This window comes from Musca domestica, unplaced genomic scaffold (assembly GCF_030504385.1).
Source record: "Musca domestica strain aabys unplaced genomic scaffold, Musca_domestica.polishedcontigs.V.1.1 72, whole genome shotgun sequence".
Classification (NCBI taxonomy): domain Eukaryota; kingdom Metazoa; phylum Arthropoda; class Insecta; order Diptera; family Muscidae; genus Musca; species Musca domestica.
This window is the reverse complement of record NW_026712388.1, coordinates 3,777,170-3,849,258: the sequence shown is the minus strand read 5'-3', so window position 1 is coordinate 3,849,258 and position 72,089 is coordinate 3,777,170. Positions and strand designations below refer to the sequence as shown.

Genomic DNA, 72,089 nt, shown 5'->3' with positions numbered 1-72,089 from the left:
ATGTTCGCCAGCCACATGTGTGCGTGTGTGTTGGTGTCTGTCTGCCTGTATTTGTTAACTAAATAGGCAATAAAATATGTACAAACTAAAGCCACGCACAACACATTCACTCTAATGCTTTTATTTGTGTTGCGAACGTGGCGTATTTACAGACACCCACGTAAACAAGCACATGCATGCACGCCATACACACTCACACATGTACACTCACGCACCCATTCATACAACAAATCAAAAGTTTTGTTTGTCTTCGCATCGCTTATTTACCTACATATGAGGTCCCATGTAAATAATATTCATCACCTGTATACATGACGTATGAGCGATATTAATTATTCAATAAATTGTTTGTTACTCATACGTCCCGTGGAAACACGAAAATGTTAAGCGAGGGGTAGTACTTGTGACACAGAGAGTGTGTGTGTCATTGAAGTGAATATTTGTGTGTGAGTGTTGGTGAATTTTGCATAACACATTTGTAGCACAGTGTTGATAATTCGAATAGGAACAGGATTTTTAAAGAAAATAATTCAAAGATTAACAGACCATTAAACATAGATTTTTTAAGAATTTTTATGAAGGAAAAAGCGACCAAAAATCGTTGACTTTTTCGAGAATTTTATGCCTGGACAAATAGACCAACAATCGTTGATTTTTTAAAGAATTTTATTCGAAGACCAACAGACTAGTAATTGTGGATTTTTAAAGACATTTTTATTAGAACCAATAGTCGTGGATATTTTAAAGAATTTAATTAAAGGATTTTCTCAAGGGACCAATAGACCAAAAGTAGTAGATTTTTAAAGAATTTTCTCAAAGGACCAACAATCGTGAATTTTTTAAAGGATATTCTCAAAGGACCAATAGACCAATAATCGTGGATTTTTAAGGATTCTCTCAAAGGACCCACAAACCAATAATCATGGATTTTTCAAGGATTTTCTCAAAGGACAAAAAGACCAATAATTGTGGATTTTTAAAGGATTTTCTCAAAGGACCAATAGACCAATAATCGTGGATTTTTTAAAGAAATTTTCAAGAAGACCAACAGTGCAATAATCGTGGATTTTTTAAAGAAATTTTTAAAAGGACTAACAGAGCAATAACCTTGGTTTTTTTAAAGAAATTAATTCAAGGACCAACAGAGCAATAATCGCGAAGTTTTTAAAGAAATTTTTAAAAGGACGAACAGAGCATTAATCGTGAATTTTTTAAAGAAATTTTCAAGAGGACCAACAGAGCAATAATCGTGGATTTTTTAAAGAAATTTTTAAAAGGACCAACAGAGCAATAATCGTGGATTTTTTAAAGAAATTTTTAAAAGGAGCAACGGCCAATAATCGATGATTTTTTAAATAATTTTTTGTTTAGGACCATCAGAGAAATAATCGTGTATTTTCAAATAATTTTATTCAAGGACCCATAGACCAATTATTGTAGATTTTTTGCAAGGATCAACTAACCAATAATTGAAAAATTTTTAAGAATTTTATTCAAGGATCAACCGACCAATAATCGTGGATTTTTTAAAAAATTTTATTCAAGGACAAGCTGACCAATAATGGTGGATTTTCTGAAGAATTTTTGCAAGGTCCTTGGATTTTTCTAATATTTTTTGAAATAATGGATAAAATGTCCTTCCATATGCAAAACATCGCCACTATAACCTTCCTCAATGGGATTTTAAATTTGTTTTCATTTACTCCTTAATTTTTCCCCTTCTCTATTTTATCTACCATATTCTGCTAACGATTATTACTCCTCTCATTATTTTATTATTTAAATTGCTATGACTTTAAATAACGAAAATCTTTTGAACAATGCGACACGTGTTTGCCTTTAGTTTCTTATCAGTGACCCGGCTGTCATTTTAACAAATGACTCTGGAAATCTCGCCTCCTTTCCATACCATCGAACGATATTGATAAATTGACCTTTTGTGTTCTAAAACTTGTGCTCCATTATAATTACTTGGCATTCATTCTTCATAAAGTGGCGGACTTTCTTGAAATATCACCATAGTGAAGCTGTCACCTTAGTAGTGAGGAGGTATAACTCTTTTTAGTGCTTGCAAAAACCCCAACAACAATGGAAACTGTTGTCATTAGGACAACAACGAAACGGAAGGGAAAAAAAACTTACACGGAAAATCATAATTTTTCTTGAGCTTTACAAATTTCTATAAATTTTCCACACTCATTTCAGCTGAAGTCCTTTTGTCATTACTCTTTGGGATAAGTGAGTGAGAGAGAGCCTTGCCAAGGTGGCATCCAACAAACAAACAAAAAAACAAAAAACTAATGATGAGACTACAGGGACTACTTCTCTTTTCTCTTTCATTTTTTCTGTTCAACAGACACCCTACAATGGCATATCTGAAGGATTTTGTTAAGGAATTTTATTCAAGGACCGCTGGACCAATAATCGTGAATTTTTAAAGAATTTTTTCAAGGTCCCATAGATCAAAAATCGTCAATTTTTTTAAAGAATTTTTCAAGGACCCATAGACTAATAATCGTGGATTTTTTAAAGAATTTTATTCAAGGACACATAGACCAATAATCGTGGATTTTTTAAAGAATTTTATTCAAGAATCCATAGATCAATAATCGTAAATTTTTTAAAGAATTTTATTCAAGGACCCACAGACCAATAATCCTGGCTTTTTTAAAGAATTTTATTCAAGGACCCATAGACCAATAATCGTGGATTTTTTTAAAAATTTTATTCAAGGACCCATAGACCAATAGTCGTGGATTTTTTAAAGAATTTTATTCAAGGAGCCACAGACCAATATTCTTGTTTTTTTTTTAATTTTATTCAAGGACCCATAAACCAATAATCATGATTTTTTTAAAGAATTTTATTCAAGGACCCATAGACCAATAATCGTGGATTTTTTAAAGAATTTTATTCCAGGACCCATGGAGCAATAATCGTGAATTTTTTAAAGAATTTTATTCCAGGACCCATAGACCAATAATCGTGAATTTTTTTTAAAGAAATTTGTTCAAGGACCCGTAGACCAATAATCGTGAATTTTTTAAAGAATTTTATTCAAGGACCCATAGACCAATAATCGTGGATTTTTTAAAGAATTTTATTCAATGACCAAAAATCGTGGTTTTTTTAAAAAATTTTATTCAATTACCAAAAATCGTGGATTTTTTAACGAATTTTATTCAAGGACCAAAAATCGTGGATTTTTTAACGAATTTTATTCAAGGAGCCACAGACCAATATTCTTGTTTTTTTTTTAATTTTATTCAAGGACCCATAGACCAATAATCGTGGATTTTTTAAAGAATTTTATTCAAGGACCCATAGACCAATAATCGTAGATTTTTTAAAGAATTTTATTCAAGGAGCCACAGACCAATAATCGTGTATATTTTAAAGAATTTTATTCAAAGACCCATAGACAAAAAAACGTGGATTTTTTAAACAATTTTACCAAGTTAAGTGGATTTTTTAAAGAATTTTATTTATTAAAGTAGGGTACTGGCTCAAGCCAACCTTGCCTTCAGTTATTTTTTTTTTTTCACCTCTTTTTTCGTTCACGGCAACTGTATCATTACGGCTAAGTACTACATTATTTCATTCTCCGTAAGATTTGTGATGTTGCCGCGACATGAAATGATGTCTTATAACCGTCCGTTCGCTGGCTTGCATCGCGTCTTGACATTTCAAGGGAAGATGAGAATGAAAGAATATGTCCCAAGTACATCGTATATAATTTTTAAAGTAATTTTTCTTTTCTGCGCTTTGTAGTTAAAGGAAAACACACACACATACATACGTGTAGAGATATGTATGTGTTGGTCTTGTTGAACACGGTGTTCCATGACACACATATACCCATGTCCAATCGCGTATTCTTGTAAGCGTAACGTTGGAAGACACAATGTAAGCAACGAACCAACAAATACTCATCTGATTTGTCAAAAGTTGTGTTGTGTATGCGTGTGTGTGCTTGTGTGAATGTGTGTAGGTAGGAATATGTGTGAATGTAACTTGGTGGCGATAGTGCTGATGATGGCGATGATATTGTTTAATTTTTGTGTTACAATGTAACGAAAAAATCGAGCTTTGGACATGGAAAATAGGAACCTTCCAGAACTTCAAGAATGTAAAAGATTTTACTACCATAATCGATTTTCCCTTTATGACATCGAAAAAATTTGCTAGTAGTAGATTCTTGCAGGTACTGTAACAGAGAAAATTTTGAAAATACTTTTTCGAAGGACTTTAATTGAATGAAAATTTAAAAAAATAAAAAAATCCAATGCTTGAAAAACATTTGTTCGGCTTCGAAATACTGTGTCCGAAGATGAAGAAGATCTACAACAGCAAAAATTACAACAACTTTTCCTTCCAACAAATACACATCTTTGAACACCAAATACAAGAGCTGTAGAACTTTGACAAGGCAAAGGCGTTGACGACAATCAATGATGCCGACATTAGCGAGAATATCCGACCAAGGACTGACATTACAGCCAGGGGACCAACAACAATATCAACACCAAAAGACCGACAATCAAAGCTGTCATGAAGACAACAATGAAAAAAATTAAATGCCCGAAATATGCGATGAGAGGAACCATTAAATTACGACATTTTCCTTCCCTTCGACAATCTTAACCCGCAAACATGGAATGACCTATCTCCTGTGAAAGGTATAAAATCGGAATTCTTAATGTTTTCTCTCTTCAAAGGACCTAGAAAACGGAGTCTTACAATCTTTTTTTCGAAAGGAAGTTATTTTAAGAGTTTTTGTTCAAAAATGTCTTTCCTTGCCTTAAATGTCTTCCCCTAAAGTAGTTCATTTAAAGCTATACCATTGAAGAGAGATTTAAAAAAATATTCCATAGACTGAAGACCACAAAAAGCTCTTCTCTAGGTAAGAGACCTCTGAAAGGGCACCTATATACCGAAAACACCTCAATGGTATTACAAAGATGAAAAACCTCTTCAAGTTCTTCTAGAGACAAAAGACCTCTTCAGGTTTCCTACAGACAGAAGACTTCTAAAAGGTCTTCTATTGGGACTAGGTCTGTTAGATGTTTTCCATATAAAGAAGCTTTGTTAGGCTCATCAGTATGCCTTTTAACACTGCTATATTAAATATAGGCCGTTTATAGGTCAGAAAAATTGGATTTACAGAGTGAGATGAAAAAACTGAAATCAACTTCAGACTTCTGCCATCTCTAAGCCACTCATCCGACAGCTGTTAAAATTATTCCAGTGACAGCTCATTATATTGTTTACAAGCGTATAAAAGCATTTTAGTGAGAAATTTCCGGAAAAAAATTATTCGTGATGGAATTCAAGCGTGATTCGGCTGGAAAACCACAAGTGGCTATCGTTAAAGCAATCCAGCATTTAAATGTGAATAAATCTCTTTTGTGTCTCGTTACATCGCTCGTTACCGTGATACTGGTAGAGTAGCCCGACATCAAGGAAGAGGACGGAAGAAAACAGCAACATCAGCAGAAATGGTTCGAAAAGTAAAAAAGCGACTTGATCGAAACCCGAGTCGCAGTGGCCGAAAAATGGCTTGTGAGCTGAACATATTGCAATATTCCATTCGGCAAATATTGAAAGACGAGCTCGGGGTAAAGTCATTGAAATTGAAAAAAGTGCAAGAACTTACACCGCAACGGAAAGAAAATAGACTTGGCCGAAAATGGTGACCTGCCGAATTTGAATTTCTCCGATGAGAAAATATTCGTTGTTCAGCAATTTGTAAACAAACAAAATGATCGTTTTTACTTGCCGAAGAGGTCAGCTGTGCACCTTCGGTTGTCCACCAGAACTCAAGCGCCGGTCATGGGCCGCCATAACAGCCGATGGTCGCTCTCCGCTCGTGTTAATCGACCGTGGCATGCGGAATATTATCGCGAAGATATTCTGATGGGTGTATTAAAGCCTTGGGCACGCAAACATTTTGCCCGCAGACCTTGGACATTCCAACAGGACTCAGCACCATCGCACTCAGCACGCGCCACCCAAGAATGATTACAATAAGAGGTTCCTCAATTCATTTCCAATGCACAATGGCCACCAAAATATCTGGATACCAGTCCGTTGGACTATTGTGTCTGGAGTATTTCGGAAAGCAAGATTGGCACTAAAAAATACCAAAGTGTCGATCTCCTCAAGATAGCGCTTCGCCGGGAATGGGGCAAAAAAAACCGCAGAGCAACATTCGGGCAGCATGTGACGGTTTCATTGGCCGTTTGAAGGCCAAAATTCGTGCCAGAGGTGACCAATTCGAACAAATCTAAACTTATTCTAAAATTTGATGCTATTTCCGATATTATGGCGTCTGATATGATATATGGTAGATGGACTGATATATAGGTAGATGAACTCAGCTCGGCGAGATAGGAAAATCCATATATAGTTTCCTATGTCGGGGACCAATATATCGAAGTGTTACATAATTGTTGGCCCAATCAAACTTATAACACCCCCAACACATAGCGTTGTAGGGCTAAAAAAAAAGGACAACCACGAACTGTTGGAATTTTGCTATTTATTCAATATTTTTACATTTTGGCGGGAGGTGCGGATATTGGAATAAAGGAAGCACCGTATAATAAAGAAAATTTTCGAGTTACTGTTTGGTGCGGATTTTGGTCCACAGGCATAATTGTGTATTTTTTGTTGAAAAATGAGCAAAAAGTGACCTATCACGCTATCGGGCCATGTTGTACGAATTTTAGTTCACAAAAATTGAAGGGGGGGTATAGGCAAGATTTGGTTTCAACAGGACGGCGCTAAGTGCCACACAATCAAAGATACATTAGATTTTCAAAAAAAAAAAATATTGGGCTGACCTCAAAATTCATATTTCTAAGAGTTACAAACGTAGTAACAAGCTTAATAGACTTTCCATAGGGTGGTTAAAGGTATTACGATCTTGGTGACGTATAACTAATCATATTAGGTTATAAGTCGTATACGCCACCGCAGATCGTCTATATGTGATCAATGCGAAGAAGAACTGAGCAATAATATAATATTATTGAAGGTGGGAAAGTTGTATGAAAAGCTTAGACAGTCCAGAGTTCTTTAAAAAAACACACACTTATTTACTAATTCTTTAAGGGACCTCTGTGAGACTTCCCAAAAATGATTTCAAATGCTCACCCATTTTTTGAAAGTTTTATTTATTTAATTTCCTGTGCGAAATTTGAAGAACATTGGACTATTATTTATCGCATTTTATAAGAGTTATAATTACTCAAAATTGTAAACCATTGTGAGGAGGTACAAGAACGATCTACCTTTTTTGACCTCTTTAAGTCTCACTATAAATCTTTAATAAATTTGCATTTAATGGCCTTTTTGAGTCCTCCCTAAATTTAATAGAAACTTCCCGTTAAATTTCCAAAATGAGTCCTTCAAAAAGATTTAAAAAATCCAAAATCACACACAGTCATTAATTCCCACTTCCAATTCACTTCCACTTTTTCAGTCTCAACTGAGTCCTCCTTAAATTCTCCAAAAAGATCTACGTTTAATAACCTCTTTGGGTTGTTGAATATTTTTAATATTCCTATTTACTCCTCCGAAAACTCTTTAGAAAATCAGTTTTCAATATTTTTATTGCAGGACTCAATTAAAAAGAAACTCCATTCAAAATTGGTATTTAAAATTCGTAATAGATGCTACGGCTTAAGGCAGAAAATGGGCCATGAAGTTCCATCTCTTCGCATAGCCCCCATATAACGTTACCCCCGATATTCGGTATTTTGATGATTTTAGCGACATTATTTACCGGAATTGTTTCAGATTTTGTATTTGAAATGGCCTATGCCAGGAAATTGTCTGTGCAGGTCCACGTTTTATTGACCCCATGGTACCTCCCTGTATTAGGTATTTTGATGATATTAGCTACATTATGAACAGTTTTTTTCAAGTTTCGCATTTGAATATTGTAATACATTGTGAAAAAAAGTTGCCTATGCAGGCCCACATCGCCGTATAGACCCTAATATACGGCTACATTCGGTATTTATTTAAATTGCCAAATTTGTACCAAATAGTGGAGAGTATTCAAAATTCGTCCCGGCCGAACTTACAACTTTTTTACTTGTTTTACTTTCTAATTTTTTAATCCAGGTTTAAGGGCCTCTTTGAGCCCTCCTAAAATTTTGTAAAAAAAAACGCTGTCAATGTCCTTATTGTGTTCTCCTAAAATTCTTTGAAGCATCCACTTTTAATATCGTTATTGCGACCTCTTAAATCTCGTATAATGACCTATTTGAGCCTCTCTGAAATTACATTTAATGACAGCCAAAAATATTTAAAAAATTTAAAATTCGATATCTTTTTGAGTCGTACCAAAGTTCTTTAAAAATCCATATTTAATAAAATCTCCACCTAAAAATTCTTAAAAATCCTCTTTTAATGTCTTTTTTAGTTCTCCTTAAATTTCCTATTTAGTATCTCTATCGAGTCCATATTTAATAAAATCTCCACCTAAAAATTCTTAAAAATACTCTTTTAATGACTGTTTCAGTTCTCCTAAAATTGCCTTTTTAGTATCTCCATTGAGTTCTCAAAAAAATTTAGAAAAATCAACGTTTACCTTGACCTTTGAGTCCTTCTGAAAATTCTGCAAAAATCTGCACTTAACCATTTTTTTTGTCGACCTTAATTTTTTTTTTTTTTTTTGAAAAATCCGAGTAAGATAACCTAATTAAGCTCTTCAAAATTTCTTTAAAATTCAGATTTAATGGATTCTTTGAGTTGTCCTGAAACGTCTAAAAATGTTCTCAAAAAATGTACTATTAAATCTAAATCTACTTAAAATGTACTTCAAATAATTTATTTAAGTCCTCCCAAAATTAATTCGAAAATACTCATTAAATATCCTTACTTAGTCCTTCTTCAATATCCTGATTGAATCGTCCTATGGGTTTTTTTAATTGATGTTTTTCAATTCTCCAAAAATACAAAAATTATTTTTAAAATCCGTAGCTAATATGCATATTTTGAGCTTCTAAAATTTTTTCAAAATCTATGTTTAATGACCTCTTTGAGTCCTTATAACATATTGTAAATAAAAATTCTTTGAAATACACTTGTAATATCCTTATTGTGACCTCTTAATTTTCGTTTAATGACCCCCTTTCTGCTATTTTTATCCATTCTGAGTCCTGCATAAAATAAAGTTGAATCTTGATTTAATATTTTTTTGTGTTCCCAAAAAGTTCAAAGTAAACTTTTAAATCCATAAATAAATCCATTGCCATGACCGTACGTACAATTCAATACTTAATTTTCAATTTCATATATTTGCGATTTTTTTTTCGAAAAATAAATGAACACGCCAACCGTCCGACTGACTGACTGACTGACTGATGGCTGTGCATGATTGATGTTTAAAGCTATAATTAAAATATTCTGCGATAAGAATAGAATTAAAAATAAATCTATTTTCAGTTTTCATTACCGGTAGCTATGGCCAGCCGGTAAAGCCAGTCGGAGACAAAGCTAACCGTGTAACATGTTTCAGTTAATTACTAAAATTATTGGAGTTGGGTAGTTAAGCTGTTGCACGATTCGTTAACATGTTTGAAAAATTTTATTATCTAACGAAAAATATCACTGCCCAATTCGGTACCAATGAACACAGGCCAAAAAGGTCAAGGGTTAAATTAAATCGGCAAAATGTTAAATGGGTGGGAGATGGGAAAGGTCAAAACACTACCTTTTCTATCCCATTCTACGTCATTTTGGAATCTCAATTCAACCGTTGACTATGTTCATTGGTACCAATTTCTGCAGGCTATTTATAGCTACAGGGATTAAGGCTTCTGGGTCAGTGACTATCCCTTTCCGGAGTCTGAAATAAATATTGTTAAGCAATGGTACCATTTGGTGGAATAAATTGTCTATTAAACCGAACCCCCGACCAGGATTCAAATAAATCCACTAAATTTCAAAGAAACGTAATATAATTAATGACGTCTTTGAGTCCTTCAAAAATCCTTTAAAAAATCCACGTTTAATGACCTCCTAGAGTCCTTCAAAAATCCTTTAAAAAATCCACGTTTAATGACCTCTTTGAGTCCTTCAAAAATCCTTTAAAAAATCCACGTTTAATGACCTCTTTGAGTCCTTCAAAAATCCTTTAAAAAATCCACGTTTAATGACCTCTTTGAGTCCTTCAAAAATCCTTTAAAAAATCCACGTTTAATGACCTCTTTGAGTCCTTCAAAAATCCTTTAAAAAATCCACGTTTAATGACCTCTTTGAGTTCTTCAAAAATCCTTTAAAAAATCCACGTTTAATGACCTCTTTGAGTTCTTCAAAAATCCTTTAAAAAATCCACGTTTAATGACCTCTTTGAGTTCTTCAAAAATCCTTTAAAAAATCCACGTTTAATGACCTCTTTGAGTTCTTCAAAAATCCTTTAAAAAATCCACGTTTAATGACCTCTTTGAGTTCTTCAAAAATCCTTTAAAAAATCCACGTTTAATGACCTCTTTGAGTCCTTCAAAAATCCTTTAAAAAATCCACGTTTAATGACCTCTTTGAGTCCTTCAAAAATCCTTTAAAAAATCCACGTTTAATGACCTCTTTGAGTCCTTCAAAATCCTTTAAAAATCCACGTTTAATGACCTCTTTGAGTCCTTCAAAAATCGTTTAAAAAATCCACGTTTAATGACCTCTTTGAGTCCTTCAAAAATCCTTTAAAAAATCCACGTTTAATGACCACTTTGAGTCCTTCAAAAATCCTTTAAAAAATCCACGTTAAATGACCTCTTTGAGTCCTTCAAAAATCCTTTAAAAATCCACGTTTAATGACCTCTTTGAGTCCTTCAAAAATCCTTTAAAAAATCCACGATTAATGACCTCTTTGAGTCCTTCAAAAATCCTTTAAAAAATCCACGATTAATGACCTCTTTGAGTCCTTCAAAAATCCTTTAAAAAATCCACGATTAATGACCTCTTTGAGTCCTTCAAAAATCCTTTAAAAAATCCACGATTAATGACCTCTTTGAGTCCTTCAAAATCCTTTAAAAAATCCACGATTAATGACCTCTTTGAGTCCTTCAAAAATCCTTTAAAAAATCCACGATTAATGACCTCTTTGAGTCCTTCAAAAATCCTTTAAAAATCCACTTTTAATGAGTCCTTCAAAAATCCAGGTTTAATGACCTCTTTGAGTCCTATAAAAATCCTTAAAAAATCCAAGTTTAATGACCACTTTGAGTCCTCCAAAAATTCTTTAAAAAATCCATATTTAATGAGTTCTCCAAAAATCCTTCAATCTTAAAATTATTCGATTTTTACTAGAGATCATCTGAGCGATTATCGGCGTCCTTGACAGCTTTCATCATCACTCGAAACACTCAAAAATATATTCCCAACATCAAAAACAAATAAAATAGACAAAACAACATCGAACATAAATTTCACCTTGAAGCACTTCATAAAATCCATCTCCAGGCCAGTAAAACGCCATCATCACCAGCTGTCAAAATTCTAAAAAACATTCAAGTGTCATTACGAATATTGATAGGCAGCGGCATAATCGTAATCTTCATCAATAGCTACTTCAAAGTAAAAGCCCACAAAACGATAAAGTAAAGACCAATAAATTTAACACCGAACAGGCAATGGCAGATGGCCTTCAAACGTTGGGGAAAATAAAAAGAAAATTCTCCACCAATTCTATTGGCATTTGGGAAACACCTACTCTGTCAACATTAACTCCCACATTTCGAAGAGGAAATGTTGTTTGTTTGCAAGGACATGTTTATGCAAAGTTTGTGTGACCAAAGGCGAGAGGTGCAAAGGTCAACTCAATCAGCAGAAGGAGATGGAGAAAATTACCAATTTCAGTCCTTCTTAAAACCTTAAATCGGACAAGGGAAACAATAACCGTCAGTCCCTACCAAATCCTTAAATCGGAAAATTAAAACATGGCTTCTTTGAGGCATTCAAAATGATTTAAAAAATCCACGTTTAATGACCTGTTTAATCAGTCCTCCAAAAATTCTTTAAAAAATTCCCGTTTAATTACCTCTTTAAGTCCTTCAAAAATTCTTTAAAAAATCCCCGTTTAATGACCTATTTGAGTCCTTCAAAAATCCTTTAAAAATCCACGTTTAATGAGTCCTCCATTAAACCTTTAAAAATGCACGTCCAATGAGTCCCCCAAAAATCCTTAAAAAAAAATCCACGTTTAATAACCTCTTGGAATTTTCCAAAAATTATTTAAAAAATCCACGTTTAATAGCCTCTTGGAATCCTCCAAAAATCCATTAAAAAATCCACGTTTAATGAGCACTTTGACTTCTTCAAAAATCCTTTAAAAATTCATGTTTAAAGACCTCTTTGAGTTCTCCAAAAATCCTTTAAAAAATCCACGTTTAATCCTCCAAAAATCCTTTGAAATCCACGTTTAATAATCTCCTCGATCCTTCACCTCGTCTATTGAGACTCCCTGGCCCTACAACTCGTCTATGGATACCCCTGGGCCGTTAGCTCGTCTATGGAGACTCCTTGGGCCGTCAGCTCGTCTATGGAGACTCCCTGGGCCGTCAGCTCGCCTATAGAGACTCGCTGGGCCGTCAGCTCGCCTATAGAGACTCGCTGGGCCTTCAGCTCGCCTATAGAGACTCGCTGGGCCTTCAGCTCGCCTATAGAGACTCGCTGGGCCTTCAGCTCGCCTATAGAGACTCGCTGGGCCTTCAGCTCGCCTATAGAGACTCGCTGGGCCTTCAGCTCGCCTATAGAGACTCGCTGGGCCTTCAGCTCGCCTATAGAGACTCGCTGGGCCTTCAGCTCGCCTATAGAGACTCGCTGGGCCTTCAGCTCGCCTATAGAGACTCGCTGGGCCTTCAGCTCGCCTATAGAGACTCGCTGGGCCTTCAGCTCGCCTATAGAGACTCGCTGGCCCTTCTGCTCGTTTATGGAGGCTCACTGGGCCTTCAGCTCACCTATAGAGACTCGCTGGGCCTTCAGCTCGCCTATAGAGACTCGCTGGGCCTTCAGCTCGCCTATAGAGACTCGCTGGGCCTTCAGCTCGCCTATAGAGACTCGCTGGGCCTTCAGCTCGCCTATAGAGACTCGCTGGGCCTTCAGCTCGCCTATAGAAACTCGCTGGGCCTTCAGCTCGCCTATAGAGACTCCCTGAGCCTTCAGCTCGCCTATAGAGACTCGCTGAGCCTTCAGCTCGCCTATAGAGACTCGCTGGGCCTTCAGCTCGCCTATAGAGACTCGCTGGGCCTTCAGCTCGCCTATAGAGACTCGCTGGGCCTTCAGCTCGCCTATAGAGACTCGCTGGGCCTTCAGCTCGCCTATAGAGACTCGCTGGGCCTTCAGCTCGCCTATAGAGACTCGCTGGGCATTCAGCTCGCCTATAGAGTCTCGCTGGGCCTTCAGCTCGCCTATAGAAACTCACTGGGTCTTCAGCTCGCCTATAGAGACTAACTGAGCCTTCAGCTCGCCTATAGAGACTTACTGGCCCTTCAGCTCGTCTATAGAGACTCCCTGGTCCTTCAACTCGTCTTTTAAGACCCCTTGGCTTTTAGCTCGTCTATAGAGACTACCTGGCTTTCACCTCGTATATAGCGACTTCCTGGCCTTCAGCTTGTCTATAGCGATTTACTGGGTCTTCAGCTTGTCTATTGAGACTACTTGGGCCTTCAGTTCGTCTATTAAGACCCCTTGAACTTCAGCTCTTCTATTAAGACTCCCTGGGCCTTCAGCTTCTCTAGTGAGACTCCCTGGGTCTTCAGCTTCTTTAGTGAGACTCCCTGGGTCTTCAGCTCGTCCATTGAGGCTCCCTGGGCCTTCAGCTCGTCTATTGAGACTCCTTGGGCCTTAAGCTCGTCCGTGAAGACTTCCTGGTATTAAAGTTCGTCTTTGATGACTCCTTGGCCCTTCAGTGCTATTGAGAACGCCCTGCACTCGCCTGTAAAGATAGTGTACAGCTTGTCTACATAGATCCCTTTTAGTTCACCTACAGGATCAACAGCTACTTCCAGCTCTTTTATGAAAGCTCTCTGTCTCCCTCTCTCGCTCTGAGATTCACTTTGATTCAGCTTGGCATCTGCTGACAAAATAAACATTTCACTCACTTTAATTTATACGGATTGTTGTTGTTGTTGGTTGTGTCGGTGTTGCAACACAAAATTCGAACGAAAACCACGACTTAAATATCTTTTTGTGGCTTTTGATTAAGTTAGCAAAACAACAACCTGGCAACCGCCAACCTGCCAGCACCACCCACTTCTCAGCCCACTCCCAGAGAGGCAAGCAGCAGCTGGTTGTTATGTTCATCATTCGTCGGCATAGGTCTCTGTGGACCAGCAATGTCTGTATTTGGTTTACTTTGGTTGGGTGCAACACCTCCCCCTCTCACGCCTCAAAAAAGGATCAAATCGACAACATAGCAAACGGCAGGCGGCCACATGCCGTATACGGCCCGCGTATTCGGAACACAACAAATGCGAGTGGAATTATAAATGCACCATGTTGCTGATGCTGATGTTGTTGTTGTGGACTCCGAGAATGGTTGGCGTTGATGCACAAATAATGTCGCCTCCTGTGACCGATGTGAACCAAACAAGCGTTGGCGTTGCGGTTGGAATAATTTTAAGCTCGCTGCTGGTGTTGTTGTTTTGCATAGTTAAAAGGAAAGAGTTTAACTTTTGAATGTTGGAGGCCACAAGCTGCTTGGCTGGCTGTTGTTTGGGAATTCGGAGTACAGGTGTAGAGGGCGAAGGCGAGGATTAAAAACCAAAGTCAGACGACTGACTGGATAAGAAAACAACTGACAAAGAATTATTAACATAATAATGTATACAGATTAAAGAAGGCTATGTGGTGGTTGGTAGGTGGTTGGTGGCGACCATGTTGATCTTAAAAAGGACTCAAAATAGGTTTTTGTGGAACATTACAACCAGGCTGGGCTAAAATAATAATTTATTAAGAATGAAGCAGATGCGGGACGAATAAATTGTAATAAATGTTGGCATATACATGGACCAGGAACACAAGTCGAAGGAAGATCTAGAAGGTCAAAAGTTTCTCCTTAAGAAGACCACAAGGTTTTTCTACAGAAGGACCAACGCTTATCTATAGAGGACCAAAAAGAGTAGCTAAAATAGAGTAAGATAACGAGGTCGTCCAATATCAGACCAGAAGGAAGATTCCATGTCTCAATAGACGAGCTGGAGGCCAGGGAGCCTCCATAGACGAGGTGACGACTTGGGGTTTATCTGTAGACATGCTAAAGGTCATAGAGTCTCCAGAAAGGAGCTGAAGGCCCAGGGAGTGTCTATAGACGATCTGAGAGCCAAGGGAGTCGCTATAGACGAGATGAAGGCCCAGTGAGTCTCTATAGGCGAGCTGAAGGGTCAGTGAGTCTCTATAGGCGAGCTGAAGGGCCAGTGAATCTCTATAGGCGAGCTGAAGGGCCAGTGAGTCTGTATAAGCGAGCTGAAGGGCCAGTGAGTCCTCTATAGACGAGCTGAAGGGCCAGCGAGTCTCTATAGGCGAGCTGAAGGACCAGTGAGTCCTCTATAGAAGAGCTGAAGGGTCAGGGAGTCTATAGAGACTAGCTGAAGGTTCCGAGAGTCTCTAGAGACGAGCTGAAGGCCCAGTGAATGTATAGAGATTAGCTTAAGGCCATGGAGTCTCTATAGACGAGCTGAAGTCCCAGACAATCTCTATAGATGACGTGAAGACCAAGGGAGTCTCTATAGAAGGGTCACTGAGTCTCTATAGACGAGATGAATGCCTAAGGAGTCGCTATAGAAGAACTAAAGGCCAGGGAATCTCTGCTCAGGGAATACGAGCAGAAGGCAAAGGTAGTCTCTAGATACGAGCTGAGGCGAGGCCTTCTTCGTGCAGAGTGTGTTTTTATAGACAAGCTGAAGGAACAGTGAGTCTCTAGAGAAGAGCTGAAGGTCCAGTGAGTCTTTAGAGAAGAGCTGAAGGACCAGTGAGTCTTTAGAGAAGAGCTGACGGCCCATATCTCCATAGTGAAGTGAGGTATTGAAGACCTCAAAGTCTTCTCGTATCGAAGCAGACCTCTATGTCTTCTTCGTATAGAGGCTTTCTTCGTGCAGTGTGTGTCTCTATAGAGGAGCTAAAGGTCCAGTGAGTCTCTAGAAAAGAGCTGAAGGACCAGTGAGTCTTTAGAGAAGAGCTGACGGCCCATATCTTCGTAGTGAAGTCGAAGGCCAGAATAGTATTGGAGACCTCAAGGTCTCCTTCGTATAGAAGAAGACCTCAAGGGCTTCTTCGTGTAGAAGAAGACCTCAAGGGCTTCTTCGTATGGAAGAAGACCTCAAGGGCTTCTTCGTATGGAAGAAGACCTCAAGGGCTTCTTCGTATGGAAGAAGACCTCAAGGGCTTCTTCGTATAGAAGAAGACCTCAAGGGCTTCTTCGTACAGAAGAAGACCTCAAGGGCTTCTTCGTATAGAAGAAGACCTCAAGGGCTTCTTCGTATAGAAGAAGACCTCAAGGGCTTCTTCGTATAGAAGAAGACCTCATGGACTTCTCTAAAGACTTCTCACTGGGCCTTCAGCTCGTCGTATAGAAGAAGGCCTCAAGGGCTTCTTCGTATAGATGAAGACCTCAAGGACTTCTTTGTATGGAAGAAGATCTTAAGGACTTTTTCGTATAGAAGAAGACCTCAAGGACTTCTTCGTATAGAAGAAGACCTAAAGGACTTCTTCGTATAGAAGAAGACCTAAAGGACTTCTTCGTATAGAAAATGACCTCAAGGTTGGATCTTTTTATAGAGGACCGTTGGTTCTTCCTGTTTGCAGACTAAAATGTCATTCCAATTATTTATCTTACCACCACAATCCACAAACATATTTATGGGTCAATGGTTATGTACGCATTTCAAATCGAAACTCAAATTTCCACTATCCTCCCTTACCCCCGCCTATTGGCAAGTACCCACCCAAAAAACGTGAGCAATTATTGCTGCCATTCGTTTAGACGCCATGCACCGAATTCGATCAGTAAATCCTTTTTAATAAACATGACCAACGTACGAAGGACCTTTTTTGGCATGGTAGCAGTGCATGTTACGCTACGAAAGTGTAAGCTGATTTTCCATTCAACAACTACAACTACTGCAGAAAAAGGTTAACACCATACGTGCTGTCAATATGTAAGTGTCATTTACGAAATTGTTAATGTGGTCGATGAATGGCCATGTTTAAAGCCACGACCCAACTATCGGTCAGCACTACTCCGCACCATCCGCACCACCACCACCACCACCATTATCCGTCCGCAATGAGATTACGAGTACTTCAAACGATTTTTCCTGACCACGAACTTGCAATCAATAATTGACCAACAGTAGCAACAAAAAGGCGAGCGAACGAACGAACGAAATTTTTGTACGTGCAGAATGAACACATCAAGATGCACAGGCTCATACACACACCGGTAGGTAGCTTCTAGGTAGCCACATAAATGAATCTTGTTCTGTGTCCGCTTTTGTGCGGTTACCCTCCACTCCAATCCAGTCTTTGTAAATTTGAGTATTTCACCAAAAATGAAGATTGCCGGACCAGAACCGCAAGGAAAAAAAAGAGAAAAAATCTGACATTGCAAAATTGGATTTGAGCATCATAAATATTCATAGTTCCAAATACCATCGACATGTAATTCTGAGAAGAGTTCATTTAAATGATGGTTACAGGCAGATCGGAAGGGCGAAAAAAGAGCAGGTAATGTGGGTCTTCTTATAGAAGACCTCAGGGTCTTCGTGTAGAAGACCTCAAGGTCTTCGCATAGAAGACCTCAGGTCTTCTCATATAAGACCTCAGAGTCTTCTCATAAAAGATTTCGGGGTCTTCGTATGGAAGACTTTGGGTATGAAAAACTTCAGGGTCTTCGAAGACCTCAGGGTCGTAGTATAGAAGACCTCAGCTTCTTTGTATAGAAGACCTCAGCGTCTTCTTATAGAAGACCTCAGGGTCTTTATATAGAAGACCTCAAGGTCGTAGTATAGAAGACATCAGGGTCGTAGTATAGAAGACCTCAAGGTCGTAGTATAGAAGACATCAGGGTCGTAGTATAGAAGACCTCAGCGTCTTCATAAAGAAGTCCTCAAGGTCTTTGTATAAAAGACCTAAGGTTCGTAGTATAGAAGACCTCAGGGTCGTATTATAGAAGACCTCAGCTTCTTTGTATAGAAGACCTCAGCGTCTTCATATAGAAGACCTCAGGGTCTTCGTAAAGAAGACCTCAGGGTCTTCGTATGGAAGACCTCAGGGTCTTCGTATAGTAGACCTCAGGGTCTTCGTATAGAAGACCTCAGGATCTTCGCATAGAAGACCTCAGGGTCTTCGTATAGAAGACACCTGGGTCTTCGTATAGAAAACCTCAGAGTTTTCTTATGAAAGACCTCAGGGGTTTCGGATAGAAGACCTCGGGGTCTTTGCATAGAAGACCTCAAAGTATTGTCAAAGAAGAACTTAAAGTTTCCCCACAAAGACCTCAAAGTCTTCTTATAAAACACCTCAAAATTTTCTCGTAGAAGGCCTCAAATTCTCATAGAAGTGTTCTCATAGAAGACTTCAAGATCTTCTCATAGAAGACGTTAAAGGCCTTTCTCACAGAAGTGGGATTTATTTCAATTCAAAATCAGTTAAAGGTTAAAGAGAGATCGGAAGGGAGAAAAAAGAGCAGGTAATGCGGTAATATCAAAACAACAATGACGGATTTTTTAAGAAGTACTTCTCAAGAAAACTAAATCCAATACCCTGATGATGATCATAAATTATGTTCGAAATATCAGAAAAATAAAAATTCTAAAAGAAAGACAAATTCCGTTTTTAATTTTCATCTGACCTCGAGCCAAAATAAATTTAAAAAGGAGATTGGAATTATAACTAAAAGAAGTTTAAAGGCATCAGTCCGTCGTCAGATGAATGCCCTCAGTCAATGTTGGATTTTTATACCCTCAGCCATATGGCTAGAGAGGGTATATATCATTTGATACGGCCAAAAAGTGTCTCATCGAAATAAAGGTTTTGGAACCTAGGTCTCTTTAAACCAAATTCGTTTCAAGACATTTGGAGTGGATCTAGCGATGTCCGTCCGTCCCTCTGGCTGACGGGTGCGCACGATAACTCTCGAAGGGAGTATCCAATTCGATCCAAACTAAGTGTATCGTAATATTATTGTCAAACTTAGATCGATTTCGGAGATGGGTAATGTCGGTCCACTCCTTCTGGTACCTCCCCCACATAAGTAAATATTTTCAATGAAAATAATTTGCTGCACAGAAAAGGAAATGATAATCCTTTTATGCTCCAACTTTGAACATCCTAATATTTTTATCAGTGCTAGGTCAGTTGCGAAAATCGACAATATCGGTTCACTTCGTCAAGTACCTCCCTCACAAAAGGCTAAAATTTGGATTTTTTTTTTTTTTTTTTTGGAATAATAATAACAAGTAAAAAAGCAGATAAGATTCTCCGGGCCGATCCTTTAACACCCTCCACCATTTGGAAGGAACTTGAAAAAATTTCAAAAGACTTCCGGAAACTACCACTTAAATGAAAACTGTCATATGGAGACTATACGAAGACCTGCTAACGAAATTTTTTATCATAGGCAGTAGTACCCATTACGAACTTCAAATGCCAAATTTGAAACATTTCCGGTCAATAATGTCTCCAAAATCATCAAAATACCGAATATCGAGAGGGACCGTTATATGGGGGCTATACGAAAACGTGGATCTGCATACGAAATTTTTTCCATAGGCTTTAGTACCCATCACGAACTCCAAATACGAAATTTGTTACAATTCCGGTGAATAATGTCTCACAAATCATGAAAATACCGAGTATTGGGAGGTACCGTCATATGGGGACTATACGCAGACGTGGACCTGCATACAATTTTTTTTCTTAGGCTGTAGTATAGGCTGTGATATAATTCCGATATATAATGTCGCTAAAATCATGAAAATAACAAATATCGAGATTGGAATTATAACTAAAAGAAGTTTAAAGGCATCAGTCCGTCGTCAGATGAATGCCCTCAGTCAATGTTGGATTTTTATACCCTCAGCCATATGGCTAGAGAGGGTATATATCATTTGATACGGCCAAAAAGTGTCTCATCGAAATAAAGGTTTTGGAACCTAGGTCTCTTTAAACCAAATTCGTTTCAAGACATTTGGAGTGGATCTAGCGATGTCCGTCCGTCCCTCTGGCTGACGGGTGCGCACGATAACTCTCGAAGGGAGTATCCAATTCGATCCAAACTAAGTGTATCGTAATATTATTGTCAAACTTAGATCGATTTCGGAGATGGGTAATGTCGGTCCACTCCTTCTGGTACCTCCCCCACATAAGTAAATATTTTCAATGAAAATAATTTGCTGCACAGAAAAGGAAATGATAATCCTTTTATGCTCCAACTTTGAACATCCTAATATTTTTATCAGTGCTAGGTCAGTTGCGAAAATCGACAATATCGGTTCACTTCGTCAAGTACCTCCCTCACAAAAGGCTAAAATTTGGATTTTTTTTTTTTTTTTTTGGAATAATAATAACAAGTAAAAAAGCAGATAAGATTCTCCGGGCCGATCTTTTAACACCCTCCACCATTTGGAAGGAACTTGAAAAAATTTCAAAAGACTTCCGGAAACTACCACTTAAATGAAAACTGTCATATGGAGACTATACGAAGACCTGCTAACGAAATTTTTTATCATAGGCAGTAGTACCCATTACGAACTTCAAATGCCAAATTTGAAACATTTCCGGTCAATAATGTCTCCAAAATCATCAAAATACCGAATATCGAGAGGGACCGTTATATGGGGGCTATACGAAAACGTGGATCTGCATACGAAATTTTTTCCATAGGCTTTAGTACCCATCACGAACTCCAAATACGAAATTTGTTACAATTCCGGTGAATAATGTCTCACAAATCATGAAAATACCGAGTATTGGGAGGTACCGTCATATGGGGACTATACGCAGACGTGGACCTGCATACAATTTTTTTTCTTAGGCTGTAGTATAGGCTGTGATATAATTCCGATATATAATGTCGCTAAAATCATGAAAATAACAAATATCGGGAGGTACCGATTTATAGGGGCTATACGAAGACGTGGACCTTAATACGAAATTTTTTTTCCATAGGTTGTAGTAACCATTAAGATCTCCCAAGACGGCATTTGAAACGATTCCGGTGAATAATGTCGCTAAAATCATTAAAATACCGAATATAGGGAGCTACCGTTATATGGGGACTATACGAAGACGTGGACCTGCATACAAAAATGTTTGTCATAGGCTTTAGTACCCATTACGAACCTCAAATATAAAATTTGAAATACAGGGTGAGATAAATAAACTGCAACAAAGTCAAACGCCATAATTTTTACATTTTTTTTAATTTTTATTGAATGAAAGCAAAATTGTCGGAAATAGCATCAAATTTTAGGATAAGTTTAGATTTTTTCGAATTCGTCCAATTTGGCACGAATTATGGCCTTCAAATGGCCAATAAAACCGTCACACGCTGTCCGAATGTTGCTTGCGGTATTTTTGCCCATTACCGGCGAAGCGTTTGCGCTTTTGAGGCGATCGACACTTTGGTATTTTTTAGTGTCAACCTTGCTTTCCAAAATACTCCAGACACAATAGTCCAACGGATTGGTATCGGGAGATTTTGGTGGCCATTGTGAGCTGGAAATTAAGCGAGGAACCTAATTTTGTAACCATTCTTGGGTGGCTCGTGCTGAGTGCGATAGTGCTGAGCCCTGTTGGATTGGCCAAAATGTTTGCGTGCCCAAGACATAGAATAAGTTCAGCTTTGTTCGAATTGATCACCTTTGACACGAATTATGGCCTTCAAGCGGCCAATGAAATAGTCAGACGCTGCCCGAATGTTGCTCTGCGGTATTTTGGCCCATTCCCGGCGAAGCGCTTGCTTGAGGCGATCGACACTTTGGTATTTTTTAGTGCCAACCTTGCTTTCCAGACACAATAGTCCAACGGATTGGTATCCGGAGATTTTGGTGAAACTGTCACACGCTGCCCGAATGTGCTCTGCGGTATTTTGGCCTATTCCCGGCGAAGCGCTAGCTTGAGGTGATCGACTCTTTAGTATTTTTAAGAGCCAGCCTTGCTTTCCAAAATACACCAGACACAATAGTCCAACGGATTGGTATCCGGAGATTTTGCTGGCCAATTTGCGCAGGAAATGAAGCCAGGAACCTCATTTTGGGCGCGTGCTAAGTCCCGTTGGAATGTCCAAGATCTGCGGCCAAAATGTTTGCGTGCCCAAGGCTTTAATACACTCCGGCAGAATATTTTCGCTATAATAAAAGGAGCGGAGAGCGACCATCGGCTGTTATGGCGGCCCACACCACCATTTATCACCATGGCCGGCGCTTGAGTTTTGGTGGCCAGTGGTGCTGAGCACAGAGCACATTTTCAGCTGACCTCTTTGGCAAGTAAATGCGATCATTTTGTTTATTTACAAACTGCTGGACATCGATCGTTTTCTCATTGAAGAAAACCAAATTCGGCGGTTCACCACTTACGGCCAAGCGAAGCAACTTTTTAGCTCTTTTGAGTCTATTTATACCCTACACCACCCTACACCACATAGTGGTAAGGATATTATGTCTTTGTGCATTTGTTTGTAACATGGAGAAAGAAGCGAGATAGACCCATAGTTACTTTTAGGATCTCCATAGAATCACTTTCTGAGTTGATTTATGCGTGTCAGTCCGTCTGTCTGTCCGTCCGTCCGTCTGTCCATGTATTCTTGTGAACAAAATGCAGGTCGCATTTATTATCCGATTGAGATGAAACTTTCCAAACAACATTTGATTGGCCCAAGGACGAAACCTGTTGAAATTGGAGGTAATCGGTAAAAATTTAGATATATCTCCCATATATATCTTCCGATTTGCTTTTTTTTGTGCACCAAACGTGTAATATCAGCCCGAATAGTATGGAATTTTGCACATACAACCAAATTAGTCCTGAAAATAAGTATGCCAAATTTGATCAAAATCGGTTCAGATATAGCTATAGCTCCCATATATATGTTTCATCCGATTTGTTATTTTTGTCCTCCGCAGCCGTTATATGCCCTCTGTAACAACAATATTTGGGGAAATATATCAAATACAGCTCAGAAATACCTTTGCCAAATTTTATCAAGATCGGTTCAGATTTGGATATAGCTCCCGTATACTTCGTCCGATTTACCTTTTATTGTGCACCAAACGTCTAATATTTGTCCAAATGGGATGAAATTTGGGACTTACGACCGAATTGAGTCTAAATGCTATCGGTTCTGATATAGCTATAGCTCCCATACATATTGTTCTTCCGATTTGTTGTATTTGTTACCCACAGCCATAATATGCACTCCGTAACAAAGATATTCAGGGAAATATATCAAATTCAGCTCTGAAATATCTTTGCCTAATTTTAAAGAGATCGGTACAGATTTGGATATAGCTCCCGTATACTTCGTCCGATTTACCTTTTATTGTACATCAAACGTCTAATATTTGCCCAAATGGGATGGAATTTGGAACATGCGACCGAATTGAGTCTAGAAGAAAGAGTATGCCAAATTTGGTAAAGATCGGTTCAGATATAGCTATAGCTCCCATATATATTGTTTATCCGATTTGTTGTATTTGTTACCCACAGCCACTCGGCCACGCGGGTTTCGATCAAGTCGCTTCTTTACTTTTCGAACCTGTTGATGTTGCTGTTTTCTTCCGTCCACTTCCTTGTCGTCGGGCTACGCTACCAGTATCACGGTAACGAGCGCTGGTAGGAAACACAAAAGATTTATTCACATTTAAATGCTAGAGTGCTCTAACGATAGCCACTTGTGGTTTTCCAGCCAAATATAGAGAAATCACACTATCACGCTTGAATTCCATCACGAATAACTTTTTTTCTGTAAAATTCTCACTAAAATGCTTTTGTACGCTTGTAAATAATATAATGAGCTGTCACTGTAATAATTTTAATAGCTGTCGGACGAGTGGCTTAGAAATGAAAGCAGTCTGAATTTGGTTGCAGTTTTTTTCATTTCACCATTTGCATCAGTGCTATATCGGTTCACTTCATCAAGTACCTCCCCCACAAAAGGTTTACATTTGGAATAATTTTAACTCTTATAGCAAATAAAAAAGAAGCTAAGTTTGGCCCGCCACCATTTGGAAGGAACTTAAAACATTTCAGAAAACTTCCGGAAACTACCACTTAAATGAAAACTGTTATATGGAGGCTATACGAAGACGTGGACCTGCTTACGACATTTTTTGTCATAAGTTTTAGTACCCATTACGAAATTTAAATACCAAATTTGAAACAATTCCGGTGAATAATGTCGCACAAATCATAAAAATGCCGAGAATTGGGAGGTACCGCTATATGGGGGACCTGCATACAAAAATTTTTGTCATAGGTTGTAGCAGCCATTACGAACTTCAAATACAAAATTTGAAATAATTCCGGTAATACCATGTCGCTAAAATTATAAAAATACCGAATATAGGGAGGTACCGTTATATAGGAGCTATACGAAGGCGTGGACATGTGCCATTTACGAACTTAACCTACCTACTGGTAAACCATGCATGTATAGAATTTTAGCCTTCTATATCCATTCATTCGAAAGATGACGTGATTACAACAGACAGACAGACAGACGGCCATCGTTAGATCGTCTTCGAATTTTACACTGTTACAAACAGTATGACGAAGCTAATATACCCTCCATAGAATGGTGGAGGGTATAATTAAATATGATATACAAGTCCGATTGTTTTCAAATTACACACATCACAATATTTTTATCAAGCCCAGGTCTGTTGTGAAGATGGGATATATCGGTCCACTCCTCCCCCACAAAGGGTCAAGATTTTGAATATTCATAACAGTCATAAAACGCGAAATTAACACCCGATTCCATTCAGACTTGGTACATCTCAATTCTTTCGTTAACACAAAATCTTTTGTAAATATGGTAGAGATCGGACCATCCCTTTTGGTACCTCCCACACAAAGGGTCAAAGTTTTGAATAACCAAAACGAACATTAAATACGAAATAGGCCTTCGGTTCTCTATTATACACATAATAATTGACCCATTTTCTGGTATATCGGTCTATTCCTTCTGGTACCTTCCCCACAAAGGGGCAAAATACAGGACCATTCCTTCTGGTACAAAGGGTCAAAGTTTTGAATAACCGAAACAGTCATAAAATCCGTAATAAGCATCCGGTTCTCTTTAAATTACACACATCATAATATTTTTATCAACCCAAAGTCTGGTGTGAAGATAGGATATATCGATGCACTCCTTCTGGTACCTCCCCCACAAAGAGTCAAAATGTTAGGTACTCATGAAGTTCATAAAACGCGAAATTAACATCCGTTCCTATTCAGACTAGGCACAACTCAAAATTTCTATCAACACAAGATCTGTTATAAAGTTGGTAGAGATCGGACAATTTCTTCTGGTACCTCCCCCACAAAGGGTCAAAGTTTTGAATAATCAAAACGATCATTAAATCTGAAATAAGCACCGGTTCTCTTCAAATTACACACATCACAATATTTTTATCAACCCAAGGTCTGGTGTGAAAATGGGATATATCGTTCCACTCCTTCTGGTACCTCCCCCACAAAGGGTCAAAATTTTCAGTACTCATGAAGTTGTGAAGGTGATACATAACTGCGAATCTCTTCTGGTACCTGACCCATAAAGCGTAACAATCTTCAATACTATTATCTGTCATAACTTGCGAAACAAGTCAGCGATTCTCTAAAACATGCTACGTCTAAATTTCTCTTAACCAGAAATCCGATATTAATATGTCATTTATCGAAATTTATGAATTCGCATAAAATATGACATAAGTGTCCGATTTCCGTCATTTTTTATCTGCATTAGATGAAGTATGGAAATGGAATACTTCTGCCGGCTATATCTGTTACCTCACGCATATTTCCACATTTTCCAAAAATTTGCACATACCTCACATAAAGTATTGGAAGTAGTCGATATAGGCCAAGTCTGGCATGTGGTAATAGTTTTATCAGTCTTGGCTCAATAATGTCCAACTGATTCAGAATCCGCACATAAAGGGTCAACAGTTGGAATAATTATAACTCAAGGCTGGGGGTATACATCTGTCGGCAAAGCCGGCAGATACTTTTGCTTGTTTTTTTTTTTTTTTTTTTTTTTTTTTGAAAAGAATATTATGTCCGACCAAACCTTTTTTTATTTTTAGAAATATTATCCCAATATCTTCAATATTTAAAAATATTTTTCATTTTTCCTCTCTTTAATGCAAGAATATGACCTTCAAGAATCTTTTTTTTTTCGCCATTTTCAATAAAATACCAACTACATTATTTTATTCTTTTGTTCATTTGACATTCTTAAGAAGATGTCATACGAAAAAAGAACCCGAAATGATAATAAAACGCAAACAACAATACCCAACACACGACATTAATATGCCTAATACTCGTTATTGGCAGGCAGAGAGCTAAGCTGGAAGACTGTGTCTCTGAGTGTGTGTGTGTATTTGTATTTAACCGAATTTTAAATGCGACACACCAAATGAAAAGAATCTGCGGCAGCCACCGAAAGTCTAGAAGGTGTCTTTGTAATTCCCCCATGACAATAAAGATTGGAATTGATATTTGCGTCGAGACTTTTTTGAAACCCATAATTTATGTGCGTATTTTTAAATGCCGAGTTCAAGAAAAGGAAATTCGTTTAACAGAGAGTAGACAAGAAAATATGTCAATGTGTGTGCATGTGTGGGTTATGTCTGAATTTTAATGGGAGGTTGTTTTCGATTTGAAAATTAAATAAATTTTGTATAAATAAATTACTTGTATAGGTCTTCCAGGGAGAGTTGTTACAGCTTTACCACGGCGTCATGACCAGAATACGATCATGACCAGAAATACGAAGGTCTTGAGGTCTATACGAAAATCTTGCGGATAATCAGTTCTTCCATATAAAGCCCTTGAGGTATCCAAAATGAAGGCCTTGAACTCTTCTAGACAAAAACCTTAAGGTCTTTTTGCTAAGAAAAACTTGGGGTCTTCAATAGAAGAAAGAAAGGTTCTCTATAAAAAGAAGACTTTGAGGTCTTTCAGACGAAGAAGGCCCTGAAGTCTCCTATACGAAGAAGGATTTAAGGTCTTGAAAGTCTTCTGATAGAAGACTTCAAAGTCTGCTCATAGGAGGCCCTCAAGATCTCCAAGTCTTTTCATGGAAAACTTTCAAGTTTCAAGTTATTTATTTATTTTTTTTTTTTTTTGTATAGAAGACCCAAAGTCAGGATATTCGTATAGAATACCTCAGGATATTCCTATAGAAGACCTCAGATTCTTCGTATAGAAGATCTCAGGGTCTTCGTATAGAAGACCTCAGGGTCTTCGTATAGAAGACCTCAGGTTCTTCGTATCGAAGACCTCAGGGTTTTCGTATAGGAGACCTCAGGGTCTTCGTATAGAAGACCTCAGGGTCTTCGTATAGAAGACCTCAGGGTCTTCGTATACAAGAGCTCAGGGTCTTCACATAGAAGACCTCAGGGTCTTCGTATAGAAGACCTCAAGGTCTTCGCATAGAAGACCTCAAGGTCTTCGCATAGAAGACCTCAGTGTCTTCTCATATAAGACCTCAGTGTCTTCTCATAGAAGACCTCAGGGTCTTCGTATGAAAAACTTCAGGGTCATCGTATAGAGGACCTCAGGGTCTTCGTATAGAATACCTCAGGGTCTTCGTATAGAACACCTCAAGGTCTTCAAATAGAAGACCTCAAGGTCTTCGCATAGAACACCTCAGGGTCTTCGTATAAAAATCCTCTGGGTCTTCGTAAAGAAGAACTCAGCGTCTTCGTATTGAAGACCTCTCGGTCTTCGCATAGAAGACCCTGGGACTTCATATTGAAGCCCTCAGGGTCTTCGTATAGAAGACCTCAGGGTCTTCGTATAGAAGACCTCAGGCTCTTCGCATAGAAGACCTCAGGCTCTTCGCATAGAAGACCTCAGGCTCTTCGTATAGAAGACCTCAGGGTCTTCCTATAGAACACCTCAGAGTCTTCCTATAGAACACCTCAGAGTCTTCACATAGAAGACCTCAGGGTCTGCGCATAGAAGACCTCAGGGTATTCGTATAGAAGACATTAGGGTCTTCCTATAGAAGACCTCAAGGACTTCCAATAGAAGACCTCAGGGTCTTCCTATAGAAGACCTCAGAGTCTTCGTTAGAAGACCTCAGGTGTTCGTTAGAACACCTCAAGGTCTTCGTATAGAAGACCTCAGGATATTCGTATAGAAGAGCTCAGGGTCTTCGTATAGAAGAGCTCAGGGTCTTCGTAGAGAAGAGCTCAGGGTCTTCGTAGAGAAGACATCGGGGTCTTCGTATAGAAGAGCTCAGGGTCTTCGTAGAGAAGGCCTCAGTGTCTTCGTATAGAAGGCCTCAGTGTCTTCGTATAGAAGACCTCAAGGTATTCGTATAGAAGACCTCAAGGTCTTCGTATAAAAGACCTCAAGGTCTTCGTATAGAAGACCTCAGGTTCTTCGTATAGAAGACCTCAGAGTCTTCGTATAGAAGACCTCAGGGTCTTCGTATAGAAGACCTCAGGGTCTTCGTATAGATGACCTCAGGGTCTTCGTATAGAAGACCTCAGAGTCTTCGTATAGAAGACCTCAGAGTCTTCGTATAGAAGACCTCAGGGTCTTCGTATAGATGACCTCAAGGTCTTCGTATAGAAGACCTCAGAGTCTTCGTATAGAAGACCTCAGAGTCTTCGTATAGAAGACCTCAGAGTCTTCGTATAGAAGACCTCAGAGTCTTCGTATAGAAGACCTCAGGCTCTTCGTATAGAAGACCTCAGGCTCTTCGTATAGAAGACCTCAGGCTCTTCGTATAGAAGACCTCAGGGTCTTCGTATAAAAATCCTCTGGGTCTTCGTATAGAAGACCTCTGACCTCTTCTTAAAGGAGACCTCAGGGTCTTCTTAAAGGAGACCTCAGGGTCTTCGTATAGAAGTCCTCTGGGTCTTCGTATAAAAATCCTCTGGGTCTTCGTACAGATGACCTCTGGGTCTTCGTACAGAAGACCTCTGGGTCTTCGTATAGAAGACCTCAGGGTCTTCGTATAGAAGACCTCAGGGTCTTCGTATAGAAGACCTAAGGGTCTTCTTAAAGAAGACCTCAGGGTCTTCTTAAAGGAGACCTCAGGGTCTTCTTAAAGGAGACCTCAGGGTCTTCGCACAGAAGACCTCAAAATCTTGTCATAGAGGAACTTAAAGTTTCCCCAGAAAGACCTCAAAGTCTTCTTATAAAACACCTCAAAATTTTCTCGCTGAAGGCCTCAAATTCTCATAGAAAACCTCAAGGTCTTCTCATAGAAAACCTCAAAATCTTCTCACAGAAGTAGGATTTATTTTAATATTCAAAATCAGTTGAAGGACTTATTTCAAAAAAAACCTTAGAATACTTTTTTTCAATAGAAACGCTGTATAAAATAATTGAGAAGTTTTGGTTCCGAATTTCTTGAATTATCATACCAACCTAATATTTGAATTTGTTATTATTTTCGAGATAACACACCCCATGCAATGGAACAAGCGGCATTTGAATTTACTGAGTGGGTGGCATGTGCTGATGGATTTTCATTTTGTGGGGTTCATGATTAAATGCATGGCATGGTTGGAGAAGAATGATAGGGAGAGAGAGCGAGGAGAGAGGTCTGCAAATATTGTCATTATGAAAGAGAAGTAAATTCTCGGAAACCCAAAAGAGCTATGAGTGGTGAAAAAAAAAATAAATCAACAAGCATTAGGAGTGTCGTCTACAGTATTAAGGTCAGTTAACGGAACTTATATCACTTGAAGGCTTGTGGAGCTCTACTAACTCTGTGATGGGCTTCATTAAAAAACTTATTTTTGGAAAAAGGAATTTTCTGATTTCGTAATATTATTTTATTTTATTTAAATTAAAATTAATGTTTTAATTTTTTGACTAATTAAAATATAGAACCCATAGATTAAATGAAAACTGAAAGTGTGACTATTTCTTAAAACCCTTACGTTTAACAAACGTGGGTTACAATTACGAAATATTACTCCAGAAGAGAAAAAAAAAACGCCACGTTGTCATTACTGAAACCAAAGTTGTCTCTGCAAAGGAAATGGAAATGAGAGCTTACGGTAATTTGAGGATTTACTCTATGTGGTGGAATTTCGGTGGTACTTTTTATATTCATTACTACACTGTGTGTGAGAGAGAGAGAGAGAGAGAGAGTAACCAACAAGAGATATGTGGACAGAGACCCCTAACGTAAAATGAAGAATATGCAAATCAAAACAGAGAGAGAGAGCACCCTCTTCAATGGGGTAGGTAAGTGGATGAAAAAATGACGAAAAAACTTAAAGCAACACAACGTAAACATATGTTTGCAAAAAAAACGTATCAAACAATCACAGAATGAAATTCCAACACACTAGAAATCCGAACCGACAAAGTGATACAAAATGCAATTCAATGAAAAAAATAAAAATAAATCAACACAAGTAGCAAAGGCACCCTCCTCTAATGTTTTGTTTACATCAACAAATTAACGGACGGTTGGTGGTGGGCAATTTGTTTTAAATGTCGGGTTTTTTTAACGTCTTTCCTGTTTTTTTTTTTTTTGTACAGCAGCGAAAAAGGAAAACAACTGTAATTTTTCATAGTTACCTTGTTTTTCAGTCAATAAATATGGTTCGTTGGTTGGTGGTCAATAATAATAATGATGGTGTGTGTGTGTGTGTTTGTTTGTTGTGTTCAGTTCATATGGTCGTGGTGAATTTCTTGTTTTCCTTTGGATTTCTTGTGTATGAGTGTGTATGGTGGTGGTGATGTTATTGTTTTTCTTGGTATTTGTCTTGGTACGACGTACGAACGTCGTAGAAACAGTGTGGTCTGTATTCAAGTAACAAATAAAGTAGAATTGTTTCGTATAAGAGGTGTTATTTTGATTTACCCGTTATTTGGATAAATATTAATATGAAATGTTATCTATCGCGATTTAGTAAGTAGAAACTACGTCATTGCCCAAAAAATGAAACAGGCGTCAACAAATGCACTGAACATTTTTTAAATATTTTTTTAATAATTAGAGGAAAATTTTGCAGTGCTTTGTGGAGTACTTTGTAGGACTGCAATACAGAAAATGTTGTGAAAATTCAAGTAGTTTGGATATGTAAATGATGTTAAGAACAGCAGGTTAAAAAGTATCAGTCGGTTTGGTCGACAGACATATAGCCTCACTTATTTCTGAGAGTCGATATTAACATTGCATATCAAGATTAGTCAAGCATTGAGATATATTTAGTTTAAAGAGAATCGCTGACTTGCTTCCCATGTTATAAGGATTATAAGTAGCCAAATTGTCGACCATTTGTGTGGGAGGTACCAAAAGAAGTGGTTCGATATATTATATATATATATATATATATATATATATATATATTATATATATACACCAGATCTTATGCTTAAAAAAATATTGAGATATGCAAATTTCGAAGACAAACTGACGTTAGGTTCACATTTTATAAAGGTTATAATTATTCAAAAATTTGACCCTTAGTGTGGAATACACTTGATGGAGTGTTCCGATATATTCCTTATTCAAACTAGATCTTGTTTTGGTATAACTATTTGGATGTGCCGAGTTTAAATGGAATCGGATGTATATTTCTCGTTGTATGAGCTTCATTGTTATTCAACATTTTGACCCGTTGTGAGGATGGTACTAGAAAGAGTGGGCGATATCTACCATCCTTACACCACATCTTGTGCTAGTAGAAATATTGGAATATGTTAAGTTTAGAATGAATCGACTGTTTATTTCGCATTTTATGTGAGTTATAATTACTCCAATGTTCACCCTTTGTGGGGGAGGTGCCAGATGGAGTGGCCCTATATACTCCATTTCCACAGCAAATGTTGTCTTAGTAGAAATATTGGGATGCGTGAAATTCGAAGAGAATTTTATGCTTATTTCGCATTTTATGATCGTTTTGGTTATTCAAAATATTGACCCATTGGAGTGTGACATGTTTGAAAAGAATTGAAGTCCCGCTTTATTGCGGGTCAAAATTTTTACCCGTTGTGGCGGAGGTACCAAAAGTAGTGGGCCGATATCTACCATCTTTACATCAGATCTTGTATTTCAACTAGATGCTGGTATGTGTGAGGTTTAGAATGATGGGCTGTTTATTTCACATTTTATGTGAGTTATAATTATTCTAAATTTTGAGCATTTGTGGTGGAGGTACCAGAAGGAGTGTTCCCATTTATTCCATTTTCACAACAGACTTTGTCTTAGTGGAAATATTTGGATGCGTGGAATTCAAAGAGAATTCGAATTTTACATTTTATGATCGTTTTGGTTAGTCAAAATGTCGACCCTTTGTGGGGGAGGTAACATAAGGATCTACCATTTCCAAAACAGATCTTGTATTGACAGAAATATTGGTATGTACCTAGTTTGAAAATAATCTAGTGCTAATTTAGCGATTTATGAGCTTCATTGTTATATGGTTATAATTTTGACTCCTTTGTCGGGGAGGTACCAAAAGGAGTGGATCAATATCTACCATATTCACACTAGAGCTTGGGTTGGTAGGTTGGGATGTCTGAAATATGAAGAGAATGCTTATTTCGGATTTAATAATCGTTTTAGTTATTCGAAACATTGACCCTTTGTGGGGGTGGTATCAGAAGGATTAGTCCGATCTCTACCAACTTTATAACAGATCTTGTGTTGATGGAAATATTGATCTGTACCAAGTCTTAATGGAATCGGATGATAATTTCGCGTCTTATGAGCTTCATACGTATTCAAAATTTTGACCCTATTGTGGGGGAAATACCAGAAAGAGTGGACCGATATATTCCATCTTAACACCAGACCTTGGGTTAATATAAATATTGGTATGTGTGAAATTTGAAAACAATCAGAATCTTACATCACATTTTATAAGAGTTGTAATTATTCAAAATGTTGACCCTTTGTGGGGGAGGTACTGGATGGAGTCGACCGATATTGTCCATTTTCGCACCCGAGCAAAATCGGATTATCCTTTCTCTATCTGTGCAGTTCCTTTGAATATGTTGACATTTTGTGTGGAGTTACCAGAAGGAGTGGACCGATATTGCCCATCTCCGAATTCAATCTAAGTTTGACACTAATATTGCGGTGTATCATGTTTGAATCAAATCGGATATTCCCTTCAAGATAATAAAACCCGAAGAATCGAGTTTCACAATAATTCAAAAATAATTCCTTTTCCTCAAATATTGAAAATACGACTCCTCTACAGACGATTTAACCAAGTCTTTATTATTGTATTTTTAATCACTAGTTCATTTGCTCGTTTGAATGAAACATGCAACTAAACTTGTTCAGGTGTTCATTGCAATGAATAATTCAACGAAACTAGTTCCTATGTGAACTGCAAAAACATAAAAACAACAGATAAAAACAGATTACAACAACGCTGGAAGATGAAATAAATGAAAACAAGTAAAAAAGTAGTAAGTTCGGCTGGGGCGAACTTTGAATTTGGTAATTTTTGAAAACTAAAAAATCAGTTAAAAGTACTCTTAAAATCTTAAAAATACTGAATATAGCCGTTATATTGGGGTCTATACGAAGACGTCGACCTGCATAGGCAACTTTTGCCATAAGCCATTACAATATTCAACTACGAAACTTGAAAAATCCGATGAATAATATAGTTAAAATCATCAAAATACCAAATATGGGGAGATACCGTTATATCGGGGCTATACGAAGACGTGGACCTGCACAGACTAGCATAGGCAAGTCACAGGCTGTAGTTCCTATTAGGAACTTCAAAAACGAAATTTCAAACAATTTCGGTGAATATTGTGCCTAAAATAGTCAAAATACCAAATATAGACAATTTTCTGGCACTGGCTGTAGTACCTATTACGAACATCAAATATCAAATTTGAAACAACTCCGGTGAATAATGTCGCTAAAATCATAAAAATACCGAATATCGGGAGATACCCTTATATATAGGGCTATACGAAGACGTGGACCTGCACAGACAATTTTCTGTCTTAGACAGTAGTATCCATTACGAACCTCAAATACCAAATTGGAAACAATTCCGGTAAATAATGTCGCTAAAATCATAAAAATACCGAATGTAGGGAGGTACTGACCTATACGAAGATGTGGGCCGGTGTAGGCAATTTTTTTGTCATAGGCTGTAGTACCCATTACGATCTAAATACGAAATTTGATGCAATTCCGTTGAATAATGTCGCAAAAGCCCTAAAATTACCGAATATAGGGAGGTACAGTTATATGGGGGCTATACGAAGAGGTGGACCTACATGGCTCATTTTCTGTCTAAGGCTGTAGTACACATTACGAACTTCAAATACCAAATTGGAAACAATTCCGGTAAATAATGTCGCTAAAATCATAAAAATACCGAATGTTGGGCCGGTGTAGGCAATTTTTTGCCATAATGTCGCAAGAACCTTAAAATTACCGAATATAACCTACTTCAATTCGTTCGGAAGCTAGAAGGATTTCCACAGACGTACATACAGACGGACGGACATCGCTAAATCGACATAGAATTTTATCCTGATCAATAATATATATATATATTTGTGGGGTGTAAAATGTATATTTCAATATACCCTCCATACTATTTTGGAGGGTATAACAAGGGTACATTCCTAATTTTGCCTTGCTGCAGGCGTCGGAAATATGATTCTAATTTTTCTTGTTCATTCATACCTAGCCTGCATTATTGTATTTTGTATAACTAGTTCACTTGCTCGTTTGAATGAATTGTTCGACGAAACTAGTCTATATGTGATAACTTTTTTTCTTAATGAGAGTAAGTCAGAGAGCATATAAAAACAATTGTTGACAGTTCACTCTCGTGCTGTATTTACCACAAAAAAGTACGGGAGGGAGCTTACGGTTTTATGACAATATATTTGGCTAACTAGTTCAGTTGTTCCACACAGTGAATAGTTTAACAAAATTAGTTCCTGTGTAAATTGGAATAGATTACACAAATATTTTTACCAAAATTAAAATATACAGATTTAAGTTATTAGCTCAAATTTTGTGAAGGATATTTTAATTGTTGTCCCTACCATCTGTTGCAAGTATCCAGTTCACACTGTACGATCTCCTATGTGTATATTTTCCAACCTTAAACGCGTAAAAGAAATCCCCATCTTTTGCAGAAGAAGAAGAAGAAAGCTGAGAATAAAAGAAAAACAACGAAAGCTAACAAGTGAAGGAAGAAGAAATAGCAAAAATACAATGTTGGTTGGTTGGTAGGTAGGTGAGTACATATGTATTTTTCATAGGTTAGTATGTTTTTTTCTAACATATTGTTGAATATATTTAATAAATTTAATGATTTTTGTTGAACATTTCTTATCGCCGCAATGATAATTCGGTGTAGCAATGATATTTTCAATGTCACTGTGATGAATTTTGGCTTAATGTCAAATGTCATAACTAGCATATGTTTGGGTAGTAATGTGGAGGGGTGTGGTGAATAAAAAACTCTTCAAATTGCAATGATTTTTTAACACTTACCTGTCAATTAAATGTTTGCAATGGCCAGAAAGATGCCTTAGACAGGTACATAATTAATTAATTTATTGTTGTTTAATTATGGATTTTTAAACACTTGATTTGTTTTGTTGCTCTTTTACGCCTTGGGGAATGAGGTGGTGAACTTTATTGCCCTTTCATTGACACTTATTTTGGGGGGTGATGTGACACTTGAACTTTTTTTCTTTTAATTATTTTTTTTATTATTATTTGTTAAATATATTTTTTTTTTTTTTCAAAAAAAAATCTATTCACAATTTCCTTTTTTTGTGCTGCGTTTTTCCTTCTTTTTCCCCTATGCAATTCGTTAAACCGTTTTGTTTATGTATTATTATTACGCGAACCGTTTTGCTATGTGCGACGGCGGTAATCAAACTGAAACGAGTAACAAAAAAGAAAACACAACAAAATCCGTCTCAAAACTGCACACACAAAAATCGCAAAAAGAGCTTTCTGCTCAATTCAATTACACGACGACGACGACGACGACAACAACGATGTTGGGGTTTTTTTGTTGCTGCTGTTGTTGTTTATTATTGTTGTCTGTTTTCTTCTACTAACACACATTTCGGCAACATGTCGGTACCGACAATAACAACAACGACTGGGGACGTCGGCAGTCGACGACAATGTAGTGCCCCTCCCCCCAAACACAACTGTCTACGACACAGTGTCTATGATATCTGTGTTTTAATCAAGCCAGCAACCATCCAACTGAACACTGACGTTGTTGCTGTTGTTGTTGTTCCGCTATGAATGCCACAATTTTATGCGTTGCCTTGGCTTTGCATCCATTCATCGGACCATCCATTTGTTTACTAATGTTCTGGCATTTTTCCACTGCACACCGAACTGACCATCACAAATCTGTACCAGGTTTGTGTCGAGGCATCTCGCCCTCCGCCTCACCACCCATTGCCAGCCAACACCAACAAAGTACCGTTTTATTTGTCTACAATTTTCTTAATAAGAATCTCTTTGTTTGTTGTGTGCCACAAATCACACACAGTCAGTCGCACAGACACACACACATTCGCACATTTCATTTCCAAAGCCGTGCCGTTAATCCATGCCAGCAGAAATTCTCTTTTGCGCGCCATTATGCAAAAAAGACCTGCAGAGCACACTTTACACCTTCATGGTGGGCAAAATAGACAATTCAAATGCAGTATTGCCTTTGCCAGCTCTCTGAAAAGGCATATCTGTCTATGTGTGTGTTTGTTTGTTTTTCGTTGTTTTTCTTCTTCAACATTCCTTTTGCATTCCCACGCCATTCTTGAGTTTTTAATTTGCCGTTCTGTTATGGAGCCAGGCCCGTAAATAAAAAAGCTGTATACAACAAGCAACAATTTGTTGACGTAAACAACTCAAAGCCGCATAACATTTGAGTACATGTGTGTGTGTGTCGTGTGGTGTGGTGTTTTTGCCATAATTCTACTCTCATCTTCTTCTAATGTTATTTTTCTCACCTCCTTTGCCATTGCAGACAATCGACAAGTGGGTGTTCTCAGCAACAAAACATGTGCTTCAAATGAAACTGTTTCTCTCTCTCTCTCTCTGTTTCTAACTCTCTTTGAGTGGAGCCCCCCCATCAAACGTAGAGTTGGCGCACTAAATCAAAACAAGTTTTTTTTGCTGTTGTCTTTTCCGTTATGCAATTGCAAAGTGCATTGCAAACTACTACAAATTTTTTATGGAATGAATTGGGAGCGAGGGGAGGGTGATGTTATTTTAATGCCAGTAAAAGAAAACTATGCACTTATAATCTCTGGTGAAAAAGAAGGAAGTTAGCTGTTAATCAAACAAGTGTAGTGGTGAAATAACTCCGAATGTGTATGGTGATTTGTGTTTGGCGAGGTAAAAAGCTTTCTTTATTGAAAATGGACAATCATGAATTGATGGTGAATGCAGAATTACAGAATTTAAATAAAAATTGTTATAATATCGTCTATATGTTGAAGACCTTTGGAAGCTATATCTGTAGATTCCAAGTCGAGGAGAGATTACACAATAAGTTCAAGTCAAAAGCGAGTTTATCTTTAGTATTTCTATAGCATACTTTTAGGCGCAACACAAACTACTTTTGAACTAAATAGAGTCTTTAAGTTAAGTTATATTTTATTGAGTCTTTTTTATCAATGAGCCACCGAACGTGTTTCATAAAACTCAATATTTAAATCAGGGCTAGACAAAATACCTCTCATGTGAAATTCAACACACCATCAATCAGTAAATCCACCACCATGGGGTCAATGACCTATGGATATGGCGTCAATGACCATTTCACATGGATTCAATGACTCTTTGACATGGGGTCAATGACCTTGACATGGGCCGATTACCCTTTTGACATTGGGTCATTGACCTATTGACATAGGTTTAATGATCCCTTGACATGGGATCAATGACCTTTTAACATGGGATCAATGCCATTTTGACATGGGGTCAATGAACCCTTGACATGGGATCAATGATCTAATGACGTGGTCAATAACCCATTTACATGGCGTCAAGGGGTCCTTGATACCATGTCAATAGGTCATTGACCCCATGTCAATAGGTCATTGACCCCATTTCAATAGGTCATTGACCACATGGCATGTCAAAACCTCATTGACCTCATGTCAAGAGCTCATTGACCCTATGTCAAAAGGTCATTGGGCCCATGTTAAAATTTCATTGATCCCATGTCAAGAGATCATTAAACCTATGTCAATAGAACATTGACCCAATGTCAAGGGGTGTGCTAAATGCTACTAAATTTGGAATAGTTTGGGACTCTTAAATTTTGCAATTTTGTTTTGCGGGTCCTGGTTGTGGTAGCTTTGTGCTGAATAGGTTGAAATGTCAAGTGCACGAAAAGTAACAAATAGTACTATATTTGGTACAATTTGGTATTGGGTGACCAAATAGTGCTTGAAATCTAAAATTTTGCATTGAGGTCGCTGTTCATGTGTAGCCCGTACACATGGAGGTGGTTTCGAAAATGTGTACTATAATTGTACGAAAAATACTAAATGATACTAAAATTTGGTTTTGGTTAAAGGTATAGAAATAAGATTCGGAAATTTGATATTTATAGATAACTGTTGCTTTTTGTTTGTGCCCTATATTTGTACGAAAAGTACTAAATTTGGTATTCAATGAAGGGATAGAGCTGAAATTTCCAATCGTGATAAAGAGGTCTCTGTTGGTATCTGGTATTGAGATGTGGAGGTGGTTTTGAAAATACGTACTATTTTTCTACGAAAAGTACTAAATTTGATATTGGGTGAAAGAATAGAGTTGAACTCCTGAAATCTGAAATAGATGTCACTGTTGTTGTCGATAGGTAAGATATGGAGGTGGTATTGGAAATGTGTACCATAATTGTTCAAAAAATACTAAGTGGTACTAAATTGGGTTTTGGGTAAAGAAATATTTTTGGTGAAGGAATAGAGCTGAAATCCTGAAGTTCATGTTATAGAGGTCTCTGTTAATATCTGGAATTGAGATATGAAGGTAATTGTAGAAATGAATGCTATAATTGTAAGAAAAGTACTAATTGGTACTAAATTTAGTATTGGGTGAAGGAATCGAACTGAAATCCTCAAATTTGATATAGAGGTCTCTGATGGTATCTGGTACCAGAAATGATACAACCGCTACCAAAGTACCGGTTACTTCAAATATAACACCTCAAAAATAAGGCATCTGACATTTTTTAAATTGTAAATGGAATAAATTTTAAATTTGAAGCAAAAAATTGAAGAAAAAACATAAAAAAAAGAAAAATAATGGCCAATGTTATACCGGAATGGTCGAAATCGTATCTCAAGCGTCCACGCAATAATATCAAATCGCATGTTTTTATCGATGAAAAAATCAAATTTAAACCGTCGTTTGAAAATGATGTAAGTCGACCAAGGGAACAGAACTTAAGACAAAACAATTGGCTCCGAAATTGTCCAAGTCCAAAACAGAATTAAAGGTGTGAGTACATAAATAGCTTGAGGTCTTCGCATAGCATATTTTGTGACATATTAAAAAGTGATGCCAGAGAGCCGCATTCGAATCCTTCCGTCGTTTCCACTTATAATTAGGCATTAATATGCCTAGTCATAATGCCAAGCTGCTTATGTACCGTCACCTTAAGGTGTGGATATATCATAAGGAAAAACGACGGCAGGATTCGAGTGTGGATCTGACACCCCTTTATAATAAAGACGCAAAATATGCCATGCGAAGACTTCAAACTGCTTATGTGTCCACACCTTTACCGCTGGAGTTTTGTTGCACGTTAATAACAAATCAACAATAGCTAGATGATAATGGCGCCCAAGCTCAGCTTCGATATGTTTAGCAGACTGGATTTTAAAATAATTGAGATTTTAGAAATCACAACAATTTTGTGGCGCCCAAGCGTTGATTCTGTGTCTGGCTTTACCTCTATCATCGATCACATGATTTTTCTTTATCTTTTTTAATATGTGAAACTAAGCTCTATTTTCAAATTATGTAGTAATTCATTTTTCTCTCTTTTCTAGGATTGTCCTCCATCGATGAGCTGGCTACTGGGCTGGGAATATGCTCGCCAGTGGACCAAGGAACGCGATGAATTCTATAAAGCCCGTGAAGATCGCAACAAACCGAAGCACATTAAAAACGATTACAAGAAGTGGTTGGAGAAACGCAAACCCAAGGATAATTTCTATTGCAAGGCTCAGGGTGTGAATAAATTGCTGTAGAGATTTTGGAGTTCAGAAGGCAAAAATTAACACTGCAGTGACATAAAAAATTTATATTTTTAATAATAAAATTGACGAGTTAAATAAAGGATAGTCAAAGAGGCTTAGAAAGGACAATTTGCAAAGATACATTCAAGTTAATTTTTAACCCCGTCAAATAATCTCAGATATCCCCACTCTGGCCCAAAGTCCTGTAAATAATTTTTGGACAATGATAAGATGCAACGGATATTTTTCCAACCGGCCTAGCCTTAGCGACGCCTTTCTCAGGAACCCCTTCGAGTTTTATACCCTCAACCATAAGGCTAGAGAGAGAATATAACATTTGCTACGGTGCCTTATCGAAATAACGGTTTTAGACCCTTGGTCTCTTCGGATGAAATCCGTTTCAAGACATTTAGAGTCGATCTTGCAATGTCCGTCCGTCTGTCTGTCTGGCTGGTGCACACGAAAACTCTCGAGGGAGTATCAAATCTGATCCAAACTTGGAACATCGTAATATTATTATCAAAGATCGAGTTCGGAGATGGGCATGGGACCTTAAAAGGTCGACATTTAAAAAAAAATATATATATTTTACAGCTCAGAAAGAGAAAGGATAATGCGAGTTTGCTCCAACTTTGCAAATCCTAGTATTTCCATCAGTGCCAGATGCGAAAATGAACAATATCGGTCCACTCAATTAGGTACCTCCCCCACAAAGGGCTAAAATGTTGAATAGTTATAACTCCTATAAAATGTGATGTAACAGCCCAATTAACTCCAAACAACACACATCACGATATTTCTATTAACCTAAGATCTGGTGTGAAGGTGGGGTGTATCGGTCCACTCCTTCTGATACTCCCGCCACAAAGGGTCAAAATTTTGAATATCCAAGAAGTTCATAGAACGCGAAACTAACATCCGATTCAATTCAGACTTAGCACATCTCAATATTTCCACCAACTCAAGATCTATTATAAAGATGATAGAGATCGGACCATTCCTCCCCCACAAAGGGCCAAAGTTTTGAATCAACAAAACGATCATAAATCCCAAAATAAGCATCCGGTTCTCTTCAAATTACACACATCACAATCTTTTTATTAATCCGAGGTGCAAAGATAGAATATATCGGTCCACTCATTCTGGTACCTCCCCCACAAAGGGTCAACATTTTGAATATCCATGAAGCTCATAAATTACGAAATTAACATCTGATTCCATTCAGACTTGACACATCTCAATATTTCCATCAACACAAGATCTGTTATAAAGATGATAGAGATCGGACCATTTTTCCTGTGAGGGGTAGCCACACAGGGTTTAAGATTTTGAAAAATAAAACGCTCAAAGTAAACGAAATAAGCATCGGAGACTCTTCAAATCGAAGTCGTGAGTGGCGCCCAAATGTACACACTTTGTATTTATTTCTAAGTCTAACCACATTTTTTTTTTTTTTTTTAATGACATCTATCCATATTTTTTCTCAGATATTAAAGTGGCGCCCAAATGTCAACACTACTTAAACTTAATTGCTGTTTTAAACGTAAGTTTTGCTCAAATTCATATATTTCAAATTCATATTTATTTAGTATATCGAGTGGTAAGTACAGACAACTTATTTACTTTCAAATGTAATATTTTTTCAGCTAACTTCCATCTATTAAGTTTTATTACAGATATTAGAGTGGCGCCCAAATGTTTACACTACATAGACTTATTTGTTGCTTTTGACGTAAGTCTTGCCCAAATTCATATTATCCCATCTAACATATATACTCAAAGGTTGTTTAGAATATTTAAGTGGTAGGTAATCACAACTTTTTTTAAATAATTTCTATCCATAAAGATTTTTTGTAGATATTAAAGTGGCGCCCAAATGTATACACCTTCTCAACTCAATTGCTACTTTTAACGTAAGTCTTTCTAAAATTTATATTATCCCAAGTAGCATATATCCTCAAAGGTTTTTAGAAAATCGAGTGTCAAGTGGCGGTGAAATGTACACACTTTTTTTTCTTAATCTAAACACATTTTTTTTAAATAATTTCCATCCATAAAGATTTTTTGCAGATATTAAAGTGGGGCCCAAATGTATATACGACTTAAACTTAGTTGTTGCTCTTGATGTAAGCCTCGCTCATATTCATATTATCCCAAGTAACATATACTTTCAAAGGTTTTTAGTATATCGAGTGGTAAGTGGCGCCCTAATGTACAGACAACTTATTTATTATTTATATTAAAGTGGCGCCCAAATGTATACACTACCTTAAATTTATTGCTGTTTTTAACGTAAGTCTTTCTCATATTCATCTTATCCCAACTAGCATATATCCTCAAAGGTTTTTAGAATATCGAGTGCTAAGTGACGCCCAAATGTAAAAACTTTTTATTTTTCATCAATATGTGTTACTTTTCTGGTAGTGGGTTTATGCAAGCTAAAGGAGTCGCGCCATCGCAGTGATCATCCAGCAACAAATCGGAGAATATAACTTGCATTATTTTGTTGTCACTTTAAAATACGTTTGCATTCTGTTCATTATGTACTTAAAAATGTTCTAAACATATAATAAATCCAGTTAATTCTAACTATCGTTTCCATTGCTTATACGTCAAGTAATATGTGACTTATACGACGTGAAATTGACAGCTGAAACCCGCTGCTTTTATTTTATGTCAACACGATGTTATCATCATTTATTTGACACATATTCTCCTTTAAGATATGTCAAATAAACCTCATCAAAGAAGTTATTTTCAAACATTTAAACACAATTATCTTTTGCCGCTACACTTCCAAAATAAAGTGGATTTCAACTGTCAATTCCATTGCGTATACGCCGAATGAATTTGCCTCTCAAATCCAGTGGATTTCGTTTAACGTATACGCTATGAAATTGACAGTTAAAATCCACTCAATTTATTATTGGTCTGTTCCAGAACTACAAGAATGTAGAAGTTTTTACTACGATAACCGATTTTCCCTTCATGATATCAGAGAAAATTGCAAAACTAGCAGATTCTCCCAGGTTCTGGAACATACCGCATATGTAAACAAGCTTTAACTTCTCCCCTTAATATTGAGATTCTTCAAACCCTGGGCCTCACAGCTTTTATAGGCTTTCGGTTGACGTTTTTCAATCCATTTCCAGTAGTCATTTTTGATGAATTTTGGTTTCGCCTTTTTAGCACGATCTTTCAAAAAATCATTTTTCTCCTTCAACCAAATACGGGCATATTCCATGCTCAAAAGTAAATTCATATTAACCGGACTGTTCTGAGGGAAGATATTCTGTTTAAGAACTTTTATTACAAATATTTTTTTGTTCATACCTGAATTTCATAGGATGGTTGAAAGATCCTCGGATTTTTCAACATCACGTGAGATAAAATATTATCAGTTGGCCGTAGTAAAGATGCCTTTTCCCATTCATTCTTTAATTTTTGCATTGTGCGAGAAATTTGTTTACAAAGATATTGCAAGGAAGATTTGGAAATTGCAGAAAAGAATTTGTTTACAAATATTATTTTGGTGGCGACAACAGAATAGAAGTGTTGGAAAGCTTAATTTTTTAACAGAGATGGAAATTTGAAGGTCTTTGGGAATATTTTACATGTGGTCTGTTCCAGATCAGCAGGAATGCAAAGCTTTTTACTACGCTAACCGATTTTCCCTTTTATGGTATCGAATAAAATTGTAAAACTAGTAGATTTTTGCACGTTCTGGAGCAGAGCAAAACACTTTTTTTTCTGAATGTTGGGAAAACCGATACAGAATCCAAATTTTATAAGGCATTTGGTCTGTTCCAGAACTGCAAGAATGTAAAAGTTTTTACTACGATAACCGATTTTCCCTTTATGATATCGAAGAAAATTGCAAAACTAGTAAATTCTTGCAGGTTCTGGAACAGGCCTATTGTTTTCGAAGTGACTGGTCACGCTATCAAACGTTTATTTTTAAACATTGGTTATGTCTGATTGATTCTGTCTTGACCTTAATGTAAACATAGCATTAGATATGACAGAAGACAGCTACCAAAAATCTGAATTCTTATCTAAATAAATTGTTTTTAAATTATTTTAGTAATTTCAATTTGAACTTTTCATTTTATAGGCAATTTGATTTGATTTTGGCTTACAATTCAACGGTCTATTTAATTCATCTTTCTACAGTGCTGTGTTATGCATACGTGACGTGCCGCACTAACTAGGTTACCACACTGATGCAGCAGCGGCAGCAACAATTTCCGTTGGCTTACGTTATCGACCACATTTCGGTTATCATACATATCCCCTCATTCGGAGTGGTCCAAAGTCGACCTAAAGATCCCGCTAATATAGTTTGTTTGCATATCTCCTTCTTTCCCTCTATCTCTATCAAAGATAAATCAACGTTAAATTCAGCGTTTAAAGTCTACGTTACGTTCCCCACTAACTCAGTGAACAACTTGTGCAGCTACACAGCAACAATTTCCTCTGCCTTCAGTTATCAAACACATTGCTGTTATCGATAACACTAACTCATTGCGAGAGCTCCAAAGTCGATCTGTAGCTCCCTAATCGCCCGCTAATACACAACACGAAAAAACAAATACAATTCGGCAGCGCATGGTGTGTTTGTGAATCATTGCACTTTTAACGGAATAAAGTATTAAAAGAAAAAAACAGTGCTCTGCGTATTTCGTCACTTTGTGGTACGGGTCAGTTGTAGTATACCCCCGCCTCGCCCCCCACGCAACAAACTGACAATGAACCAAAACCAACCACAGTTGCCTAAGGGAATTTGTGTTCTGGAAACACAAGTGGCGGGCCATTTGTTCACCAACAACACAGCTGCCTTGGGCATGCTTAAGGACGAGACAATCGGCTGTGTATTGAAACCGTTTGGCAAACCCGAGTGTGGGGCAAGGGAGTTGAGTTTCTACGAAAGTCTACAGAATACCCATGACCCTCAACTAAAGAAGTTGCAAAATTTTATACCTAAATTTTACAAGAAAATAAGACTGGAGGTCAACGGTAAGGATCATACATTTTTCCAATTGGAAGATTTGACGCATGGCATGCAACAGCCATGTATTATGGACATAAAGGTTGGCAAAAGGACGTGGGATCCACTGGCCTCACCGCACAAATGCAAGGTGGAGGAGGAGAAGTATGCCCGTTGTAAACAAGTTTTGGGCATTTGTCTACCAGGTTTCCAAGTCTATACAGAAAATGGCTACAAAAAGTTCGACAGAGATTATGGTAAGAAACTGGATGCCGAGGGTTTGGGTGAAGCTCTGCGTCTATTCCTAAATGCCCAAGAGATGGTCTGTGAATCATTGATTGAAGAACTGCTGCGCCAGCTATATGACATACGTGCCTGGTTCCGGGAACAAAAACACTTCCATTTCTATGCCAGCTCTCTACTAATAGCCTATGACTATGTGGCTTTACAAAAAAGACTGCAAAATGAAAAGTGCACAGCATGCCAAAAATCAAAACAACAACAACAACACTACATACCAAATGGCAATGGCTTGCACATTTGTGAAGTTGTAGATAATTTGGATGATGTCGATAGCTGTTACCCCACCTCACCAACCCACAAAGCAATTCCATCATTTGAAAATGAAAGCCTCAACACATGCAGGTGTCTTGAGCGTTACGTTAAGGTTAAAATGATTGATTTCGCACATGTATTTCCGTCTGCAAATAATTCATTGGATATGAATTATCTATTCGGTTTGGAGAGTCTGATTGCAATACTAGAGGCTATGCTAAAGCGATAATACAAAAACAACAACTACGAGCAGAAAAATAAAATCGTGCATAACACAAATACTTTTAGATTTGTCTAAGCCAAACAAAAAAAAGAAGATGAACACCAATTTTGATTGTAGTTATAGGATATGTGTATATCCGGCCCTCTTTCCAGTACACAAATTTAGTGATAAAACTTAAATGGGTAGTGGTAGTGTTGCCCCACTATACACCCCCCATACCGCCGATGCCGCCGTCATCAGTAAAGCGTGCAAGACTACTCATTCATTATTCAGTGCATTAAGACAGTTATCATTCGCCCGGCCGCCTGTCTGCCTTCCTGGTTAGCTGGCTGGTAGCAGTTGCTGCAGTACTATAACCCAAAGTACATTGAACCCCTTTTTTCATAAACGTATTATTATATACTATATATACCTATTTATAAATATGTATTTTATGTCACAAATTATCCAAGATAATAAGAAATGAAAAAAAGAACAAAAACAAAAAAGAGTTAAACAATAAAAGAAGAAGAAAAAATTACACAACAGTATATAAACAATTAATTGAATGGAATTGTTTATCTAAAGCATTTGCTGAATTTTGCAAATATTGACATAAAGCGATTTTGAGAACTGACAGCACACGGAAATGTTAATTCCTGCAAAATGACAATAAACAATAGCAATGCCAAATAAACTTGTTACCCACAATGATTATTAAGATTTAAATCCCTTCCCCCCACCGCCCACAATCGTATGAGATGTAGTTATGACATACGATTTCTTCTGATACCATGCACAATTCACCTTATCTAATTTTATTTTTGTTCTTTAAATAACAAAAATTCTCCTATCTCAAATTATAAATAAACAGATAATTAAATTTGTTTGCACAAAACTCAATAACTACTTTGTAGGTTATAGGGGCCATAATTGAAATTATCGACCTTGAAATTAGAACAAAAGTAAACAACTATGACTAATAATAAGAGATATAAAGATACATTCATACTTAACTAGAATTTGTCTTGCATTGAATTAACTTGAGATCTAGTCGTTAGACAATTGTGACTCATATTGTTTTGTGGGGGAAATGCATTTGATTTACAAATTGGAAATTAATGCAAAATTCTAATGTGCCTATGACTAAAATGTTTTGGATTCAAAGGGGATAATTTCCGCCAAGCGGTTTGACAATATGACACACTACACAAGCATATCTACAATTGAGCATTTCTTAAAAAAAAAAAAAAGAAAACAAGTGATCTGTCATCCTATATTTTTCAAAGAAAACATTCGTTTATTTTCTTACGAAATTGTTGATTTGTTAATTTTATTTTTTAAGAATTCTTCAAAACATTTTTATTATGTTTTAAATATTTTTTCATGAGGGAATTCCTTCAGATACATTTGTTAAATCGTGAGTTTTTTAAATATTTTTTGCAGAATTGTTGATTTTTTAATATTTTTTTTTTTTTTTAAATCGTAGATTTATTTTTTAAAAACGTGAAATTCATACTTTAATTTGAGAAATCTCGAATTGTATGTTACAATTTGTTAGGAAATCGTGGATTTCATAATAATTTTTTCAAGAAATCGCGTCATTAAAAAAAAAATATAATGTCGCGGATTTATTTATTTTGTAAAATTCTGGATAATTTTAATATTTTTTAAAACCGTGTTTTTTATACCCTCCACCTTGGATATTAACTTTGTCATTCGGTTTGTAACATCCCTAAATATTTGTCGTAGACTCCATAAAGCATATATATTCATAATCAGCATAAAATTCTAAGTTAATCGGTTGAAATCACGATGCAGCCCACGTTATTTAACTTAGAACGTCAAAATTTTGGCAGAACGATATTCAATATTTTCATGATTTTTGCCACGTTTGTCTTAAAACTGGCATCTGTAGGTCATAATAGGTTCTAGCTCGTTTGGCGAAACGTTGTATGTATAAGCCCGCGTATTGTTATAGCCCCCATATAACGGCACCTCCCGATATTCTGTATTTTGATGATTTTTGCCACATTTTTTTCTCGGATTTGTCTATAAATTGGTATTTGTTGGTCATAATGGGTTGTAACTCCGTTGGCGAATCATTGTCTGTGCAGGTCCACGTTTTGGTATATCCCACATATAATATTACCTCCCTATATTTGGTATTTTGATGATTTTAGCTACATTATTCAAAATGGTGGGGGGTAGTTAAAGTTCGGCCCGGGTTTTATTACTTGTTTTTGCTTTACTTTCATTATCTTCTGGATTTGCCTCGTAATTAATGAGTTCTGTTGTACAGTGTTATTTAATTATATGTTCCAGATTTGAGAATGTACAAGTTTTTTCTACGACAAGCGATTTTTTCTTTATGATATCGAAAAATTATAAAATGAGTAAATTCCTGCTGGTTCTAGAACAGAGCATGAATACATTTCTACAGAATCGTATAAACTTTTTTTCAAAATCGGAAATATTTTAAATTACTATTTTTTTTCTTTGCCAAATTTTGATTTTTTTTAATTTTCTAGGTACTTGCGGATTTTTTTAATTTTTTTTTTAATTTTTTCCCGGAAATAATAAAATCATTGATTTTTTAGAATTTTTATACCCTACATCATTCATAGTGGTAAGGGTATTATGCCTTTGTACATTTGTTTGTAACATGTAGAAGGAAGCGAGATAGACCCATAGTTACTTTTGAGGATCTTCATAGAATCACTTTCTGAGACGATTTATGCACGTCAGTCTGTCTGTTCATGTATTATTGTGAACAAAATGCAGGTCGCATTTATTATCCGATTGAGATGAAATTTTCTAAACAATATTTGTTTGCCCCAAGGATGAACCCTATTGAAATTGGTGAGAATCGGTTCAGATTTAGATATAGCTCCCATATATATCTTCAAAAGATTTCAGGTTATTTCTGCACTAAATGGCCAATATAAGTCCAAATCACCTGAATTGGTACATCCCACCTAATTCTGTCTAGAAGCATGTACATCAAATTTGTAGAAAATCGGTTCAGATATAGCTATAGCTTCCATATATATGTTTCACCCGATTTGGTGTTTGAGTCCCTCACATTCGTAATATGCAGTCCACAAGATTGATATTTTGTAACAGATACGGCCCGGAAATACCTCTGCCAAATTTTATCAAGATCGGTTCAGATTTGGATATAGCTCCCATATATATCTTCAACCGATTTCAGGTTAATTGTGCACCAAATAGCCTATATATGTCCAAATGACCTGAATTTTGATACATCCCACCGAATTCAGTCTAGAAGCAAGTACGCCGAATTTGGTCAGAATTTGTTCAGAAATAGCTATAGCTCCCATATAAAGACCAAATCGGATGTCTTTAAGTCCCTCACATTCGTAATATGCATTCGACAACAATGATATTTGGTACCAGATATCAGATACAGCCCGGAAATCCCTCTGTCAAGATCGGTTGAGATTTGGGTGTAGCTCACATATATATCTTCAGGCGATTTCGGGTTAATTGTTCACCAAATGGCCAACATAAATCCAAATGACCTGAATTTTGACATATCTCACCGAATTCAGTCTAGAAACAAGTATTCAGAAATAGCTGTAGCTCCCATATAATGTTTCATCCGATTTGGTGTTTAAGTCCCTCACATTCGTAATATGCATTCGACAATAACGATATTTGGTACCTAATATCTTACAGAAATTGGAAATACCTTGGCCAAATTTTATCGAAATCGGCAAAGATTTGGATATAGTTCGCATATTCATCCTTAATCAGATTTCAGGTTTATTGTGCATATAATGGCTAATATTAGTCCAAATGGAGTGAGTTTCGGGACGTAAATTTTTATTTGGTGGAACTCGGGTCTGATATATATCTTCTCTATAGCAATGTTATTTGGAATAAAAGATAAAAATATCTCTGTCAAATTTGGTGAAAATCGATTCAGAATTGGATATGCCTCCCATATATTAGTTCCCTCTGAAACCAAACTATTACTGCTCTAAAGCCAAATGTTGATAGGTGCTATGATCTACTTCAAAAAAATTCTTTTGTTACGGGAGCTCTAATAAATATGCAGAGTGGTGCGGGGTATCACATATTGGGCCCCGCCCGACTTTTGACTTTTCCTTACTGGTTTTCACTTATTATTTACCACTTTAATCCAATTTAATGTAATGTATTGTAATGTCCTCCACTACAATTCTATTCTGTATAAGAAGTCACATACAACCTATAAATTGTTCTTCCAAATTTTATCAAAATCTCTCCCTTCAGACTCAGATATAGTTCCCTCTGATTAGATATTAATGATCGATTCGTTTGTATCATTATCAAATCCAAATCGTTTTCCAGAAATTATCAAATCCAAATTCTGTGGCAATTCAGTGTAAGATATGGTTCTAAAATGAATATTCTACTTCAAATTTAAATCCTATTTCATAACGATCCGTATTGGTATGATTTAAATTTCTCAAATTTTCCATACAAACGTATATTTGTTACTCGATGTAGAGTTGTGTAGGGTATGAGAACGGCTCGCGTTACTTGTTTCAATTTCCTTACTCGTTGCAATTACAATCACTCCATAAACCTGGATTAGGCTCATACGTATGAATTGTGTACGTAATACTTTCGTACATCTGTATGTATATTTATATACGAAGATCTAATCCCCATATTAACAAATATTAAAATCAATAAAGCAGTTATACAAGTTTTCTTGCTGCAACACCTGCAAAATTGCTAAAAACACACACACTTTCTGTTAAATACAAAACTACGTTGAAAAAAGATGTACATATGTCTTGTATACGTAATTAAGTAATTCAACTTGAATCAACGTCAATTGGGGTCCCGTGAAGAGTGCTAATTACTCTCATTTTTTTTAACGTGATTGATTCATTGGGATTTGGGAGGCTTTTTGTTGGTTAAAAAAAAAGGTTAATAAATTCCAGCTGTTAAAAAAAATGAAAACAAGTAGCAATGATTTGTCATTTGTACGGAAATAAGATGGTTTATTTTATTTTCTTGCTTAAATCGGATTTGAATTTGATTTGCAGTGTTTGGTGACAAGTTGAGGTCACCACGACAATTTCAATTGCTAAGAAATAGCAAAAGAAAAGCTGGATGCAGCAATGTATGGCTTAATTTGTTAGCTGCCACACAAAAGTGCTTTGTGAAGCTCCTATAATGCTCCTGGGAGATCACCGAAGTCATAAATTAGTACAGTATAAAACAAAAGACCAAGGAACTGTCATAGGTCTAACAACTGGAGAATATTGGTAGCCCAGATAAACCAGGGCTTAATTACGTTCAAATTAGTGAATCCGTCTTAATTCGTATTGGACACGGATTATTAACCATGTGACGGTCATAAATATTTCAACGAATCTGCTGACACTATGCAAATATTTTGATCTACTGGTACTTTGAAAAAATATTTAGCTGGTCTGCTGGTTTTCAAAAAAAATTCTTTACAAATCCAGTATAGGAGTTTTTTAATTCACGTTTATTAATCTTTTTGTCATTTGAAAAACTATTATTAAAAATCCAGTCGCATTGAAAAATATTCTTAAAAAATCCAAGTCCATTGGCCGTCTAGTCCTTGGAAAAATATTCTTAAAAATCCACATTCATTGGTCTGCTAGTAATTAGAAAATATTCTTAAAAAATCAAGGTCATTTGAAAACCATTCTTAAAAAATCCATGTTTATTGGTCTGCAGGTCCTTGGAAAAAATATTCTTAAAAAATCCACGTACATTGTTCTGCTGATCCTTGGAAAAATATTCTTCAAAAATCCACGTTTATTGGTCTGCTGGTCCCTGGAAAAATATTCTTAAAAAATCCACATTTATTGGCCTGCTGGTCCATGAAAAAATATTCTTAAAAAATTCACGTTTATTGTTCTGCTGGTCCTTGGGAAAAATATTCTTAAAAAATCCACATTTATTGATATGCTGGTCCTTGGAAAAAAAAATGTTCTTAAAACATCCAAGATCATTGGTCTGCAGGTCCTTGGAAAAAATCCACGTTTATTGGTCTGCTGGAAAAATATTCTTAAAAAATCCACGTTTATTGAGCTGCTGGTCCTTGGAAAAATATTCTTTAAAAATGCAGGTCATTTGAAAACCATTCTTAAAAAATCCACGTTTATTGAGCTGCTGGTCCTTGGAAAAATATTCTTTAAAAATGCAGGTCATTTGAAAACCATTCTTAAAAAATCCACGTTTTTTGGTCTGCTGGTCCTTGGAAAAGTATTCTTTAAAAATGCAGGTCATTTGAATACCATTCTTAAAAAATCCACGTTTATTGGTCTGCTGGTCCTTGGAAAAATATTCTTAAAAAATCCACGTTTATTGGTAAGCTGGTCCTTGGAAAAATATTCTTAAAAAATCCACGATTATTGATCTGCTGGTCCTTGGAAAATATTCTTAAAAAATCCACGTTTATGGTCTGCTGTTCCTTGGAAAAATATTCTTTAAAAATCCACATTTATTGGACTGCTGGTGCTTGGGAAAATACTCTTAAAAAATCCACTTCTATAAGTCTTTTGTTCCTTTTAAAAATATTTCTAAAACTTCCACGTTTATTGGTCTGTCGATTCTTTGAAAAAAATATTCCTTAAAATCCACAGTTATTAGTCTTTTGATTCTTTGAAAAATATTCGGAAAAAATCCAGGATCTTTGGTGTATTGGTCCTTGGAGAAAATACAATAAAATTATTGGTGTAATTTGAAAAAATATTCTTTAAATAATCCACGTTTATTGGTCTTTTGGTGCTCGACAAAGATCGGGAACCCTTTGAACGAGGTCAATGAAGAAAAAGTTGGAGAAAGTTGTAGATGACATATTTCGCAAAATTAACTAAAGGATCCAGAGGTTTGCAACAAAATCCAATTTTATTACAAATCCTGATAAAGCTCCCACTCATGAGGTATTGCTTTTGCTTTAGCATACTTAAGTCGTCAAAGGGTTTATTTACTTCCCTGTTATTTGAATTAAAAAATTCAAAATCTACCCATTTATGACCCACCTAGTAGCCTGATACTTATTTCGCATTTTAAATCCTTTTGTTATTCCAAAGTTTGACCACTTTGTGGGGAAGGTACCAGAAGGAGTGGACCAATGATTACCATCTTCACATTATATCAAATTAACCACAGTGCAGGGAGCCCAGTCCTCACTGACAACTGCAGCTCTCAATAAGACTCTCCAATCTGCCTTTAATGTGCTGCTAAACTTCAGCCACTGATTATTTTAGCTTAATTCCAAGCAGCAAGGAGTGCGCTGAGACTAAGGAAAGCTGAAGGATGGCGCTTTTCACGTTTGGTCATGCACGAATCCTGGACATACCAATTAGTCGGAATATCTCAGGCGAAGGTAATGTCCGCCCTTTTCGACTTAAATTACATTGATGGTACTATACTTGATAGGGATGTCCGGGATGGTGGTGAACCGCCTCTGGACAGTCTTGCCATTTATACAAACGGCTCCTAGATAAATGAAGACACCCTAACCCAATATTTAAACATAACATATAAGCTTAATGACAAACACAGCGTTTTTCAAGCGAAGATTCTGCCGAAATTGTAAGAGAACTCTGCCTCAAAGCTGCAAAGACAAGTGTCATTAAATCAAGAGCCACTCTTAAGAAAACCCTGCATTGAAACGTGTGGACTCATTAAACCTTGTTGGGTTACAGGTTGACGAATTGGCTCAAGGAGGATCCCAGTCGATTGATCAGACTGTTTAACCACCAAAAAACTATTATGTCAGTTGGTTTAAAAAATCTCTCATCGAAGAAGCAGGAAGATGATACTTGGAGACCAGTTTCAGGGTATCTTAGACCCTCTGGCCGGTAATCTCGTGTAGAACAAGCTCTCTTCTATCACTTATTAGGTCTGATCTAAGAATCGTGGTAGGCAGACTGACTGCAGTCTCAGATATCGGACCTAAAGATGGGACAACATTGTTCCTGACTATGTGAAGAATAAGAAGAGGTGAAGATGATTGAGCATCTATTTTGCAGATGTCCCAAGTAATACAAGTATGCTATCTGGTATGTGGGAGATAGAAACTCTAACGTGCTACTCAGTTATACATCCCATCATAATTTACAAGTTTATCAAAGGCATTCACCGGCTAGGCAGCTCATACTTTTAACTACACTACTCTACATAAATTTCTTCTTCTCCTTCTCGCTTTTATATCCCTCCTAATCCCAAAATAATTATTCCATCCTAGGGTGAACGCAATTCACCAAATGGCTTCGAGAGAAGCAGTTGCCGAATTCGTATAGCTGCGCACCCTAAAACCAAAATCAGTGGCGCCTTCAAGCTACTGCTCCATTACTGTCAACTTGGTAATGTCCATCATTTTCCCTATTTTAAATTTAATAGAGTGCGGAGAGTAGGCCCATTTTTTAATCTCATTTTAGCCACACGATTCTCATATCATCATCGCTAAAATTGTAAAGTTCTATCTTCTTCGCTCCAAAGTTTGCGGTCTCCATTTTGAATTCAGTTCTTTTTTCTCCTACATAGTTTCCAATAAAAAAATCCATTGTTTTTCTTTGTCCCAATATTCTTCATAAATATTCTAAATATTGTGTATTTATAGTATTTCCATTTTTAAATTTTTCTTGTAAATAAAATATATAAATGAAACATCCATTACGTGTCTTTAAAATGTAAAGCTAAAGTCTAAGAAAATTAAAAAACCTGGATTTTATAGCGTATAGTCTAATTCATAACGTTCGTATTGATTTTTGGGATCATTTGTGATACGTGGATAGCCAGCAATTAAAGCATCTTGTCCACCAATGTATAGGGAATTATAAATCTTCCAGTAAACGTCGCGCACTTTGCGGGCCGGATGAAACAGACCTTGTAGGGTGTATTGTAAAATTTTGATGGGTCCCAAAGAGACTCGCAGGCCCTCAACAGCATCCATGAAGGCTTGCACTAAATGTGGTGATGTCTCGAAAATGTTGGGCCAAACGTAGTTCAGCAAATGGACCAAAGCATCTTCACAGCCAAAACCATAAACACCCAGTGACATGTGTTTAATGGCAGCACAGGCGGTTTGACGATGTACCAAATCACGATCCATAAGAGCATCTTCCAGCAACGGGCATACAGCGTAGATGTAATCTTTACCCATTTCGCCGATATATTCAAAAAGGAAAGACAACGATTTGAGTACACCATTTTGAACATTTAATTCGGGAACACGATATTCATTCATAAGGGCAGGCAGTACTGTAAAGGGGCGACAGGTTTCCGCAACAATGGCAATGGCTACTGTGGTACACACACGATTTTGTCTTTCCTGGACCTTAAGATTATTGAGCAGGGTGGCCAAGACATCATGGGGACCAATGGCCTTAGCAATGTAACCAAAGGTATTGACAGTTGCACGACGAATGGCCTTCTTGTGGGCCTTTAACAATTCCAGCAATTCAAAGCAGATACGCATCCATTCACGAGCCGAAACATATTCGGGACCTCTATCGGCTATACGTCCCACCAGATCAATACAATTCTCTTGTACTTTTTCGTGACGATTCTTGAGAATCGGTGTAAGTCTGGGCAAAAGATCCTTGATGGGTGGTGTCATTTTGGTCATACCAATAACATTGACAATTGCCTTTAATGCACCCAAGATACTACCCAACACCTCGGGATATTCTTCACCCAAATACTCGTAGAGTACCACACCCAAATGACCCATCAATTTCTCTTCCTGACACGTTTTCATGACCACTGCAATACGGGAAATTAAATCAGCTGCCTGTTGACGCACCTTGGCCGATTTGTTGTTCAAACGCCACAAAATTGTACCACAGATTTGTGGCAAATAAGGTTTCACTCTCTTGCCCAGTTGATTGACAATGGTACCAAATCCGTTGAGCATTACCACATCTTCGGTGGTTTGTTCTTGGAAGGCATAGAGAATGCCATCAATCAACTGTTCTTCCAATCGAGAATCAATATCTGCGGCACCCAAATTGCCCATAATTTTCTCAATGGTTTCCATTACCATTTTCCTGTACTGTTCATTTTCATCCTTCAAATCGTCCACAATGCGATTGATTATTTCCGAGGCACCCACTTTATTGGCAATTTCCACCGTGGTATCTACCAATTGCCGATAATTACGACGATCCAAAGCCATTCTATGATTCCAGAAGAATTTAAAGAAGTGGGGCAAAATCTCTTCCTTAATGTACTGGGCCTCCACACCATCAGTGGCACAACATTGCTTCACTACCTTCAAGACAATCTTTTTCATTTCCTCATCGGGCGACTGGAACTCACGAATCAAAATCAACATTACTTCACGTGTATAATAATTGGCATATTCGGCATCCATCAAGGGAATGAGATAACCAATGGCCTTCAAGAAAGCGGCCAAACCTTTACCACGATGTGTACGAATACCCTTCCAAAGGGGTTTGAGTACTGAATCGAAGGATTCAATACCATAGGGAGTAGCAGCTTCAGCCAGAGCAGCAATAGCCAAAGCAGTAATGGTGCGCACCTTCTGCTGTTCATCCACCAAACCATGTTCAATGATTTCAACCAAAGCCTTTAAGTGTGGCAAGATGGCACAGCCCATCAAAATAGCAATTTGTTGGACAATCTTAATACCAGTGTGACGAGCCTGCCATGACTTCTTTGATTTACAAACGGCCTTTAAGAAAGGCAACAGCGAGGGTATACCCAAAGCGGATGCAACCACAGCGAACGCTCTTGCCGTTGTATTACGTACGTATTCATCAATGTTATCAATATCGGGACGCATGGTGGAAATCATAGTAGCCAAGCCGGCGGCCTTAGCAAGATTGGAAATAATTTCACGACCCTCAACACGGGCATAGTAATCTTCATCGATCAGCAAGGGTTCAATAACGACCAAAATCTTGTGGACATATGGACGAACCAAATCATCCAATTTGTACAAAACACGATCAATAACCTTCACCAGCAAATGACGTTCCTGATCTTCCAATGTGGGCGACATAAGCAATGGCAAAATTTGATTGAACAAAGGACCGGCTCCAAATTCACGTGCTTTATCTGTGATTTGCCTCAAGGCTGATTTACGCATGGGTGGTGACCCGTTCTTAATGGTCAGCAGCAACTTCATTATTTTACGTTCTTTTACCTCTTCCGGTGACAAGGTATCCTCATCAACATCCACCAAAAGTTTATCGAAATACTGAGCATCTTCCGGTTTCATAAATGGCAAATTCTGACCCTTTGGCTGGTTATCCATAAATTTTGCATTTTTATCTTCCACCTGTATAAAGAACCCAGCAGGAGTACCAGCAATAGGTGTTGGGGTAGCCATCAATTTACGTCCTGGTGTACGTAAGGGTACATAACCAGCTGGTGGTGGCAAAATCTTATATCCCGGTGGGAACATTTGATCCAACTCCTCATCAGTAAAGGGCCTGTTACGTTCATCGATTTCCTTTTCCCAACGATAGGCTTGCAACTGTTCTGGTGTCATGGCAGCCAGGGCTCCTGGGGTGGGTGTTTGCATGGCCATTGCCTTAACGCCAATTGGTGTTGTTCCACCAGGTGTCAGTAAAGGTGTGGCATGGCCAGGAGTGGCATGAGGTGTCATACTGGGAGTCATGCTTGGTGTCATTGCTGTGGGTGTAGCATTCGATGGTGTTTCATCCCATCTTGATCTTCGTTTTGAAGCTCCTGGAGTAGATTCTACCACCACATTGTCGCTAATACCTCTATCTGGTTTTGGGGTTTCTGCCCAACCACTGTGTCCCGGTGTTTCCCTCTCCGTTTTTGGTGTTTCATCCCAACGATTACGACGTACAGATTTTTCATGGCCAGGAGTTTCATGACCCGGTGTCATGCTATGGGCTGGTGTGGCGTCCCACATGCGGGTACCCAAACCTGGTGTAGCTCCAGGCGTTTCACTACCCGTCTTATGGGCTGGTGTCTCATCCCAACGATGATCGGCGGGAGTTTTCTGTAACATAAATGCAAGCATTACATTTTGATTTCCACAATTTAATTCCACTTCACTTACCTCTTCCCAAGTAGGAGTAGCAGCACTGCTGGGTGTAGCTGCCACCTTGGCCGGCACAAAACTGTCACTAACAGTTTGATCCCAACGACCACGTTTACGGCCACCCTCCTTGGGTGGATCAGGCACAGTCTTTAGCAATGTACCATCCTTCGATTTTTCCATAATCTTCCTTCGCAGTTCGCTTTCCTCCCCCTTCAACATTTGCTCTTTCATAATATCCGTATAGGTTCTGGAACCTACATCAGGTGTTTTACCACCATCAGCAAAGGGATCAGCACGTTCGGGTGAAATTATAATGCGGCGACGTTTTTGTTTATATTCATCCTCTCGATCCGCAATAGTGGGTCGTCGACGATCTGCCAAGGGATCCACATCTTCGGTACTCTGTGTAAGATATAATGAATAACTCTTCAATGATTTCAGATTCTTAATCGTCAAATTTACCTGCATGATGTCTTTCATCACCGACTTGGGTGCCGTATAGGCCACACGTTTCTGTTGCACCGGCAAACCTTCGTCTTCGTCCTCATCAACATCATCATTGGCAGCAATTGAGGTATTATAACCCTCATAACGATTTTTACTTTTTCCTCCTTCGTCATAGAATTCTGTATCATAAAAGTTTCCAGAGGCCAAAAGGCTAACGCCATCGCTGGCATTTTTCTGTACCTCCTTCTTCTTCGATTGTATGTCGGCAATTTGTGCCTCAATGTCTGTGGGGCAAATTGGTGGAAAATTAAGTTTATTATATACGAAGGTTTTACTATACGGCTTACCTTCATGTGTCCTAGGTATGTTATCCATTTTTGTCAATAAAAACTACAAACAAATTAATTTTTAATGTACTTTTTCTCTCCCCGGAGCTGCTTTAGCATTAAACGATTTACAACGTTTGTCTGATGGTAGCAATGCTACGAAGTTCCTGTTGATAATATTACTCCTCAGGCCTTACACCAATTATATGACAGCTTTAGACCTTAATAAATTGATTTCCACTAAATCTGAGAACAGTATTTTTATATTAATTATTGTAAAAATTTTTAAAAAAATATTTCTTCACCTCTCGTGTTCAGACAACGAAGCGGAACGATTTTGTCGGCGTCTTATCAGTTGTAAACCAATCGTCGGCGGCACGCTGTAGTTTCTGTGGACTTTGTACACAAACAAGCCGAAACAGCTGTTTGTTCACCAGAAGCAAATAAGGAACGAGTTTCGTGTTCAAAATGTATGTATTCACTGATTGAATCAGGGACAAGTGTCAAAGAAGAATCCATTGGCATAATTTACAGTGCAAAAAGTACTACAATAATTTATATTATTTAATAGCCATTGCAAAAAATCAATATTTTGTTTTCCAATGAAAATGTTAGTCGACTTAAACTATTATTTGAACTCCATATGAACATTTCTCTGTTATTAATTCAGGAACCTTAATAAAAAGGCAATTAGAAGAAGAAGAATATTTCTCTTAAATACTATGAAATGTATAAATAAAATGTATTTTTTTTTAATTTTCGTGAAATTTACAACCGTTTCATGGAAATTAAAAAAAAAAATATATATTAGTAGTAAAGTTGCCGTAATGTAATAAAGTAAAAATCGTTGGTTAATAATTTGTTTATGAAGATATGATAACTGCATACCATAATTCAAGATGGTAGCAAATAGAATTTGATTGTGTTCATTTTTAAAAATATTATTTAATTTTAAAAACTTCAAATTTATATAAACAAAATAAAATTTATAAAAAACATGACTCAGACCCGTTGGCTTATAAAAATATTAAAAAAAAACACATTAATTTGCACATCTTTAAGAATATCTATTTATTTTTTTTATATTTAATATAAATATAAAAAATCGATATAGATATAACTTCCGACTTGAATTTAAACCTTCAGAAAGTAATAATATATAATGATATTTGGCACTAAAGTTCACATACAGCAGAAAAAAGAATTCCGACCTCCTCTATGTCTTTCAAGACAAGTATAAGATCAACCTGAAAGTTCAAAATGAACTAGGAAGAGTTAAATCATGGTACAATAAGGAGCTTTGTAAAACTACAGAATTACAGCCATGATGCTATGCCCGCTTCTCGTCAGAATTATTCAAATTATTGAAGACAACAAGTTGTTTACATTTATTGCATATTTTTTTTAATTTCTAAAATGATTCAAATAGCGCGAATGATGAATGAAATGTCTGGATGTTCTCTCAAAAATATTATCCTAAGGCTGGAAATACATAAAGCGCATATTTGGCTGGCTTAAGTCATCAGCTGGCTTCTTCGGAAATGAACAAAGGAGCCTAGGACCAAAATCGAACTAAGTCAACCTAAAACTCCTTTGTTCATCTACGAAGAAGCCAGCCGATCACTTAAGCCAACCAAATATGCGCTTTTTGTATTTCCACCCTAAGTGTTCAATCTTTCAATTACATGGCAAATCTGGTTAATATTATTAATGCGCACCCCGCAATTTAGGTTTTTCAAGTCATTGATTTTCAAAATATTTTGTTTTTATTTCTCAAAACAACAAATACATAAATATTCTGAAGATTTTAGCGACATTATTTACCAAATTGTTTCAAAATTGGTATTTAAAGTTCGTAATAGATACTATGGCTTAAGACAGAAATGTAGGTCCACGTCTTCGTATAGCCCCCATATAACGGTACCTCCCGATATTCCGTATTTTAATGATTTTAGCGACATTATTTACCGGAATTGTTTCAAATTTGGTATTTGAAGTTCGTAACAGATACTATAGCATAAAACAGAAAATAAGCCATGTGGGTCCAGGTCTTCGTATAGCCCCGGTACCTCCCAATATTGGATATTTTGATTATTTTAGAGACATTATTTACCGGAACTATTTCAAATTTAGTATTTGAAGTTCGTAATGAATGCTACAGTCTATGACAGAAAATCGTCTGTGCAGGTCCACGTCTTCGTATAGCCACCATGGTACCTCCCTATATTCGGTATTTTGATGATTTTAGCTACATTATAAATAGTTTTTTTTTCAAATTTCGCATTTGAATATTCTAATAGCTTGTGAAAAAGGTTGCCTATTCAGGTCCACGTCATCGTATAGACCCTAATATACGGCTACATTCTGCATTTTTAAGATTATAACAGAATTTTTAACGGATTTTATTTTTTTGAGGGTATTCAAAGTTCGGTCCGGTCGAACTTACAGCTTTTTTACTTGTTTGCATTTTATTGAGTAATAGCAAAAAAAAGTCGGAAATAGCATCAAATTTTAGAATAAGTTTAGATGTGGTCGAATTGGTCACCTTTGGCACGAATTATGGCCTTCACTGCCAATGAAACCGTCACACACTGCCCGAATGTTGCTCTGGGGTATTTTTACCGATTCCCGGCGAAGTAAGGTGATCGAGACTTTAGTATTTTTTAGTGCCAACCTTGCTTTCCAAAATACTCCAGATACAATAGTCCAACGGATCGGTCTCCGGAGATTTTGGTGGTCATTGTGTGCTGGAAATGAAGCGAGGAACCTCATTTTGTAACCATTCTTGGGGGACTAGTGCTGAGTGCGATCGTGCTGAGTCCTATTGGAATGTCCAAGGTCTGCGGCCAAAATGTTTACGTGCCCAAGGCTTTAATACACCCTCCAAAATATATTTGCGATAATATTTGGCATTTATTCTGATGCCACGGTTGATTAATACGAGCGGAGATCGACCATCAGCTGTTATGGCGGCCCACACCATCACCATGGCAGGCGCTTGAGTTTTGGTGGCCAGCCGAAGGTGGACAGCTGACCTCTTTGGCAAGTAAACACGATCATTTTGTTTATTTACAAATTGCTGGTCAACGAATGTTTTCTCATCGGAGAAAACCAAATTCAGCAATTCACCACTTTCGGCCAAGCGAAACAATTCTTCAGCTCTTTTTAGTCCAATTTCTTTATGTTGCGGTGTAAGTTCTTGCACTTTTGGGAATTTCAATGGCTTTACCCCGAGCTCATTTTTCAATATTTGCCGAATGGAATATTGCGATATGTTCGGTTCACGAGCCATTTTTCGGCCACTGCAACGCGGGTTTCGATCAAGTCGCTTCTTTACTTTTCGAACCATTTCTGCTAATGTTGCTCTTTTCTTCCCTCCACTTGCTTGACGTCGGGCTACTCTACCAGTATCACGAGCGATGGTACGAGACGTAAAAGATTTATTCACATTCAAATGCTGGAGTGCTCTAATGATAGCTACTTGTGGTTTTCCAGCCAAATATAAAGAAATCACGCTTGATTTCTATCACGAATAACTCTTTTTCTGGAAAATTCTCACCAAAATCGTTTTGTACGCTTGTAAACAATATAATGAGCTGTCACTGGAATAATTTTAACACCTGGCGGACGAGTGGCGTAGAAATGACAGCAGTCTGAAGTTGGTTGCAGTTGTTTCATCTTACCCTGAATTTAAAAAATCCATGCCAGATAGGGTTTCTAAAATTTATTTAAAATCCACGCTTATAAGTCCGATGCAAATTTTTAAAAAATATTGAAATACTCAAGTATTTTTTTCAACTAATACAAATTCCAATTTTTTGATCACATTTCATGTCCTGGACCACACCACATGTCGGTGTGGTTTTCGCATGCAAAACGAATGGATTCGAATTATTTACTTACGATTGGACGGAATATGACATATACATACAAAATCTACCATTACAGACGAAACACAATAAATTGCAGTGTCGACGCTAAAAATTTTCCAATTATAAAAAGAAAATTATGAATTTTTCAGCCGCATGAATTTGCAAACAATGGAAAATGTTGATATTTTAACCAGGAAAATGAAAATTGTGATCAGTGACTTTTTCTCCCTTTTGTTCAGGATTTACGATTTAGGGGAGGGGGTGATTGCTTGTTTTGCATTGTGGATGGCAGGCAAGAGCACGCATTATTCTCCGTATATGTAAAATAGGGAAGGAAAAACAACTATTGAAACTGCAATTGCAACAGCAACAACAAAACCCCAAAATAAATCACAAAAGCTTTACATATTTTGATTTAACATTTATTTTTGAAATTAATTTCTATTTGTGAGTGTGTGGGTGTACGGGCCTGCGAATGGGTGCGTGTGTGTTTAGTTTTTTTTTAGGGGGGGGGGGGGGGGGGTCGTATGTGTGTATGTACGTTGGACCAATAGAACAATGGATCACATCTACTTGAATGCCTCTTTCGAGTGTTGCCAGTTCGGGAGTTTTTAACCAAATTGGAGGGAAATTAAATTTTGTTGTTGTTTTTTTTCTAAAATATTTAAAAAGACCTCTCTGAAAAGAAGACCTTCTGAGACCTTCGTCTCTGAGAAGCAGAGTTTTTGGCCTTCCCTGAGAAGAAGATGACCTTCTGGTCTTCTCCGAGAAGAAGACCTTTTGGTCATCTCTGAGAAAAAGACTTTCTGGTCGTTTCAGAGAATAAGATCTTCTGGTCTTCTCTGAGAAGAAGACCTTCTGGCCTTCCCGTCTTCTCTGAGAAGAAGACCTCCTCGTCTTCTCTGAGAAGAAGGCCTTCTGGTCTTCTCTAAGAAGAAGACTCTGCTCGTCTCTGAGAAGAAGTCTTTCTGGTCTTCTCTGAGAAGAAGACCTTCTGGTCTTCCTGAGAAGAACTTCTTCTAGTCTTCTCTAAGAAGAAGACCTTCTGGTCTTTTCTGAGAAGAATAGGTTCTGGTCTTCCCTGAGAAGAAGAAGACCCTCTGTCTTCCCTGAGAAGAAGAAGACCTTCTGGTCTTCTCTGAGCAGAATAAGGCCTTCTGGTATTCTTTGAGAAGAATAAGACCTTCTGATCTTCTCTGAGAAGAAGACTTCCTGGTCTTCTCATGGTAGTTTTGAATATCCCTGGCAATTGCAAATTACATTTTTGGACCCATTTTGGTCAATTAATTGGCAACCCTCCTCCCTCCGCCCAATGTTACACCCAAAAACAGACACCAACCTAGCAAATGTCGACATCAAGAGAACTAATTTTCATAGAACCAAATAAATGCAAAGAATATATTTTTTTGGATGGTTTGAACGATGGCTGACTGACTGACTCACTGACTCAACTCAATGCATGGATGGCTGGATGAAAGCTGACTGCCTGGATGGATGGATTGGATTGTGAACAATGTTTGTTTTAAACAACAACAATGGAATCATTCATTATACTGTGTTGCCTGCCTGCTGCCTGGATGGATAGATGGATGCTTGCTGCCTGCCAGCCAGCCAGCCTGCTTAGTTGGTTGTTTCTCCAACAAAATTACCACAATAGTTGTGAACGAACCAAATAATACAAAAAAAAAAAAATAGAAAAATAACAACAAAACACAATAACAAATAGAAATTCAACAAAACAACCCAGAATTGGAAAACAAACTTAGAATACAACAAGAAACTGGAGTATTTACTGTAGGATAAAAAAATACACACACACAAATAAATTCATATGTATGTGTGTATATATTTTATTGTTCTTCATGATTATTATTATTACGGTACAGTGGTCTCAAAGCAAGGGGAATAGAATTCACAGGATCTGAGATAAATGATTGGAATTTAGAGTCCAAGCCGAATATCAATATAATAGTGGCGAGGTTTTTCTACGGGAAGACCTCCTTCAGATCTTCTATGAGAAGACCTCCTACAGGACTTCTATGAGAAGACCTCCTACAGGTCTTCTATGAGAAGACCTCCTACAGGTCTTCTATGAAAAGACCTCCTGCAGGTCCTCTATGAAAAGACCTCCCGCATGTCTTCTATGAAAAGACCTCCTGCAGGTCTTCAATGAGAAGACCTCTTGCAGGTCTTCTATGAGAAGACCTCTTGCAGGTCTTCTATGAGAAGACCTCTTGCAGGTCTTCTATGAGAAGACCTCTTGTAGGTCTTCTATGAGAAGACCTCTTGCAGGGCTTCTATGAGAAGACCTCTTGCAGGTCTTCTATAAGAAGACCTCTTGCAGATCTTCTATGAGAAGACCTCTTGCAGATCTTCTATGAGAAGACCTCTTGCAGGTCTTCTATGAGAAGACCTGCTGCCGGTCTTCTATGAGACGACCTTCTGGTCTTCTATGAGACGACCTTCTGGTCTTCCATGAGAAGACCTTCTGGTCTTCTATGAGACGACCTTCTGGTCTTCCATGAGAAGACCTTCTGGTCTTCCATGAGAAGACCTTCTGGTCTTCCATGAGAAGACCTTCTGGTCTTCCATGAGAAGACCTTCTGGTCTTCTATAAGAAGACCTTGTAGTCTTCTATGATCAGACCGTCTTGTCTTCTATGAGCAGACCTTCTGAAAGGTCTTCTATGAAAAGACCTTCTGTTCTTGTATGGGATGACCTTCTGGTCTTCTGTGAGAAGATCTTCTGGTCTTCTTCGGGAAGATCTTCTGGTCTTCTGTGAGAAGATCTTCTGGTCTTCTTTGGGAAGATCTTCTGGTCTTCTGTGGGAAGACCTTCTGTTCTTCTGTGAGAAGACTTCAAGTTCTTCTAGGAAAATACTTCAAGTTCCTCTAGGAGAAGACTTCAAGCTCTTCTGCTTTTTAAAAAATTCACGTTTATTGACGTTTGAAAAATTCTTAAAAAATCCATGCCTATTGACCTTAGAACGTTTTCTTAAAAATTCCACGCCTATTGACCTTAGAACGTTTTCTTAAAAAATCCATGCCTATTGACCTTAGAACGTTTTCTTAAAAATTCCACGCCTATTGACCTTAGAACGTTTTCTTAAAAAATCCATGCCTATTGACCTTGGAACGTTTTCTTAAAAAATCCACGCCTATTGACCTTGGAACGTTTTCTTAAAAAATCCACGCCTATTGACCTTAGAACGTTTTCTTAAAAAATCCATGCCTATTGACCTTAGAACGTTTTCTTAAAAATTCCACGCCTATTGACCTTAGAACGTTTTCTTAAAAAATCCATGCCTATTGACCTTAGAACGTTTTCTTAAAAATTCCACGCCTATTGACCTTAGAACGTTTTCTTAAAAAATCCATGCCTATTGACCTTAGAACGTTTTCTTAAAAATTCCACGCCTATTGACCTTAGAACGTTTTCTTAAAAAATCCATGCCTATTGACCTTGGAACGTTTTCTTAAAAAATCCACGCCTATTGACCTTGGAACGTTTTCTTAAAAAATCCACGCCTATTGACCTTAGAACGTTTTCTTAAAAAATCCACGCCTATTGACCTTGGAACGTTTTCTTAAAAATCCACGCCTATTGACCTTAGAACGTTTTCTTAAAAATTCCACGCCTATTGACCTTGGAACGTTTTCTTAAAAAATCCACGCCTATTGACCTTGGAACGTTTTCTTAAAGAATCCATGCCTATTGACCTTAGAACGTTTTCTTAAAAATTCCACGCCTATTGACCTTAGAACGTTTTCTTAAAAAATCCACGCCTATTGACCTTAGAACGTTTTCTTAAAAAATCCACGACTATTGACCTTGGAACGTTTTCTTAAAAAATCCACGCCCATTGACCTTGGAACGTTTTCTTAAAAAATCCACGCCTATTGACCTTAGAACGTTTTCTTAAAAATTCCACGCCTATTGACCTTGGAACGTTTTCTTAAAAAATCCACGCCTATTGACCTTGGAACGTTTTCTTAAAAAATCCACGCCTATTGACCTTAGAACGTTTTCTTAGAAAATCCACGCCTATTGACCTTAGAACGTTTTCTTAAAAAATCCACGCCTATTGACCTTGGAACGTTTTCTTAAAAAATCCACGCCTATTGACCTTAGAACGTTTTCTTAAAAAATCCACGCCTATTGACCTATGAATGTTGTTTGAAAAATTCTTAAAAAATCCACGCCTATTGACCTATGGGTGTTGTTTGAAAAATTCTTGAGACATCCACGCCTATTGACGCTTCAGGATGTTGTTTAAAATTTTTTTAAAAAATCCACGCCTATTGACCTCTCAGGATTTTGTTTGAAAAATTCTTAAAAAATCCACGCCTATTGACGTCTCAGGATATTGTTTGAAAAATTCTTAAAAAATCCACGCCTATTGACCTGAGGATGTTGTTTGAAAAATTCTTAAGAAATCGACATCTATTGACGGCTTAGGATGTTGTTTGAAAAATTCTTAAAAAATCCACGCCTATTGACGTCTCAGGATATTGTTTGAAAAATCCTTAAAAATCCACGGCAATTGACTTGAAGTTATTTTTCGAAAATTCCTATGAGAAGACCTCCTCCAGGTCTTCTATTATAATGCATCCAGGCCTTTTTTGGGAAGACCTCTTCCAGGCCTTTTATTTTTCTGATATTTTATCCTCTTCCTCTTTTTTTTTCCAAAACCACTGTATCTTCCTATTCCACCTAACTGTACAGGCATCGGTCTATCCCCATCTATGGCATCAACTGCTAACACAATTCATTTGTACCAAATGTTCTTGTTGCCATTGTTGTTATTTAGAAATATTCTTTTGCTATGTTATTTTTTTTTGTGCTGTAGGTATTCGTGCTGTTGTTGTTGTTGCTGCTGTTGATTTTGTTGGTGTAGTTTTAGAGTTTTGTTATTTTCTATTTTACAAAGAAACAAAACAAATATAAACCAAACAAACAAAAACAAACGAATAAACGAAGCTAAACAAACATTTGCCTTCATTCGTAGGAACACACACACGCATGCACACACAGAGACACCCATATGTACACACACATACACGAAAAAAAAATAATAAAAACAACTGGAGCTACTAACCAAACCATACCGCTGGCTTTATTCTACAATCCAATTCTGAGCTTACTTTCATGCAGCTGAGTGAGTGTATTTGTATTGTTCCGAATGTGGAGGGACGTGTATGAGTGGGTGTATGTGTGTGTGTGTTTTTCGGTGTATTTTTGTATTTATAAATGTATGGCATACAAACTGAAAACATATAACAAAAGGGAAAACAAAAACAACATCAATAGCATTACCAACAACACCACCATTGCCACCAGCACCCTCCCCCCTCGTCACAACTACAACGACCAGGACCACATTACAGAATTGCAAGGCACAACTGAACCAAAAAAAAAAAAACAAAACTTGAAATGAAAATAAAACTTGAAATGTTTAAACAACAAAATAACTATAGTATGTTTTAGTATGCAAACAGACACACACACTCACCCATACACTCCCACACTGTGCGAACGAACGAACGACAGACCGACCTACCAACCGACCAAATAAGACAACAAAATATTGTTGTTGAGTTGTACAAATACAACAAGTCGTCGTCGTCCTCAACTCTCGAATGCTGCACAAATTCGACAATACTTCAAATTTGCCGCTCTTTGCTGTTGGACTATTTTCACATCTGTGAGCTGGAGGGAGGCCAGCCATGGAGGGTATAATATGGCATAGAATAACATGTATTTGCCGTTGTTGTTTTTATATTTGGGATATTACTGTGAATTACGAACGAATGTGCGTATTTTTTTTCGGGAAAATGATAGAAATGCCCAATTGGAAAAGCACCTGAGGCGTATGAGTGATGTAAGGTAATAGCAGATGATGTATCATACGCCCCAGAGACCTTCACTGAAGGAAGACCCTTAACAGATTGTTAAGAGTATTCTAATGACAGAAGACCTTTAGAAGGTCTTCTATGCACCGAAGACCTTTAGAAGGTCTTCTATGCACCGAAGACCTTTAGAAGGTCTTCTACAGACAGAAGATCTTTAGAAGGTCTTCTATGGAGGGAAGTCCTTTTGAAGGTCTTCTACAGACAGAAGATTTTTAGAAGGTCTTCTACAGACAGAAGATCTTTAGAAGGTATTCTATGGACAGAAGACCTCTTGAAGGTCTTCCATGGAGAGAAGACCTTTTGAAGGTCTTCCATGGAGAGAAGACCTTTTGAAGGTCTTCCATGGAGAGAAGACCTTTGGAAGGTCTTCGATGGACAGAAGATCTTTTGAAGGTCTTCTATGGACAGAATACCTTTTGAAGGTCTTCCATTGACACCTTTTGAAGATTTTCTATGGACAGAAGACCTTTTGAAGGTCTTCTATGGACAGAAGACCTTTTGATGGTCTTCTATGGACAGAGGACCTTTTGAAAGTCTTCTATGGACAGAAGACCGTTTGAAGGTCTTCTATGGACAGAGGACCTTAAGAAGGTCTTCTACAGACAGAAAACTTTTAGAAGGTCTTCTATGCACAGAGGACCTTTTGAAGGTCTTCTATGGACAGAGGAGCTTTTGCAGGTCTTCTATGGACAAAAGACCTTTCGAAGGTCTTCTATAATTAGAAGACATTTTAAGGGTCTTCTATGGATCTTCTGACCTTCTGGAGGTCTTCTATGGACAGAAGACCTTTTGAAGGACTTCTATGGACAGAAGATCTTTTGAAGGTCTTCTATGGACAAACGACCTTTTGGAGGTCTTCTATGGACAAAAGATCTTTTGAAAGTCTTCTATGAACAGAATTCCTTTAAAGGTCTTCCATAGACAGAATACCTTTGAAGGTCTTCTATAGACAGAATTCCTTTGAAATGCAAAAGGTCTTCTATAGACCGAAGACCTTTTGCAGGTCTTCTATAGACAGCACATATTTTGGAGGTCTTCAATAGACAGGAGGAATCCTTAAATTTGCAAGGAATCCTTGGGGTATAACCGTGGAATTTTCAAGTTTTTCAAAGAGCAAACTAATTTTTCAAGGACTCATAGAGTTCTAATAGTGGATTTTTTAAATAAATTTTTTCAAGGACCGATAAGGATATAGTTATGGATTTTTTAATTTTTTTAAGGACTTCTAGAGGTGTAATCGTGGATTTTTTAAATAAAATTTTCTAAGGACTTCCAGGATAGTATTCATGGCTTAAAAAAAATCAAGGACTTTCAGGATCAATACAGTGGATTTTTTAAATAAATTTTTCAAGAACTTCCAGGATCATAATCATGGATAAAATTTTTCAAGGACTTCAAGTAACATAATTGTGGGTTTTTTAAATAAAAATTTTCAAGGACTTCTAATAATAAAATCGTGGATTTTTTAAATATAATTTTACAAGGACTTCCAATAATAAAATCGTGGATTTTTTAAATAAAATTTTCCAAGGACTTCCAATAACATAATCGTGGGCTTTTTAAATAAAATTTTCCAAGGACTTCTAATAACATAATCGTGGATTTTTTAAATAAAATTTTCCAAAAACTTCCAATAACATAATCGTGGATTTTTTAAATAAAATTTTCCAAGGACTTCCAGACTCATAATCGTGGATTTTTTAAATAACGTCTTCCAAGGAATTTCAGGATCATAATAGTGGATTTTTTAAATAGATTTTCCAAGAACTTCCAGGATCATAATCGTGGATTTTTTAAATAAAATTTTACAAGGACTTCTAGGATAATAATCGTGGATTTTTTAAATAAAATTTTCCAAGGACTTCCAGGATCATAATCGTGGATTTTTTAAATAGATTTTATAAGGACTTCCAGGATCATACCCGTGGATTTTTTAAATAAAATATTTCCAAGGACTTCCAATAACATAATCGTGGATTTTTTAAATAAAATTTTCAAAGGACTTCCAAGATTATAATCGTGGAATTTTTTAATAAAATTTTCCAAGAACTTCCAATAACATAATCGTGGATTTTTTAAATAAAATTTTACAAGGACTTCTAGGATAATAATCGTGGATTTTTTAAATAAAATTTTCCAAGGACTTCCAGGATCATAATCGTGGATTTTTTAAATAGATTTTATAAGGACTTCCAGGATCATACCCGTGGATTTTTTAAATAAAATATTTCCAAGGACTTCCAATAACATAATCGTGGATTTTTTAAATAAAATTTTCAAAGGACTTCCAAGATTATAATCGTGGAATTTTTTAATAAAATTTTCCAAGAACTTCCAATAACATGATCGTGGATTTTTTCAATAAAATTTCCAAGGACTTGCAGGATCATAATCGTGGATGTTTTAAATAAAATTTTATAAGGACTTGCAGGATCATAATCGTGGATGTTTTAAATAAAATTTTCCAAAGACATGCAATAACATAATTGTGGATTTTTTAAATAAAATTTCCAAGGACTTGCAGGATCATTATCGTGGGCTTTTAAATAAAATTTTCCAAGGACTTCCAATAACATAATCGTGGATTTTTTAAATAAAATTTTTCATGGACTTCCAAGATCATAATCATGGATTTTTTAAATAAAAATTTCCAAGGACTTCCAGGATCATAATCGTGGATTTTTTAAATAAAATTTTCCAAGATCATAATCATGGATTTTTTAAATAAAAATTTCCAAGGACTTCCAGGATCATAATCGTGGATTTTTTAAATAAAAATTTCCAAGGACTTCCAGGATCATAATCGTGGATTTTTTAAATAAAATTTTCCAAGGACTTCCAGGATCATAATCGTGGATTTTTTAAATGAAAATTTCCAAGGACTTCCAGGATCATAATCGTGGATTTTTTAAATGAAAATTTCCAAGGACTCATAATCGTGGATTTTTTTAATAACGTCTTCCAAGGACTTTCAGGATCATAATCGTGGATTTTTTAATAACGTCTTTCAAGGACTTTCATCCATAATAATGGATTTTCCAAGAACTTCCAGGATCAAAATTGTTTTTTTTAATAAAATTTCTAAAGGACTTCCAGCATCATAATCGTGGATTTTTTAAAGACATTTTTTCAAGGACTCCAAGGACCATAATCCTGATTTTTTTAAAGATTATACTCGTAAGGGTATAAACGTGGATTTTTTAAAGACATTTTTTCAAGGACCCTTAGTACGATAATCCTGTTTATAAAATGAATTTGTCAAGGACTCGTAAGGCGTGGATTTGTCAAGGACTCGTAAG

General features: G+C 37.1%; 4 protein-coding genes across 4 annotated transcripts; 2 read left to right on the top strand and 2 right to left on the bottom strand.

Annotated features, from left to right (window-relative positions):
• Positions 1–39,404: 39,404 nt before the first annotated feature.
• LOC105262116 (uncharacterized) lies at positions 39,405–40,569 on the top strand. Its single transcript, XM_011296078.3, has 2 exons — positions 39,405–39,618; positions 40,252–40,569. The coding sequence occupies exons 1-2, from the start codon at positions 39,502–39,504 to the stop codon at positions 40,450–40,452; spliced, it is 318 nt and encodes a 105-aa protein (XP_011294380.2). The 5' UTR covers positions 39,405–39,501; the 3' UTR covers positions 40,453–40,569.
• Positions 40,570–43,078: 2,509 nt separating this feature from the next.
• On the bottom strand, positions 43,079–43,988 carry LOC109613506 (uncharacterized). Its single transcript, XM_020038372.2, has 2 exons — positions 43,774–43,988; positions 43,079–43,717 (listed from the first exon to the last, which is right to left on the bottom strand). The coding sequence occupies exons 1-2, from the start codon at positions 43,888–43,890 to the stop codon at positions 43,502–43,504; spliced, it is 333 nt and encodes a 110-aa protein (XP_019893931.1). The 5' UTR covers positions 43,891–43,988; the 3' UTR covers positions 43,079–43,501.
• A 997-nt stretch (positions 43,989–44,985) lies between these two features.
• On the top strand, positions 44,986–46,745 carry LOC101890959 (inositol polyphosphate multikinase). Its single transcript, XM_005188001.4, has one exon. The coding sequence runs from the start codon at positions 45,189–45,191 to the stop codon at positions 46,209–46,211; it is 1,023 nt and encodes a 340-aa protein (XP_005188058.2). The 5' UTR covers positions 44,986–45,188; the 3' UTR covers positions 46,212–46,745.
• An 8,064-nt stretch (positions 46,746–54,809) lies between these two features.
• LOC131806325 (splicing factor 3B subunit 1-like) lies at positions 54,810–59,412 on the bottom strand. Its single transcript, XM_059130299.1, has 5 exons — positions 59,312–59,412; positions 59,028–59,252; positions 58,696–58,964; positions 58,252–58,635; positions 54,810–58,191 (listed from the first exon to the last, which is right to left on the bottom strand). Exons 2-5 carry the CDS (start codon positions 59,053–59,055, stop codon positions 54,919–54,921), a joined length of 3,954 nt encoding a protein of 1,317 aa, XP_058986282.1. The 5' UTR covers positions 59,056–59,252; positions 59,312–59,412; the 3' UTR covers positions 54,810–54,918.
• Between the last annotated feature and the right edge of the window lie 12,677 nt (positions 59,413–72,089).

Bases quoted from the DNA above. Each gene is read 5' to 3' on its own strand.
- LOC105262116 (XM_011296078.3), top strand. From the start codon at position 39,502: ATGGCCAATGTTATACCGGAATGGTCGAAATCGTATCTCAAGCGTCCA. The intron at 39,619-40,251 runs GTAAGTCGACCA...TCTCTTTTCTAG, and splicing joins AACCGTCGTTTGAAAATGAT to GATTGTCCTCCATCGATGAG.
- LOC109613506 (XM_020038372.2), bottom strand. From the start codon at position 43,890: ATGCAAAAATTAAAGAATGAATGGGAAAAGGCATCTTTACTACGGCCA. The intron at 43,718-43,773 runs GTATGAACAAAA...ATCTTCCCTCAG, and splicing joins AACCATCCTATGAAATTCAG to AACAGTCCGGTTAATATGAA.
- LOC101890959 (XM_005188001.4), top strand. From the start codon at position 45,189: ATGAACCAAAACCAACCACAGTTGCCTAAGGGAATTTGTGTTCTGGAA.
- LOC131806325 (XM_059130299.1), bottom strand. From the start codon at position 59,055: ATGGATAACATACCTAGGACACATGAAG. The intron at 58,636-58,695 runs GTAAATTTGACG...TATCTTACACAG, and splicing joins TGATGAAAGACATCATGCAG to AGTACCGAAGATGTGGATCC. The intron at 58,192-58,251 runs GTAAGTGAAGTG...TTTATGTTACAG, and splicing joins CTACTCCTACTTGGGAAGAG to AAAACTCCCGCCGATCATCG.